At 38.7% G+C, this 72,089-nt stretch overlaps 2 protein-coding genes and 1 pseudogene across 3 annotated transcripts; 1 reads left to right on the top strand and 2 right to left on the bottom strand.

Moving 5' to 3' along the window:
* Positions 1-17,955: 17,955 nt before the first annotated feature.
* LOC308639808 (centromere protein V-like protein 3) lies at positions 17,956-18,822 on the bottom strand (the record flags this gene model as incomplete). The annotated part of the gene is made up of 1 exon (XM_081278146.1): positions 17,956-18,822. One exon carries the CDS (start codon positions 18,820-18,822, stop codon positions 17,956-17,958), a length of 867 nt encoding a protein of 288 aa, XP_081134272.1.
* Positions 18,823-41,395: 22,573 nt separating this feature from the next.
* Positions 41,396-41,865, top strand: LOC308639411 (nucleotide triphosphate diphosphatase NUDT15-like; annotated as a pseudogene). The gene has a single exon. The product of its transcript is annotated as a nucleotide triphosphate diphosphatase NUDT15-like (transcript).
* A 27,011-nt stretch (positions 41,866-68,876) lies between these two features.
* On the bottom strand, positions 68,877-69,746 carry LOC308639413 (centromere protein V-like protein 3; the record flags this gene model as incomplete). The annotated part of the gene is made up of 1 exon (XM_081277676.1): positions 68,877-69,746. One exon carries the CDS (start codon positions 69,744-69,746, stop codon positions 68,877-68,879), a length of 870 nt encoding a protein of 289 aa, XP_081133802.1.
* Between the last annotated feature and the right edge of the window lie 2,343 nt (positions 69,747-72,089).

Below are 72,089 nucleotides of genomic sequence, written 5' to 3' on the forward strand. Positions count from 1 at the left end.
TCTTTCTTCCAAGTGATCTAGTCTGTTGGTGATGCTTTCTATTGAGTTTTTTATTTGGTTTATTTTTTTATTCATTTCAAGGATTTCTGACTATTTTTTCCAGAGTCTCTGTCTCTTTCTTGAAGTAATCTTTTGCTACCTGTATTTGCTCTCTTATCTCTTTGTTGGAGTGATCAATTTTGCCTGTATTTGCTCAATTTTGCCTGTATTTTCACAGAGTTTCACACCAAAGGAATGCACAATTTCTTCAATGAGATAACTCACAGATCATTTTAATTATGAACCTTCTGAACTCCTTCTCTAACATTTCATCAACTGTGCTGTCCATGGACTCTATTATTGTAGTATCCTGGTTTGTTTGGTGCACTTTCCTCCCTTGTTTTTTCATGTTGTCTATGTGTCTTCCTTTCTTGCAGTGTGGGTCTGAGGTATTACAGTTTCTCCCCTAAATTCTTGTAGTACCCATGCAGATTGTCTGTCCCTCACCTTGATGTTGGGCTTCCAGACCCTGCTGGTGTCCCTCAATGTATGCTACTGCAACTAAAGGTGGAGGTGGCAACAACCAAGGTAACTTGAGACAATAGTGGAGATGCCCACGATGGATGCAGTGTTTTACAGAGATGGGGCCAAAGGGTCGGCATTATACTTTCTTTGGGATACCTGCTCTGAGATGCAGCTGCTTCTAGGCACTGTCTGTTGTCAAAAAGTTTGGGGCTACTGTGTGGGGAGGGCTAATGCTTTGTCTTCAGTGTCCCAAGATGGAAGTGGGTTAGGCTTGGGCTCCCAGGTTGAGGGGGGCGGTGAACTTGGACTGACCCTGGACCTGGGTCCTGAGTATGTTGGTGTGGGTGGATGTGGGCCGGGCCTGAGCTCCCATGGTAGTCTCTGTACTGGATTTTGAGGCAAGTCTTCTCTCTCGCCTTTTCCAGGTCACAGAAGAGTCTGGAAAGTTTCCTCTGTGAGAATTGAGTCTCACATATGGGACAGTGAAAAGAGGACAGCTGCAGTTTCCAAGCCTTTCACATTGGGTAAGACATCCAACTTCCCAAAAAGGTGCTTCTAATGTCATTGTCATTTTCTGAGCTGTCTGCTCTTTGCACCCTCATGAAATGTTAGGAAGATAGACTGCAAACCTTTTGGCTTCAGGGAAACTCCTTTTACTGTGGACTCAGAGGCTCCTGGCACATTGTATGGGTGTTGTGTCTTACAAGATTCTTAGAATGTCCAGGTAGAAAATGTCACAGGAAGAAGATTCTCTCTTCAGGAATGCCATGTACTGCTCTGAACGTATAGGGTAAGGATGCTATATTTCAGGACTGAGGGATTATCTCAGGTTGTGAAACACAAAATGTTTAATTATATTGTTAACTGATTTGCCCACCTCGACATGCAACTTTCTAGTCTAGGCCTGTCTTACTCACTTCAAAGCCCTTTTACACTTTGCTGAAAGTAAGAACTTCCAAAAGCATGAAAAAACTGGTGACACCCATGGTAATTTTAGTCCTACCTGGATGTTAAAATTTTAATAGTAATATGGGTTGAGTATTCCTTATCTGAAATGCCTAGAATCAGAAGTATTTTTTTTATTTTTTCAGATTCAGGAATATTTGTATATATATAATATGATATCTTGGGGATGGGACTCAAGTCTAAACATGGTATTCCTTTGTGTTTAATATACTCCTTATACACATACACTGAAGATAATTTTATACAACAATTTTAGTGCACCTAAATTTTGACAACCTGTCACATGAGGTTAGATATGGAATTGTCCACTTGTAGCATTATGTGGGTCATCTGAAAGTTTTGGATTTGGGATTTCAGATATTCAGATTAGGGATGCTCAACCTGAGCATCTAGCATATTGTGGCCATACCAACATTTTTGTGGAATGATGGAGAAGAGTGTCAACATCACACCTCATAGAAAATAACTACAATGTTTTCTTCTAAATATCTCTGAGTTTTCCTCCTAATTTCCTCTCCTTATTGGCAATTGCCCAATTTTCTTTCTTTGTAAATACTCCATTCATTATCAAACTCTGTTTCCCCAAGAATAGAAGCTGCCCCCTCTGTTCCCATAACTGTCATCTGTTTTTGTAGAAGCAGAATCTAAGCTTCTGGTTTGCCTTCTTTTGACTAGAAATTGTTTCTGCAATAAAGGATGTTCCTCAGGACACAATCTTTGGATAGCAGCAGGAACATTGTACACAACAAATTTTTCCTTCTCAGTGTCCAAATTTCCTTATCCTTAAAAGACAGAGATTTATATTTAAGAAGAAGAAAGAAAGTTATGTTTCCTTTTCTTGGTTCCCTGAGCATTTTGCCACAGGACCAGCGGAGAGTCTCAGGGGTGAGAAATTGGCTGTTGGTGTTGATAATGTTATTCCCTAAAGACCTAACAAGAGCATGCTACAGGGACACTGCTATATCGATGTTCATAGCAGCACAATTCACGATAGCAAGATTGTGGAACCAACCTAGAAGCCCTTCAATAGATGAATGGATTTAAAAAATGTGGCATTTATACACAATGGAGTATTACTCTGCAATAAGAAATGACAAAATCATAGAATTTGGAGGGAAATGGATGGCATTAGAGCAGATTATGCTAAGTGAAGCTAGCCAATCCTTAAAAAACAAATGTCAAATGTCTTCTTTGATATAAGGGGAGTAACCAAGGACAGGGTAGAGACGAAGAGCTGGAGAAGAAGAATAACATTAAACAGGGATGATAGGCGGGAGGGAAAGTGAGAGTTAAGGGATTGCATGGAACTGGAAGGTGAGCCTCAGGGTTATACACAATTACATATAAGAGGAAAGGAGGAGTAGGAGAAAAATTATATAAGTGGAAGAAACGATTTATAGTAGAGGGGATGGAGAGAGAGTAGGGGAGGGGAGGGGAGGGGAGGGGTGAGGGGACAGTGGAGAATGGGATAGACAGCAGAATACATCAGTCACTAGAAAAGCAATTTGTAAATCAATGGAAATGTAACTGATGTGACACAGCAATCTGTATACAGGGTAAAAATGGGAGTTCATAACCCACTTGAATCAATCTGTGAAATATGGTATATTAAGAACTATGTAATGTTTTGAACAACCAATAATAAAATAATTTAAAAAAAAGAGGCAAACCACATTAAACTATATCAGAGAGGGGCTGGGGATGTGGCTCAAGTGGTAACGTGCTCACATGGCATACGCAGGGCACTGGGTTCGATCCTCAGCACCACATAAAAATAAAATAAAGATGTTTTGTCCACTGAAAACTGAAAAATAAATATTAAAAATTCTCTCTCTCTCTCAAAAAAAAAAACCAACTATATCAGAGAAAGTGCTAGTGGATAATTAAGCTGAGGACTGCTTACACTGCCTGCTTACCATTACCAATCTTTGTGGGCCTTGGCATTGAATGACTATGAGTTTTCATCCTAAATCTATAGCATAGCAGTTCTATTACTTTGGCCACATTTCTCTAACTTATCATGTCTCAGTTTATTCATCTTGAAAAATGGAAATAGTATTATGCATTCTGAGTTGTTTTATGAGAATTGAATAAGAGAACACATGTGAAGTGTTTAATAGTATGGAAATGAATTTATTTCATTCTTTTTTTCATCTCAAAAAAAGAATGAAATGAATGAGTTAACTATTTAATTTTTAAAAAATTTGCCGAATATTTTATTTGATATAAGGAGACTGATTCATACTGGAATAGGGAGAGGGAGCATGAGAGGAATAGACAAAACTCTAGATAGGGCAGAGGCGTCTGAGGGGAAGGGAGGGGACAGGGGGTTATAAATGATGGTGGAACAAGATAATCATTATTAGCCAAAGTATATGTATAAAGACATTAATAGGTGCGAATATACTTTGTATACAACCAGAGATATGAAAAATAGTGCTCTGTATGTATAATAAGAATTGTAACACGTTCTGCTGTCATATATAATTTTTTTAAAAATGGAGAAATTTCTATAAGAGTTAAAAAACAAATTTTAAATGAAAAATGAAAAAAAAACTTTTAAACATTGTTACTGAGTTAGTTGCCATTATCTTTATTACCTTCATTTTTCATTTTCGTAATCACATAAACTAAGTGAATGTCAATTAAAAAATAATTTAATTCTACTGAAAATATTAGAAACAGTATAATGGAATCCAGAATTGCCAATTTGGTGAATGAATGAGTTTTGAGAAATGTTAACCCATGTTGTGCCCTGTGGTATGGATTATGCCAACATCATGAAGAATGACACTGAAAAATAAGGTATTGAGGTCTCTCAACACCTTATAATGCAATAGAAAACTGTACTTGGTGTCTAATACACACAGTCAAATTAATTTTTAATTGCTTTTATTTTTTAAATACATGAAAGTGGAATGCATCACAATTCTTATTACACATATAGAACACAATTTTTCATATCTCTGTTTATATATAAAGTATGTTGACACAAATTCATGTCTTCATACATGTACTTTGGATAATGATGTCCATCACATTCCTCCATCATTGCTAACTCCCTGCCCCCTCCCTTCCCCTCCCACCCCTCTGCCCTATCTAGAGTTCATCAATTCCTCCCATGCTCCGTCTCCCTACCCAACTATGAGTCAGTCACCTTATATCAAAGAAAACATTTGCCATTTGTTTTTTTGGGATTGGCTAACTTCACTTAGGATCATCGTCTTCAATGGCATTCATTTACCTGCAAATGCCATGATTTTATTCTCTTTTATTGATGAGTAATATTCCATTGTGTATATAGGCACATTTTTTTTAATCCATGAATCTACTGAAGGGCATCTAAGTTGGTTCCACAGTTTAGCTACTGTGAATTGTGCTGCTATAAATATTGATGTGGCTGTGTCCCTGAGTATGCTGTTTTTAAGTCCTTTGATTATAGACCAAGGAGAGGGATAGCTGGGTCAAATGGTGGTCCCATTCCCAGTTTTCCAAGGAATCTCCATACTGCTTTCCATATTGGCTGCACCAATTTGCAGTCCCACCAGCAGTATATGAGTGTACCTTTTCCCCCATATCCTCAACAACACTTATTGTTGTTTGTCTTCATAATAGCTGCCATTCTGACTGGAATGAGATGGTATCTTAGAGTGGTTTTGATTTGCATTTCTCTAATTGCTAGTAATGATGAACATTTTTTTTCATATATTTGTTGACTGATTGAATATCCTCTTCTGAGAAGTGTCTGTTCATGTCCTTGGCTAATTTATTAATTGGGTTATTTGTTGTTGTTGTTGTTGTTCTTATTGTTTGGTGTTTAGCTTTTTGAGTTCTTTATATACCCTAGAGATTAGTGCTCTATATGATGTGTGAGGGGTAAAAATTTATTCCCAAGATGTAGGCTCTCTATTCACCTCACAGATTGTTTCTTTTGATGGAAAGAAACTTTTTAGTTTGAGCCCATCCCATTTATTGATTCTTGGTTTTAATTCTTGTGCTATAGGAGTCTTATTAAGGAAGTTGGATTCTAATCCCACATGATGAAAATTAGGGCCTACTTTTTCTTTTCTTAGACATAGAGTCTCTGGTTTAATTCCAAGGTCCTTGATCCACATTGAGTTGAGTTTTGTGCATGGTGAGAGATAGGGGTTTAATTTCATTAATTAATTGTTGCATATGGATTTCCAGTTTTCCCACCACCATTTGTTGAAGAGGCTATCTTTTCTGGTGCCTTTGTCTAATATAAGATAATTTTAATTTTGTGGGTTAGTTTCTGTGTCCTCTACTCTGTACCCTTGGTCTACCAGTTTGTTTTGGTGACAATTACATTTTTTTTGTTACTATTGCTCTGTAGTACAGTTTAAGGTCTGGTATAGTGATGCCACCTGCTTCACTCTTCCTGCTAAGGATTGCTTTAGCTATTCTGGGTCTCTTATTTTTCCAGATGAATTTCATGATTGCTTTTTCTATTTCTATGAGGAATGCCATTGAGATTTTGGTTGGAATTGCATTAAATCTGTATAGTGCTTTTGGTAGTACGGTCATTTTGATAATATTAATTTTGCCTATCCAAGAGCAAGTAGACCTTTCCATCTTCTAAAGTCTTCTTTGATTTCTCTCTTTAGGGTTCTGTAGTAGTTTTCATTGTATAGATCTTTCACCTATTTCATTGATTCCCAAGGTTTTTTGTTTGTTTGTTTGTTTTTTTGGAGGCTATTGTGAATGGGGTAGTTTCCCTCATTTACCTCTCAGAGGATTTGTCACTGATAACAGAAATGCCTTTGATTTATGGGTGTTGATTTTATATCTTGCTATTTTGCTGAATTCATTTACTAGTTCTAGAAGTTTTCTGGTGGAGCTTTTTGGGTCTTCTAGGTATAGAATCATATCGTCAGCAAATAGTGCTAATTTAATTTCTTCTTTTCCTATATGTATCCCTTTAATTTCTTTCATCTGTCTAATTGCTCTGGCCAGTGTTTCAAGAACTATATTGAATAGAAGTGGTGAAAGAGGGCATCCCTGTCTTGTTCCAGTTTTTAGAGGGAATGCCTTCAGTTTTTCTCCATTTAGAATGATGTTGGCCTGGGGCTTAGCTTAGATAACCTTTACAATGTTAAGGTATGTTCCTGTTATCCCTAGTTTTTCTAGTACAACAGCCAAATTATGATACCTATTGTTTGAATTTCAGATTGAAAGAGAGTTTTCTTTGGCTGTGAGTAGCAGAGTAAAATGTAAATTTAATTAATTCAATAAACACTCAATAATGCTTACTGAATTTTAGCCTGTATTTTCTGAAGTCTATTGTATGGGGCTGATGCATATACAGAACATAAAAATTGAATATGTAGGTGATAAATTAGAAGTGTCCCTGGTAGAGTAGGAATACAACTACTAAGATGAAGAGGATTAATTCAGATAAATTGAAAAAGTGGGGTCAAAGAGAAGGAGGAAAATCAGGAGATTCATCTCCTTATGAGGGCTGGGGATCTGGCTCAATGTTAGAGCACTTATCTGGCATGCACATGGGCCCGGATTCCATTCCCAGCACAACACACACACACACACACACACACACACACACACACACACAAATGCACCTCATGGTGAGTATGAAAATGTTCACTTATGCTGATAAGTGAACATTTTCACTAATCACTGAGGAATTCAGTCAGAATTTAATTCTGTCAAAATGATATCTATGAATTTAAACTCTAAAATAAAATAATGTAATTGGCAGGTTTCTATCGATTCAACATTTTCTTCTTCCAACAATATTCATTATTATTAAAGACTTATTGTGTATCACACAATCTGTATTTGGGAAATTTTCAGTAAATTATCTAATGTACTTTCACTCTAGGGCCAGAAAAATGGATGGGATAATAGCAAGTTGGCCAAGATTCATCAATAAGCAAATAAGTCAAGAGTAGAAGTTCTGGAGGGTTCTAAACCCAGGGTATTGATAAAAGGTTCAGATCAACCTCTAAGTGAATAGAGTTTGAATACAGTAGTGGAATAAAAGTTACCCTTTACTGAGGGATCAGTAACACAAGTAGGGCTTTGGGCATGAAAAAAAAGGACAAAGCTAAGGTTACAAAAATGTTTCTAGTAAAGAGGACAGACGGTTCTGCAAAATGATAATTACAAATATTTTTTGAAGAAGACTGATAAGGATAAGGTGACAAGGCACTGGAAACTCGGAACCTCTAAACACCTCATTGGAGGGGTGAGTTGATATGATCAGGATGTCGAATGGCTTGTCTCGGTCAGGAACATAGTGCTAAATAGTGGCATGGTCAGTTTTCATCACAAAGTCAGTCTGACTCCAGTGCACCATATATTTTCCTTTACCCTGAGTTCATGCTCCAATAATGTCATCTGTTTTCTTTCTGAACTGGCTTTGTTATCACTTTCCAAGCTGTCTTTTCTTTCCAGACTCACTATAAAGTGAGATGGTTAGGGCTAGGGATGGGGCTCGGTGCTATAGCACTTGACTAGCATATGTGAGGCCCCAAATTCCATCCCCAGCACTCCCACATCCAAAATGATGTAGTTAACACCTGTCTGTTGGTTTCAGACAGCAATTTTGGATCTGACCTAGCACTTCATAGAGATATTCTTTCTTATAGGGTGCTAAGGTTTTTCAGGTGGGATCCCTATTGGAAGCATAATGCCTAATGCATGTCTCATTGGGAAGGGTAGGTGTATCTCAGCAAGTATAATATAAGACAAATGTTGCCACAGTGAGTTTCTAAAGGTCTGACTTTGAATACAGACAATCTGGATGTGAGTCCCAGCTCCATCATTTACTACCCAAGTTACCAAACACCCTTTAGCCTATTTCTTCATCTATAGAAAGCAGAAGGGGCAGGTGTTGATAAATACCTCTCAGGGTAGGTTAGAAAAGAAAATTAAGTACTTGTTAGGATTATCTGTTTCTCCTTTTCCCTATGTGAAGAGACTATGAAGTTCCAGAGTACAGGGACCCTGTCTGAGTCATCTCCATGCCCTGAACACTGCCAGAACTATATCTAGCCAGAGTATCCTCAGAACTTTTTTTTTCTTGTGCAGAGCCAAACCAGGCCTCTGGAGCTTCGGTTCCAAAACAGTCGTGCTTATTTTCATGATCCATGTATTCTAGAGGTTTGTGGAAGCTGCTTACATGCCAAAGATGATAAGGATCCCCCAGAGAAAGTTCTATTTTGCTCCATTGTGACTTTTGCCATACTGATTTCCCTTTGAAATTTTTTACTGCACCTGCATAGAGCCAAACCAGAAATAATTTCTCACTCTCCCTGCCATGTTAAATTTTACAGACAATTCAAGAGGCAGCCTACAGGCCTTTCTGACAGAAAGATTGCAAGATGGTGAACAGCAATGGCTTTTCTTGCTACACCTGCCACTGGTGAGGAGCCATTAGCACCATCAGTGCTCTGACACTTTCTGATGTACACAGTGGTAACTTTTCTGCCACTGAACTGTGAACATCCAGAGGTCAGGAAACGTATTTATTCTAATTTATTCCTCTTTGTATTCCCAGCATCCATGATGGTGCCTAGCACATAAAAGACATTTGGAAAATACTTTTTTTTTTTTTTGGTGGTGCTAGGGATTGAACCCTAGGGCCCTGTGAACGTGAGACAAGCACTCTACCAACTGAGCTATAGCCCCAACCCCAAGAAAATTCTTCTTAAATGAAAGAACAAATTAGAGGATTTGTGAATTTTATACAACAACTATACCGAACAGGTAGCAGGCTTCGATTGGTTCTAAAACAATGTCACACAACTTCCAACTGAGAAAGGCAGAATTTCAGTCCAGGACAGTTTGAAACAGGAATCTTGTAGGTGTGTCTCAGTGGTAGAGCACTTATCTAGTATGTTTGAGGCCCTAGGATTGATCCCCAGCACTGGAAAGAAAAAAAAAAGCCTATATCCTGGGTTGTATTACCTTTACCAGACTCTGGGATTCCCAACAGCTTCATTAGGCCATCTTCCATGCTACAATTCAGAAGAGAGCCCTATTTAAGATGGGCTTTATAAACTGAGTGCAGTGGTGCATGCCTGTAATCCCAGTGACTTGGGAGGCTGAGTCAGGAGAAGTGACTGCAAGTTCAAATCTAGCCTCGGCAACTTAGCAAGGCCCTAAGCAATTTAGTGAGACCCTGTCTCAAAATGAAAAATAAAAATTGCTAGGGATGTAGCTCAGTGGTTAAGTGCCCCTGGGTTCAATCCCTGATAACAAAATAATTTTTAAATGGTCCCTATATCCAAATCTGGTTCACAAATCAGATTATTCCTGCAATAAAGACTTTTTATTAACTTAATATGACCAGGCACACCCTTAGGTGGTGGTGGTATTATTATTATTATTATTATTATTATTATTATTATTATTATTATTATTTGACTTATCCTCACAGCTACACAATTCCTTATTTAAAATTACAGTTCTCATTCAGAAACAAAAAATGTGATTCAATAATAAGTAAAATTGACATTGTCCTTGCTAAAGTGGAAACTTTTATTCTAATTCAGAGATAGAAAATAAACATTCATGGTAATGCTCACTTAACAACACTACTGGAGGACTAAATATAATAACAAGATAAGTACTTAGCATATATAAGTGAATCAAAGTAAGTAACACATTATCCTGTCTTATCTATCTTATGTATACAATTAATGACAAGTGACTTTTTTAATTGAATAGAAATCATATAAGCAAAACCGTAAAAATATCTTTGCATTTTGGTACAAATATCTGACTAAATAGCTATTGCCTCAAGTCTCTTTTGCCAACTCACAGAGCTTTTTTTGAGGTCACAAAAATATTTTGTACTTTTTTTTCTGTGATATCAATCACAAATGTATCAAATTTTACATACAAACTGGGTCCCCACACAATGTTAACAGGTATTTCATACCTATTATGGGCTTAAAATTAAATTGAATACCAGGGGCACAAGTGAATGATAAATAATGTTTTCTGCCTTCAGTGCACCCTGTGGGAAGACAGTGCATATTGACCTTGTATACTGGCAGAAACAAAGGCAGTTTGGATTATGGTGAATTGTATGTGATCTAGATTGATAAATACCGTTGATCACAACTTATTAGTCAGAGGGCTTTGGACATGATCCTGGATTCTTCTGAGCTTATTTACACATGTATAAATTAGAGATTATAAAAGTCACCTCCCAGGATTACCAGGAAGATGAGAAATGATATTATACATAGCAAAACCGCACTATTATTAATCTTTTATATTATGAGCATCAGGGATTAGTGTAGGGCTATTAATACAGATCAGGTACTGTTCATCATCTACAGTCTTATGGTCATTTAATGAGAGTAGGAGATAATTAAATGCAAGATAATCCTTATAGACAGGACAAACAGAATTCCTTTAGAAAGATTAAATATTGATCTAACAATGTGGTAGTCATGCTATTCCCAGGAAACACAGTTTAGCAACACAGACTGACAAGGTGTTACCCACTGAGGTTATATAATTATATAATTCAATACAAATTTAATCATATAATTATTATATAATTATCATTAGGAAAGGGTTGTGTTTTAACAACCATTTCAATCACTAGAGTAATATTATGAGGTGGCTTTGTTATTGTACCCCATTTTCATGTAAAACACCCTAAGACTCAGAGGCTACACACAGCTAATAAAGGAAAGGGTCAAATTGAAACCCAGGTATTCTGACTCCATGTAAGACATACCAAGGCCTGCTTTTCTAGTCTTTGACATTTATTATTTGACTTATCTTCACAGTTAGACAATTCCTTGTTTAAAATTACAGTTCTCATCCAGAAACAAAAAATATCTGCCTACAAAAAATTCTCGAATCCAGAAATGTTGACATTGAAGTATGCAGGAATAGTGACGAATATCCAGCCAGCTTCTAGTTTCTTTCTGTCTTCTAAGATGTGTCCCCAGTGACTTCACATTGGTAGCTTGAAATAGGCAGTGGAGGACTTATATATACACCATACTATGGAGATCAGTAAATCAAGGTCTGATTGTTATGTTGTATATCTAAGTGATGTAAAAATGTTAATAATGCAGATTCAACTTACATGTATTTTGTGTATTCCCAATGTAAATGTACATGTAAAGGTACATTGGAAATAGAAGAGTATACAAAATTGAAGAACTATGTCTTTTTTTATTTGAAAATTATTCCTCACCTTAGCAAAAAAGTCACTGGAGTCATTGATTAATTAGTGAAGTGCTAATATACTCCACTGTTTGAATTTCACCTTACTTGATAAGGTAATTAAGCTAAACACCAGAATTGATGTCAAAACTGCATTTGAAGAGATGTGTGTTAAGTATTTACCAGTACCCTCCAACCCCCGCCTCCTTGCAACACACACTAACAAAAAGATCTAGTCTCCCAGCACTGACCAGAGGTTCCAAAGCAGTGGAAAATGCAGCTGACATCAGAAGGAATAGTTAGAGAAAACGAGTCATAAGGTCCTGAAACAGGGAGGGGGGATCAAATGTAGAAGGAAAGTGGAAGAGATGAAGGGAAAAAGAGCTAGGCCTTCTATATGAGTATACAAGTTTAAGAATACCTAATTTGTATTTATTCATAAATTTTAATGTATATTCAAAAATATGTCTTTGTATATGTATAAACAAATAGATATTCAGGGACAGAAATATAGTAGATTTATACATTTTATTTATCCATTTCTAAATAGGTTTATACATGGATATACTAATGATAGTAATGTATGTACAATGAATGTTCATGTTTTCAAAAACTCTAGTTTGTTGTTTCCCCACTCCTTTTTACCAAATTGTTAATGCACTTCCCTGTATTTCTTTTTTATTTTATTTTATTTTTTTAGTTGTAGTTGAACACAATACTTTTATTTATTTATTTTTATGTGGTGCTGAGGATCAAACCCAGGGCCACACACATGCTAGGTGAGCACTCTACCACTGAGCCACAACCCCAGCCCTCCTGTATTTCTTAATATTGTAGGAAATAGCTATATTTTAATTTATATATTTTCTGAATAAATCTGAATATCATAGAAAGCCAACAACAGTTCTACTTCAGTGCCTGGCACATAATGGATGCTCTTTCTTTATGGGTTTTTTTTTCTTTCTTTTTTCCTTTGTAGCACTGGAGACTAAACTCAGGCTCTTGCACATACTATACAAGTACTCTACCACTGAGCTAACCCCATGCCCTCTTAGTTTATGCACACATAGATATTTTTTTAAAAAAAATGATATGTCAGATGCTATGCTGGGTATGTAGGATTCAGGAAGAATTGGATACAGTTCTTGTCTTCAAAAATACTGGCCTTATTATCAGATCACAAACTGTATTTGCTTAAGCAATTAAGCAAATACAGTTTGTGATCTGATACTAAGGCCAGGATAGAAGTCTGTTCTTCATTGACATTACACTCTCTCCAGCTTCTAAGATTCCATGAATGTTATTTCTGCTCTCTGGAAAATTCTAGTTATGTTTTTCACTTGAGAGATATAAAAAATAAATTAAAAGTTAGACAGTGATCCAATTACCTTTACCAGGACCCATGTCTTCAAGGTCATACTACCTCTTAATTTCACCACTTTGGTTGAATGGCACTATGGTTTGAATTTTGTCGGTCCCCCAAGGATTCATGTATTGAAGCCTTGTACACCAAAGTGGTGAAATTAAGAGGTAGTATGACCTTGAAGACATGGGTCCTGGTAAAGGTAATTGGATCACTGAGGGATCTACCCTCAGAAGGCATTAATGTAGTTATCATGGGATTCCATTTGGTTCTTTAATAGTGGATTATAAAAAGAGCAACAAAGGCCTCTCCCCTGTCTCTAGCCCTGTGTCCCACCATGTGATCTCTCCCTCTGCCACTTACTCCTGCCATTGTGGTGCTATCCAGCATGTGGCCCTCACCAGAGGCCAATAGAGCCATTTTATTTTGAACTTTCAGCCTCCAAAACTGTGAGTTAAATGAATCTTTTTTTCTTTATAAGCGCCCATCTTCCAGTATTTTTTATGGCAATAGAAAACACTAATACAAAAGTCTATGTGTTGTCCCCATCTTGATATGAATTGTCAAGACATCTTGAATTCCTCCACTGTTGTGAGCATCTACCACATTTTGTCATAGTTCCTTTTTCTGCTGTCCATCTCCATCAACATACTGTGAGTTCCACAAGGATTGAAACTAGGCATTCCTTATTCATTTCCATATGCCAGAGCCTACTCCATACCTGGAATACTAGTGTGAGGAAAGACAGCTGGGGGTTCAGTTCATAGGATGAGAAAAATAAGCAGTTAGGAATAATGCAGCCACATCAGTTTCCTCTGCATATGTCATGGTCAAAACTGGGTGAAGAGACATGGCTAAAGACTTGAAATTTAATCATAGAAGCTCCTTTATGGATATGCAAAACAGACCCAGATCTGGAAGCAGTGATTTCATGATTTTTTTTTTTTTTTTTTTTTTTTTTTTTGGTGGTGCTGGGGATTGAACCCAAGGCTTGTGCATGCTAGGCAACCAACTGAGCTATATCCCCAGCCCTTTTTTTATTTAAAAAAAAAAGAGGTAAGTCCTCTATTTTTCTGTTTGACACTGTTCTTCCTGGTTGCGATTCCCAGATTGCTTATTTGTAGAGAAAGCACCTAAATACTGGGGATCTTCCCCAGAGATTCTGAATAAATAGTCACCATTCATTTCCCTTGAATTTCTCAAGCCCTACAGTAAAATCAGCCAATAATATGAAATTACTTGTAATGTCCACTGGAGGGTGATATGCTACTGCTGATAATCACCTTCTACAATGTGACCTGTGAAGACTAACTTTAATTACATTTAACAATCCATAGTTACAAGTTCTCATAGCACTGAACACATAACAAAATAAGCCCATTCAATGCATATAAGGCTGTAGCAGAAAAGATGCAAATGACACCAATCCAGTCTCCATTTCCCATTTCTTTGTCCATGCCCCTATGTAGACAAACCCCAAGCATCCTAGAATATTTCTCTTCCATTCTGACCTGTGATGAACACAAGGCACAGAGTTAATGGTTTCTTTTAGAGCATTACTTGTCTCTTTAGGTACCTGTGTATTTCATCCTGGATAGATGACAATATTAGGAGATGAATATTATTATAATAACAATTTTAGAAATGGGGACATTAACACTAAATCCCAGGGAAGTTTAAGAACTGGTCTAAAAAGAAAGGACTTGTATGGCACGGTATGCCTGTAGCTACTTGGAAGGTTGAGTCAGGAGGATCACTTGAGTCCAGGACTTAGAAGTCAGCCTGGGAAGCATAGTGAGACCCTGTCTCAAAAAAAAAAAAATCAGGGCCTCTTTTCTATGTTCCCACAACACCCTATTCTTTCTCTAGTCATACTGTACTGTGACATACATACGAGGTGTCAATTGTCTTTCTCAGCCACTGGATGAAAATGACAAGGGCCCGTGGACTGCATTTTGTTCTCTGCCGTATCTATCCAACATGAAAAAGAGTGTGAGGCACTGGGAGGCCTAAAATGGAATAAGGCTACAGAGAGAAGAGGGTATGAAGATGGAGTAGGATGAAGTTCTATCTAGGGTAATTACTCTGTTACCAGCTTGGATAAATGAGGACATGTCTGGGAATACAGAAGAAACAGTGAATATTGTCTAAGGAATGCATTAAGAGAAAGCATGGGGCATCCTGTGGCCTGTGGCCTGATACTCCTTCACCCCTTTCATTGCATTGCTCTGGTTCTTGTTTTAAGTGTCCAAGATGGTACCTGGTAGGATGTACATTAAAGTGCCTAAATTTGGGCTGGGGTTGTGGCTCAGTGATGGAGTGCTTGCCTAGCGCATGTAAGGCACTGGGTTCAATCATCAGTGCCATATAAAAATAAATAAGTAAAATAAAGGTGCAAAAATACAATAATATTTTTAAAATAAAGTGTCTAAATGCTACAAGTGAGCAAAATCATGATCATTGGCTCCATTTATCAATGCTTTAATCTAATAAGAGCAATGATAATAGAAAATTCTTATTGAATGCTTATTGGGTGTCAACCACTGTCCCAGATGATTATATACATGAGTTCATTTCATCCTCACAATGAAGATGAAGGTGAGTTCTTTTAGATTTTTTTTTTTACAAATCTGGATAGCAGTAAGTGGCCTAAAGAGCAAGCCCTTGCTCTTTCTTTGAATTAAGATATGCTTAAACAATGGCACATATATTAACCACTGTTAGAAGCCATAAAAACTAATGGTACACAAACATTTCATACACAAATTTAAAGTGCAATATATATTTTGTGCAAAAGAAAAAGACAACCAATATACAAGCAATGTTGAGGACTAATTTAGAGAGAGGAAAAACACTGGCATCGTGCAACCTAGGGCAAAGCCCCCAAAGAATCCCTTCAATACCTCTTCCTTTCCCTAGAGTTCCTCACAGGGTTTCACGTGCTCACTGCTTTTCTCTCTCCAATGCTTTATCTTCAAGACACTGGGAGGTCTCCCAACGGCTTGTCCAGCCATGGGTACCCTTCTCCCCAGGACAACAGTCCCCTATGTGTATCCACATACATGGAAACCACACTAGGAGCCATAAATTGTATGCCAAGTTAGAAATGCTGTAACTCTTGAACAGAGTTGTTGGATTTTGTTTGTATCTTTGGTACTAGAGATTGAACTCAGGGGTATTCAACCACTGAGCCATATCCTCAGCCCTATTTTGTATTTTATTTAGAGATAGGTCTCACGGAATTGTTTAGTGCCTCACTTTTGCTGAGGCTGGCTTTGACCTCACAATCCTCCCACTTCAGCCTCCCAAGCCACTGGGATTACAGGTGTGCACCACTGCACCTGGCTTGAATGTTTTTTTTTAATATTTGTTATTTGTTGATGGACCTTTATTTTGTTTATTTATATGTGGTGTTGAGGATTGAACCCAGTGCCTCACACACGCTAGGCAAGTGCTCTACCACTGAGCCACATCCCCAGTCCAAATGGAATGTTATAGAGGTGTTACCTCTAAGAGCAACCAGCTATTTTTTTACCACCAACATGATTGAATCCCCTGGGGCATATATTCATATTTATGTTCTCCCTCTCTTTCTTTTCCACCTCAACTCAACCTCTAATAAAAGTCTGGGACAAGCTATTCTGAAGAACAAAGGCAGAATCTTGGGGAATGAAGGGAGATATTAAGAGAAACCATAGTCTATTGCCTCCCTAGAGTAAGTGAAGGGAGCAAGAGAATGAGAGGTAGGGATTTCTGTTATATCTCATATACACAGAAACAGATAACTACTTCATTGATCTGCTTTTACCTTGTTGAACTGGTAAACCAAGTTAAACAATTCAATGAATATTACATGTACCTCCAATGAAATATATGTACAGAGGAGAGACAAGGTAAGAAAAAGACACAGGAGAGTATTCAAGTCCTTTTACTCAAGAAGTAGAACATTGAATACATTTATTTTAATATGCTCCTTTGAAATATTATAATGAAAACCAGGAAAAAGGCAAAACATTCATCAGAGGAAGTAAATTATGGAAGATACATTTGTTTTAGTTCTAGGAAACCACTAATTAAATGACAATAATGTTTATATATCCTTGGACATGAGAAAATACCAACCACCTATTGTTTGGCTAAAATTTCAGGTATCAAGAAGTTACATATAAATTAATGACTATTTTTAATATAGAACATAGAAATACATATTTTCTATTTATTAAGTATTTACTAATTTCTGAACACTTAACACATGTACAAGATAGGATTTCAAAAGAATAAAGAGGGCATCTAGTGCACAAACATTCTTCTTCTTTCTGTCTCCCTAACCCCCTCTCTAGAGTCAGTCACTAACACAAAACCAAGCAACATAGTAGCATCATTGGATGAATAAGAGCAATGAGGTATGCAATATTTATTTTTAGAACATGTTCTTTTAAAACATACAGAATAAACAACGTGGTGTCAACCTAAATCACACAAAGAGAGAGAGAGAGAAATCAATGGAAAATATCCATAACTGTTCACAAAAGTGTTGGGATGTAGCCGCCCAGCACACTAAAATGCACGTGTTGCACACAAGCCTGTTCACAATAGCACCAGAAACGTACAGTACACGGGATTCCCACCAGCCATGTGGGGATCCTTCAGGACGAATGGCACAACCAAGTGATGGAAGAGATGGCTTGAAAACGTGGAGACACTACTTGCTTGTTGGATGTCACAGTGATCACTGTACACAGACGAATGTGTGTGTGCTCAAGTTCTGGATTCGGAGCAAGTCCCTTAAACAGAAATGGAGAGGAAGGGGAAACAGGAACAGGTAGCTTACACTGACACCACAGGCTGACCGGTCCGGAAACAGACCTGGCTGACAGGAGAGAAGTGCTGCAGGGGCTGGCTGTAGGGGCCCCCACACACTGGGTTCAACATGTCGGCGACCTCATTCACAGCTCTTCTTGGCCAGGACAGGCAGGGGTCGCCTCTATGGACGCGTTCTGCATGGCGTAGTCATCGTCGTCCTCCTCGGTGGCCTCCTGTTCCCAAGCTTCACCATCGACCTCCTCGATGACCATGCTGCGCACAGTGCCCGCGTCCAGGCAGTGCGGGGCGACGCCGTACACACGCGGGTCGGACTCCGCGGAGTGGAAGCTCTGCACCCCGCACCTGCTGCAGAAGCTGTGCAGCGCCGGGTGCGTGTTGGACGGGTAGGTGACCATGCTCTCGGCGCCCTGCAGCAGCGTGAAGCGCTCGGCTGGAACGAGGAAGTGGCGGTGCTGCTTCTTCTTGCACAGCCTGCAGCTGCACTCCACCACGTGCAGATCCTCAGGGGCCCAGGCCGCAAAGCGGACAGCGCCGCAGTGGCAGCCCCCGGTGTGGTACACCAGGCCCGGGAACTCGAAGGTGTCCAGCAGGAACTTGGCGGCACCCTCGCAGCTCAGGCCCCGCAGCTTGCGGAACGTCTCCCAGCGCTCGCGCTGCGCGCCCAGGTCCAGCTCACCCGGGGACGTGGCCGGTGCCGCTGAGGTGGGCATGAGCGCCTGCTGGTTCCGCAGCTGCGGCAGGAGCAGCAGATTCTTGGCGCAGGTCTCCTGGACCCGCCGCCACCAGCGCTTGCGCCGCGCCTTTCCGCGCCGCCGCTTGGCCGCCGCCCGCTCGCTGCCTGCCGCCTGGCTCCCGACCCCGACTTGGACAGGTGGGCACCGCGCGCGGCTCGCGCCCATGACCGCGACAGCTGCGCAGGTGGCTGGAGGATCCCCGGGCCGCTTTTGCTTCCGCCGCTGAGCGCTGGCTCTTTGCCTTGCTCTGCCCATGGCGCCTGCAGTCTTCTGAGTGGGCGCCCACAGCCCCTCATTTCCCAGGCAGTCTCTGAGCAACCTCATTGGCTGCACCTGCAGGATTGGCCACTTGTTGAGTGTGATGTCAAGGAGACCCTTCCCTTGACCCTATCAAAACCTCCTTTGCTGGCCTGAAATTCTGGCTGAGCCTATCAGCTACTCATTCTCCTAAATGTTATTTTCTATTGTTTATTTAACTCAGCAACCTAATCTTAAAATATTCAAACACTAGGGATGCTGCAGATCTTATAGTTAGTATTCAGCAGCAGATTTGGTAGCTCAAAATAAGCAGTAGTCACAGAAGAAAAACAAAAGCTTTCATGAGCAAGAGTGTGTAGTGTGTGAGTAGTTGTATCAAAGTTGGGGGATAGTAAAGATGACTATGCTCAATGACTATAGTAGTCATCTTTACTAGTACATCAATGGACCCAACCAAAAACTCCATCCATGATAACCTCAATGTAGCCCCAACAGTCACTTTGGTAGAGTGGTTGAGTGCTTGCTCAGTGGTAGGGAGCCAGTTTAGCATGTATGAAACCATGAGTTGGACCTCAAGCACCTGAAAAAGAAAAAAGGAACAATGTGTTTATTTGTCTATTTGTACCCAGAATACATTAAGTTTTCTGGAATGCCTGAATACGAAGCTGAAGCTGGTTTTTGGTTGTTGTTTGTAGCTCAACCACTGAGCTACAACCCCAGCTCCTCTTAATGTGTTTTATAAAGTTTTCTGTCCCTAACACAGAATCTAATTAAAATTTACACATCAAATTTCATGTTGTCTTTTTAGTTTCTTTAATCTAGAATAACCTCATCAAAAACTGTTTTTTGTTGTTTATTTAGTGTGTTTTAAAATAACATGTTTTAAAAATCGATATTGCATACCTCATTGCTCTTATTTGTCCAATGATGTTACTATGTTGCTTGGTTTTGTGTTAGTGACTGACTCTAGAGATGGGGGTAGGGAGACATCATCTCTCATGTGGTTGTTTTGTTTATTTGTCTGTTTGTTTCATTGTTTTGGAAACTGACAGTGATTGATCACCATGGCCACTGGAAAGACTCCAAAAAATGAGCATGAATCTTACTCCTTGAGATATAATCAGAACTGGGAAAACAGTGAGGAGGACTCTTCCAAAAACTTGTTTCCTGAGTTAAGTAGTGATGTCCACACATACAAGTAGAGATTCACAAAACTGTCTCCAACCTAGATTCAATAGTTTTTAACATTTCTGTCCTATTTGCACATATGCATGTATTTTTCCAAAAACATTTTTTAAATATTCTTTTAGTTGTAGATGGGCTTTAGTTGTAGATGGACACAATACCCTTATTTTATTTATTTATTTTTATCTGGTGCTGAAGATTGAACCCAGTGCCTCACATGTGCGAAGCAAGCGCTCTGCCATTAAGCCACAACCTCAGTCCTCCAAAAACATTTTATTTAAGATATAGGCATTAGTGACATTTCATCTTTCAATATTTTAGTACTCATATCTTAGGAATAAAGATATAAATTCTTGAAAAGCCACAGGATTATTATCATACCTATGAATCGATAATAATGTCCTAATGTCATATCATTTCTGGCATATATTTACATTTTCCAAATAGTTTCCTTTTTAAAATATTTTTTAGTTGTAGATGGACACAAACCTTTATTTTATTTGTTTTTATTTTTATGTGGTGCCCAGGATAGAACCCAGTACCTCATGCATGCTAGGCAAGCATTCTACCACTGAGCCACAATCCCAGCCCCAAAAATTGTTTTCTTAATGTGTTTTTTAAATTTTTTTTTAGTTGTAGATGAACCTGATATATTTATTTTATTTATTTATTTTTTAATGTGGTGCTGAGGATCGAACCCAGTGCCTCACACTTGTGAGACAAGTGCTCAACCACTGAACTACAACTCCAGCCCCTTTTAATGTGTTTTATAAAAAGATTTCTGTCCCTAACACAGAATCTAATTAAAATTCACACATCAAATTTCATGTTGTCTTTTTAGTCTCTTTAATCTAGAATAATCTCATCAAAATTTTTCCATGACATTTGATTTTTTAACAGACCAAATTAAAAATATTTTGATTGATTTTTCTGATTGCTTCCTTGTGTTTCCATTAGATTGTTCTTCTATCTCATACATTTCCTGTACAACAAAAAAAGTTAAGTGCAAAGGCTTGATTAGATTCAACTAATACAAATGATTCACAGATGATGTTCCATACTTCCCATATACTGCATCACATCAGAAGTTCATGATGTCAGGCTATCCCAGGAGTAATGATCCTAAATTTGCCTCTTCATTAAGGTGCTAATTGCCAGATTTCTTCATTGTGAAAATATGGCTTTTCCCTTTGAAATAAAAAAACAATCTGAGGGGTCTTATTTTGACACTGTTTGGGTATCTTTTTTTCCTAGTGGTTTAAAATCTGTTGATAATAGTCAACTGAACCAATTATTTCATTGTTAGGTTACAAAATGATGATTTCCTACTGCTTAATTTTTTTCTACGTTTATTAGCTGGCATTCATTCAAACAGATGAACTTTATGTCAACTGTGGATGGACAACTGTTTTTTTTTTCCTTAAAAGGCAGTGTATATGCTAAATCCCTTGCCTTTATTTATTGGTTTGCAATGTTAAGAGTTGGAGTAATAGACATCTTCAGTTATGAAAAATTATTCTCTTTTTCTGGATATACTTTTGAACTAATATATTTTTATTTATTCAATAATTTATACTTAATTAATTTTTTTTAATTTAAAATTGTTTCAGCTTTGGCCCACGGGAGCTGGTTCCTGTGTCCCTTTGTATATCTCCCATTAATCTTTGAGGACTTGCTTGTTTTCTGGAAGAGTTAGATGCTCCACGCTCTCCTTGTACTTTTCCTAACCCAGCCTTGGAAACACATTTCTTCAAACAGCTCTGGTTCCTACAACACAGTATTTGGAACCATGCCTGGCCGTATCATGACACATTTTAAAAAAAAAAAAATTTAGGGGCTGAGGTTGTGGCTGAGTGGTAGAACACTTGCCTAGCATGCGTGATGCACTGGGTTTGATTCTCAGCACCACATACAAATAAATAAAATAAAGATCCATCAACAACTAAAAAATTTTTAAAAATATATGAAATTTTTAGTTGTAGATGGACACAATACATTTATTTTATTTGTTTTTATTTTTATGTGGTGCCCAGGATAGAACCCAGTACCTCATGCATGCTAGGCAAGCGCTCTACCACTGAGCCACAACCCCGACCCTCATGACACATTTTTCTTAATTACTTATATTTTTCTTGAAATAACTATAGGTATATATTAGTTGTAATATACACAGAAATCCCTGTTCTTTTACCCTCTTTCCCCCAATGGTAATGTTTTGCAAAATTATAGTAGACAACTAGGATATTTTATTGAAAATATCCACTAACCTTAATCAAATTTCCTCAATTTTACATGTACTCATCTGTGTGTGTGTGCATGTGTGTGTGTGTGCATGTGTGAGTGTGCATGTGTGTGTGTGTGCGTGTGTGTGTGTGTACACGCACATGCACACACAGGTGCATTTGTGTATTTAGTTCTGTTCTTGTTTCTCATATTTTATCATTTTGAAATTTTTTATAAATGAAACAAAAGGTAACTGGGATTGGCATTTTTCATCCAGCATAATATTCTGGTTATCATCCAAGTTGTTGAGTGTATTGCTAGTTCATTCTTTATTATTATTATTTCATGGCGTTAATGTACTACAGTTTGTTTAAACATTTACCTGTTAAAGTACGTCTAGTATGCTTCCAGTTTTTAGTTGTGACAGACAAATCTACTATGAACCTTTGTGTACAGGTTCCTTTGTTTCATTTTGCTAAGATAAAGAGTTCAATTGCTAGAGCATATAGTAGTTGCATATTTAGTTTTATAAGAAACTGCCAAACCATTTTCCAGATTGGCTATATAATTTTACATTCCCACCAGCACTGTATGAGTGATTCAATGTCTCCATAATCTCCCTAGAATTTGGTATTATCACTAATTTTTAAGTATTTTCTGTCATTCCTAAGTTGCCTTTTCACACTGTTAAAACTTTCCTTCACTGTACAGCAGTTTTTTAGCTTTACTCTATTTTGAGTTGACTTTTGTGTATGATGTGAGGTAAGTATCCAATTTCATCCCACATGTGAATATCCAATTTCCCCAGCACCACTTATTGAAGGGACTCTTTCACCATTGTGTATTCTTAGTACCATTGTTGAAAATCTGTTGAGACTATGTGCATAGAATTTTTCTGGGCTCTCTATTCTGTTCAATTGGTCTACATGTTTGTGGTTATGCCAGTGTATACTGTTTTGATTGGTAATATATTATGAGATCAGGAAGTCTGATATCTCCAGTTTTGGTATTTCTCAAGATTGATTTGGCTATTTCTGGTCTTCTGTGGTTCCATATGAATTTTAGGATTTTTTTTCTATTTCTGAAAAAAAAATATCATTGGAGTTTTGACAGGGATTATGCTGAGTCTATAGATTGCTTTGTGTGGTATGGATATTTAAAAAACATTAAGTCTTCCAATCCAGGAACACTTCCAGTTACCTTTTCTTGTTTAGGTTCTCTCTTCAACATTTTGTAGTTTTTAGTATGTAAGTCTTACATTTTCTCAGGTAAATTTCTTCCTAGATATTTTATTCTTTTTGATGTTCTTGTGAATGGCATTGTTTTCCTAATTTTATTTTTAGACAGTTTACTATTAGTGTATTTTAAAACACTGTTTTTTTGTATGTTGATGTTATATCCTTCAACTTCCCTCCACTTGTTTGTTAGTTCTAACAGTTTTTAAGGAGTTTTTATTTTTTTATACATAAGATCATGTCATCGGCAAACAGGGATAGTCTTACTTCTTAATTTTTTATTGAGTTCCCTTTAATTTTTTTTCCTGCTAATTGCTCTGACTAGGACTTCCAGTACTATATTGAATAGAAGTGGAAATGGTAGGCATCTTTGTCTTGCTCCTGATCTAAGAAGAAAAGCTTTTTTTTTTTTTTTTTTTTTTTACCATTGAGTATGTTGTTAACAGTGGGCTTTCCATGTATGGCTTTTATTATGTTAATTTTACCATTTTATTATGGCAGCTTCCTTCTGAAACTCCCACAAGGCATATATTGGTCTGTTTGATGTGTTCCTTAAGTTTTCTTCATTCTTTTTTGTTATTTTTTGTCTCTGCTTGATGTCCCGATGGTACCACCTGCAAAAGGAAGGTGCTTCCTACTAAATCTCTACTAGTGCTGACAGTGTTGGGCTGCCTTCTGTCAATGTGTGGAGGACCCAGAGTCACAAGTCTGGTGGAGGGTCAAGTGACAGTGGCTCAGTTCACCTTCTGCCACTGGGTGTAGAGCCAAGAGGTACCAGATCTAGGTTGCTATTTAGTAGGTCACCCAATGGTGAATCTACTGAATCTAGGTGTCTGTCTGATTAAGAGACACAGGTCTGCCAGGAATAATGGTGCAAGTCTGTAATCCCAGAGGTTCAGAGGGCTGAGGCAAGGAGGATCACAAGTTCCAAGCCAGACTTAGCAACTTAGCAGTAAGGACCTAAAGAACTTTGTAAGATCCTGTCTCAAAAAATAAAAGGGCTATGGATGTTGCTCAGTGGTTAAACACCTCTGGGTTCAATCCCTGGTATGAGAGAGAGAGAGAGAGAGAGAGAGAGAGAGAGAGAGAGAGAGAGAGAGACTGGACACTGGCCTGGGGGGGTAGCACTTGGGCAGAGGGCTGGGAGAAACTGGGCTGGCTGACATTAACATTGGAGGTGGAAGGGCTTATCTGCGTGCGACTTCCTGGTATGTGGCAGGGAGTATGTTAACCTACATATTTTATTGTTACTGCTGTGGGTAGGTCAGATCCTACCATTTTTGCTGACTGATGTGATTATAGAGAATGAATTGGCTTCCTTCTCCCTCAGCTTTGCTGTTACAGTTAATGCAGGCAGATCAGCCAATGGATGCAATTGTATATAGGTCTTCTTGCTAAGACACTGCTAATTTTTCTCTTTCATAGACCTTTACTCAGAAAGAGCAGGCACACTCTTAATTACTTGTTTGTTTTTTATCTTTGGTCTATCCTATAGATGGTTTCCTGGTTTCAGACTTCTCCTAGAAGGATGGGTGATATAAAGAAAATCTAGGGAACTCAATGTGATGTCATATTTGAAGTCCTAAGATCCCTATTCAATTTACCTTCTTCTTTCTATATTTTAGTATCTGTTAAAGCATTTTCAGAATATTTACCTGTATTTGGTGGGAAAGAGCAGGGGAAAGTGAGCCTTTGCCTTTGTCCCAGAACCATACTAAAACAACTGATTTTTTACATACTACAATCTCAATATCTTTGTTCTTTTCTGTCTTGGATACATTTCTGTCTCTGGCCAAGGAAAGTTATGAAAACTTGCTTTTTAGGCAAAACAAACCCCTCACTCCCAAAAGGAAAATGCTCCTTAAATACAAGTAATTGGTGGAAAGTCATACAGAAAGTTTTTTAAATTTTTTTTGTTCAGTTTATTATGTATTTTATTTTATTTTGATCATGTGGGAATCAAACTCAAGGCCTCATACATACTGGGCATATGCTCTTACCATGGAGATACATCCTCAGCCCTAAAAATATTTTTAATTCAATTGTGTAGGGTCTGTTCTACTCTCTCAACCTAAATTGGAAACCAAGTTTCTAATAGTTATTTAAGTATTATACTGGAGCAAGTATATTTTTATGAAAACACTTGTAGCTCCTGGGCACTGTAAGGAAAGAAATATAGAATATAATAAAAATATGTCTATCTTGGCTGCAATGAGAACATCTGGTATCCAGATAATTGTTTCTAAATACCATTACCTAATAAAAGGAACAAAGGAGTTGTTGATTCCAGGGATGGAGTTTGGAAGTATAAGATTGTGTGGAACATAAGGAAAGTGGAAAGTAAGGAAGATCTCAAAAAATCATGTGGATTTGTCAAAAAGACACAAGGACCAGATTGAATGGGGGCTCACATGGCTTAAACTTGGACAACTTGAGCATCAGAATAAATAATGTTAATAATGTGTTATAATGAATTTAATAAAATAAGAATTCATGAATCTGTACTGTAAATAAATAAGGAAAAGGAAAGACTCTTCCTTGTAGTAGTATGCTATTTAATGAATGAAGAATAAATGATGCAGTTAGAAAAGCATCATTTTGCAACTATTATGCAGCATTATCTAAGAAATGAATCATTAATAAACACTAAAATGAGTGTATGGAAGTTTATGCCATTGGGATATTTGTACATTCTCAAAATATTTCCTCACACAGAATATTTAATAATCATAAATGAAAAAGAGTAAACTTGTGTTGAAGAACCCCGGTGGAAACCATTTCAACAAAATGATTCAGGTTGCAAAACAATACAGGGACAAAACATATTATGTGCCTGTTTTATATTATAATGATAAAGATGTGATATTTTATGGTGCTTCTGCTGAGTATGTCTAACATCAACTGAATCATGAAAAAAATAATCAAATGAACCCAAAATGTGAGACCATCTATAATTATCCCAGAACTTTTGAAAAATGACATGGAAAACAAAGAATCCTTAAGAAACTGTTCCCAGAGCTAAACAATCTAAAGTGGCATGACAGTTAAATACAATGCATGATGCTGTAATAGATTTCATTGCTAAAAATGTTATAAAAGGTAGTATTGGAGGCTAGGGGTGTAGCTCAGTAGGAGAGCACTTGCATAGCACATGTGAGGCCCTGAGTTCAATCCTCAGCACCACGTAAAAAATTAATAAATAAATAAAATAAAGGTATCTACAACTAACAAAAATTTATAAAAATTATTATTGAGAAAACTGGAGAAGTTGTTTTAAAAGTCTGTAAAATAGATGATCTTTTCATCAAGGCAAATTTCCTTATTTTGATAATTTTACTTTTTTTAAATAAATGACAGCGGAACGCATTACAACTCTTATTATACATATACAGCACAATTTTTCATATCTCTGGTTGTATATAAAGTATGTTGACACCAACATTTGTCTTCATACATGTACTTTGGATAATGATGTCTATCACATTCCACCATCCTTGCTAATCCCCTGCCCCCTCCCTTCCCCTCCCACCCGCTGCCCTATCTAGAATTCATCAATTCCTCCCATGCTCCCCCTCCCACCCCACTATGAGTCAGCCTCCTTATATCAGAGAAAATATTTGCCATTTGTTTTGTTTTGTTTTGTTTTTGGTATTGGGTAACTTCACTCAGCATTATCTTCTCTAACGTCATCCATTTACCTTCAAATGCCATGATTTTGTTCTCTTTTATTGCTGAGTAAAATTCCATTGCATATGTATGCCACTTTTTTTATCCATTCAACTATTGAAGGGCATCTAGGTTGGCTCCACAGTTTAGCTATTGTGAATTATGCTGCTATAAACATTGAGGTGGCTGTGTCTCTGTAGTATGCTGTTCTTAAGTCCTTTGATTATAGACTGAGGAGAGGGATAGCTGGGTCAAATGGTGGTGCCATTCCCAGATTTCCAAGGAATCTCCATACTGCTTTCCATATTGGCTGCACCAATTTGCAGTCCCACCAGCAATGTATGAGTGTGTCTTTTCCCCCACAACCTTGGCAACACTTATTGTATTCATAATAGCTGCCATTCTGACTAGAGTGAGATAATATCTTAGAGTAGTTTTGATTTGCATTTCTCTAATTGCTAGAGATGATGAACATTTTTTTTTCACATATTTGTTGATTGATTGTATATCCTCTTCTGAGAAGTGTCTGTTCAGGTATTTTACTTTTAAAAAAATTTAGTTGTAGATGAACATAAGACCTTTATTTTATTTATTTATTTTATGTGGTGCTGAGGATCAAACCCAGTGCCTCACATGTGCTATGCAAGCACTCTACCACTGAGCCATAACCATAGACCCTAATTTTACTTAGTTTTAGGAATGATAATGAAGGATTTAGGAGTAAAAAGACATGAATTCTGCAACTTATACAGAACTGGTTCAGAAAAAAAATAATTACAGGTCTGCTTATGTTTATACGAGTGTGTGTGTATGTGTGTGTGTATGTATGTGTATGTGTAGATAAAGAGAGAGCAAGACAAAGGGAATATGATAAACCAAATGTACTGAAATGTTAACAACTGAAGGATTTACATGAAGGGTATAAGGTCTGTGGGAATTCCTTGGACTGTTCTTGTAATATTTCTATAACTTTAAAATTGCCTCAACATAAAAAGTTAGGAAAATTGTGTCATATAATACATCACAGACTGGAACATATATGTGCACACACATGCCCATGTACACACATCAGCATGCACACTTAGTTTCACATACTTTTTAAATTTAAATTAAATTCATTTTTAAATTGATACATTATATATATATATAAATGGGGTAACGTGATCTTTCAATGCAAATAAAATTGTATAATGTTTAAATCAAGTTGAACACATCTGTCTTCTCAAATATCATTTATTTATGGTGAAAACTTTCAAAATCCTTTCTTCTAGCTTTTTGAAAGACACAATACATTATTCTTAACTGTAGTTACCCTACTGTACAATAACAAACCAGAACTTCTTATTCCTGTCTAACTGTACCTTAGTACCCAGTGGTTAACCTCTCTCCCATCCAGTTCCAAATGGTTTTCATGCTGAACTGTTACTTCCAATTTGAGGTGTGGTGTCATGGAAAAAAAAGGTATCTGAAACTTTAACAAAGACTTCAAGTCAATTCATTCCAAACCAATTACACATAATGTTAATAGTAACATCATCATTTTTGAGGGCTTATAATGTACTGGGCACAAAGTGTCTAAAATGAATTAACTAACTCAGTCTTCACAGCAACATTCTGAGCTATCCTGTGGCATACAATAGCTGACATGATTTTCCTAATTTCACAGTAGATGAAACAGAAGCACTTGCAGAGGTATCTCAGGTCACAGGCTAAAGGTCCCACTGCAGCAAGAGGTAGGGCTAGAATTTGAACTCAAGTAGCCTGACCTTATGTATTTGTTATTTAACTTACACTAAGTAGATGGGGCCCTCATAGTTTTGAAGTGGGGATGAGCCAGATAAATAAGTTATCTTCTAGAGTCTGCTACTGGACCAGTGAGGAAGTCTGTCCCAGGCTCCAAGCTTGAATGCCCCAGGCTCTCTCTGCCTCCTGCTGTTTCTCTTTGTGCACAAAAGTTTCAAAACAACACGATGACGTGTTCTATTCTTTTTTTGCGTGATACTGGGGATATAGCCCAGGGGCATGCTACCACTGTGCTACACCCCAGTCCTTTTTTTATTTTTGAGACAAGGTCTCCTAAGGCTGGCCTTAAACTTGCAATTCTCCTGCCTCAGCCTTTCAAGTTACTGGAATTACAGGTGTGTGCCATCTTGCCCTGTGATGATTGTCCTTGAACAATGCCAAGAAAGTGGATGTTGTTTTCTTACCACCACAAAAATGACAACTATACGTGTTTATAATATATGAGTTATTAGCTATATTTAAGCATTTCACAATGCGTATATACTTCAAAACATGTTGTACAGAATAAATATATATATAATAATTTTATGTGTAAATTAAAACAAAACTAACAGCTGGATATAGGTCAGTGGTAGAGCCCTTGCTTAGCCTGCACAAGGTTCTGGATTCTATACCCAGCATGGCAAAAACAAAACTACTCAGGGCTATGTCTGTTCTTAAAAAGCCCACTGGAGGGCGAAATTTCATTGCTGTTAACCAGCTTCTACAAAACAAACTGTTAAGGCTAACAGGAATAATTTACAGCTCATTTTTTATAAACACTTAATATCAACCACCTAAGAAAGAAAATGGATTCATGCTTAAGATGAATCGACAAAGCAGAAAATGATAAAAGTAGCAGTAATCTTTCTCATCCTTCCTACCTAGCCCTCCACCCCCAGGGTCCCTGGTTGTTTCTCTCCATATCAATAATGGTTTATGCAAAGGACAGTATTAAAGATTCTACTGAGCTGTGGCAGGTCTGTTTGGTTCCCCATGTGTTCCTTCCTAAGGAAAATATGAGAATTAAAATTGGAATACAGGGGTCTTCACTTCTAGAGAATCCAGAGGTGAAACTTCTCAAGCAGACCTCCCCTCTTTCTGGGAAACGCTGTTAGTGTATTCCACTTAGCATGCAGGCCTAGAAGGGACAACTATAATGTTGAACAAGACATCCCATGTATGAGCTTCTAATATATCTGTTCCTTTCCAATATGCCTGGTGTGATTACAAGTATACATTATCCTCTTTACAATAAGCAATGTAGTACAGTATTCTTTGTTTCTCTTCATTCTGACCATGGGCAACTCACTCAACCTCTTTGAATCAATTTTCTCGTTTGTATAATGGGTGGAAATGTCACCTATCTCAGAGATTACATGCATTTGACAAAAATATATACACATTTACAATAGACATTTGTGCTTTTCTTTCAACAATATCTCTCAACTGTCAGTTATGTATTAGGTATTGTTCTATGCACTTGAGATACAGCAAAAAATAAGAAAGACATTCTCTGTGCTCATATAGTTTATATTCTGAGGGGAAGAAAGAGAAACACTGTGTGTGTGTGTGTGTGTGTGTGTGTGTGTGTGTGTGTGTTTCGACACATGTTATGCAGAAAGCAAAGTCAGGTAATGGGATAGAATATGAGAAGTCATGGAAGTGGCTGCTTGAGCTAGGATGTTCTGAAAAGACCTGTCCAATAATGACACTGAATAAGAGGGATTTGGCAATATGAAAATTTTAAATATCTGTGTTTCAGCATATACAATAGCCCTGAAGTGATTTGATTGGTGTATTTTAGGGACTAAAAGAATTTCAGGATGCCTGACAGATAAAATGTTGGATGAGGGGAAGAGCTGTAGGAGAAAGTTGAGAAGTTATTGAGTGACCAGTTTATGTAGTAGTTTGAAGGCATCTGAATTTTATTTTCAGTGCATTGGGGAATCATTGGAGGGACTATTTTTTTTTTTTGTATAAGGGATTAAACCCAGGGGCACTCAGCCACTGAGCCACATCCCCAACTCTATTTTGTATTTTATTTAGAGATAGGGTCTCACTGAGTTGCTTAGCACTTCACCATTGCAGAGGCTGGTTTTGAACTCTCCATCCTCCTGTCTCAGCCTCCTGAGCTGCTGGGATTACAGGCATGTGCCACCACACCCGGCTCATTGGAGGGATTTTAATGATGGAGGGACATGATTTGGTTTTCATTCTAAGAATCTCATATGTGGATAAAAATGAAGGGATCTATCTGGTCAAAATAATTTTATGAAAACATTAAAACATTAATGGCCATTTATTTTTTTGTTCATCCATTCATGGACCTTAGGATTCTTGCCACCTATGGCTATTGTGAAAAATGCTGATGTGAACACTGTTGTACAAAAATTTGTTCAAGTCTGTGCTTTCAGTACTTTTGGGTATATACACAGAGACAGAATTTCTAGATATTATGGTAATGACATGCTTAAATTGTTGAGAAACTGCCATAGTATTTTCTACAGTGGTTGCACCATTTTAACTTCCCAACAACAATGAGACACTATTCCCATATATCCACATCCTCACCAACAATTCATATTCCTACACCCTGATATTTTTCATGTAAATAATGACCATTCTAATGGTATGAGGTGATATCTCATTGTGTGTGCTTTTGAGTTGCACTTCCCTAATGACTAGTGATGTTTATTATCTTTTCATTTGCTATTTTGTCATTGATATATCTTCTTTGGAAAAATGTCCATTTAAGTCCTTTGTTCTTTTTTTAAGTTGGATTGTTTTATTTTTTTATGTTAAGTTAAAGGAATTCTTAATATCTTTTGGAGAGCAATCATTTATAAGATACATGATTTACAAAAATTCTCTCCCATTCTGTGGGTTTTGTTTTCATTTTCTGGAAGGTATCTTTGATGCACAAAAGTTAATAATTCAGATGAAGTCCAGTACATCTATTTTTTTCTTTTGTTATCTGTGTTTAGGTGTTATATCCAAGAAATCATTACCAAATCTAATGCCATGGAGCTTTCCCCCTGTGTATTCTTCTAAGAGTTTTATAGTTTGAGCACTAAAATTTAGATCTTTGATCCATTTTGAGTTAACTTTTGCATATGGTATAAGGTAAATATTCAATATCATTCTTTTACATCAGGATATCCAGTTTACTTAGCACTAGTTTTTGAAAAGACTCTCCTTTCTTCCACTGAAAAGGTGCGGGGCACCTTGTTAAAAAATCATTGATGACATTTTATTTCTGGATTCTGCTCAATTCCATTTGTCTTTATGTCTGCTTTTATGTCACTACCACAATATTTTTATTGTAACTTTATAATAAGTTTTGAAATTAGGAAATATGAGACCTCCAACTTTGTTCTCTTTCATCAAGATAATTGAGGGTTTATTGCCATTCCATATAAATTTTAGCATGGATTTTTCTATTTCAGTAAAAATATCTTTGAGGTTTCTATAGGGATTGCATTGAATCTGTAGGTTGCTTTAGATAGTATTCGCATTCTAATAACATTTATCTTCCAATCCATGAATCTAGAATGCCTTTCCATTTGTTTGCCTTCTTTAATTTCTTTCAGCAATACTTTCTGGTTTCAGTGTACAAGTATTTCACTGTCTTGGTTAAGAAGTATTTCTAAGTATTTTATTTCTTTTGATGTTTTAAATATGGAATTATATTCTTAATTTCCTTTCCAGATAATTCTTTGTGTAAAAGAAATACAACTGATTTTTGAGTGCTGATTTTGTATTTTGAAATTTTATTGAATTTGTTGAATAGTTCTAATGGTGTTTTTTGGAATGTTTAGGATTTTCTACATATAAAGTGATTTTAAATGTGTTATTAGATTATAATTATGCATAATAATGGGGTTCATTCTGACATATTCCTAAATGAATATAAGATAGTTTGCTCCATTTTAATCCCCATTCCTTCCCCTTTCCCTCTCTTCCTCTCTCCCAACAGTCCCCTACCTCTACTGATGTCCCTTCTATTTTTAAAATATCACCCTTTTTATTCCTTTTCTCTCTAAATTCTATATATTCTGTATGTAAAATCATCTGTGAGCAGACATAATTTTACTTCTTTTCCAATTTTAATGTCTTTTATTCCCTGTTCTTGTTTAATTGCTCCAGCTACAAGTTTCAATACTATGTTTAACAGAATTGATAGATGTGGCATCTTTGTCTTCTGATCTAGATGGAAAGTTTTTGGTCTTTCACCATTGAGTATGTGATCTATGGAATTATCATATATGTTGAAATTATCACATATGTTGATGTGGTTTCTTTCTATTCTTTGGTGTTATTATAAAAGAATTTTGAATTTTGAATTTTGTGAAATGCTTTTTGAGATTATCATGTGTATTTTTCCTTTGTAATGGATGCTCTTTTATTGTATTATTAAATGTTTCAAAGTTTGGAGTATTTGCATAACTCAAGGAGCCAATATTCTCCAAATGACCAATATACAGGTTAATATATGCATAGGGAAAAGTTCTATTAAAAGTGCAGGGTTAATTGGTACAACAAATCTGGAAAGCGATATGGAGATTCCTTAGAAAACTTGGAATGAAACCACGATTTGACCTAGCTATCACACTCCTCAGTCTATACCCAGAGAATTTAAAAACAGCATACTACAGTGACACAGCCACTTCAATGATTATAGCAGCACAATTCACAATTGCTAAACTGTAGAAGCAACTTCTATGCCCTTCAATAGATGAATAGATAAAGGAACCGTGGTACATATACACAATGAAGTATTATTTAGCATTAAAAGAGAATAAAATGCCATTTGCAGGTAAATGGATGGAGTTGGAGAATATCATGCTAAACAAAATAAGCCAATCTCAATAAAGAGGCCAAATCTTTTCTCTGATAAGTGGATATTAATCCATATGGGGGGATGTGCATGGGATAACTGGAGGAACTTTGGATGGGACAAAGAGGGGAGAGGGGCAAAGGTGTGGGAAAGACCGTGGAATGAGATGGACATCATTACCATAAGTACATGTACAGTTGCACGAATGGTGTGATTCTACTTCATACACAACCAGAGAAGTGAAAAATTCTGCTCCATTTGTGTACAATGAATCAAAGAGCTTTCAACTGTCATGTATAACTGATTAGAACTAATTAATTAATTTTTTTAAAGTGCAGGGTTAGCTGGGCATAGTGCTGCATCCCTGTAATCCCAGTGGCTTGGGAGGATGAGGCAAGAAAATCGCAGGTTGGAGACCAGCCTCAGCAAATCAGAGGGGCCCTAAGCAACTCAGTGAGACCCTGTCTCAAAATTTTAAAAATATACTTAAAAAGGGTTGGTGATATGGGTTAGAGGTTAAGTGCCCCTGGGTTCAATCATGGGTTATCCCCCCACCAAAAAGAAATTCAGGGTTACCATTCATTTTATTTTTTATACATGACAATAGGATTCTTTTTTAATTTTTTTAAAATTATAGTTGTACATGGACAGAATTACTTTATTTTATTTGTTTATTTTATGTGGTGCTGAGGATTGAACTCAGTGCCTCATGCATGCTAGCCAAGTGCTCTGCCACTGAGCTACATTCCCAGCCCCCAATAGGATTTATTTTGACATAATTATAAAAGCATGGAATATAATTTGTTCTAATTCAGTCCTCAGTACTTCCTCTTTTCCTTCCCTCCTCCCTGGTCTCTACTGTAATGATCTTTATGCTATTTACTTATAGGTTTTTTAAAAATTATTTTCTTCTGGATGTACATGATGATGAGATTCGTTGTGTTATATTCATGTATGTATATAGAAAATTTAGGTCAGATTCATTCCACTGTCTTTCTCTACTCCATCCCTCCTTTCCTTTGAATTTCCTTTGTATACTCCACTGATCTTTTTTCTATTTTTTTCTTTTATCCTCTCCCTTATTTTGTATTAGCTTCCACATATCAGAGAAAACATTCAACCTTTGATTTAAGGAGACTGGCTTATTTCACTTAGACTGATAATTTCCTGTTCCATCTATTTACCAGCAAATGCCATAAATTCATTCTTCTTTATGATATATATCACATTTTGTTGAACCATTCATCTCTTGAAGGGCACCTAGGTTGGCTCCATAGCTTGGTTATTATGAGTTGTGCTGCAACAAATATTGATGTGGTTGTGTCATTGTAGTATGTTGATTTTAAATCATTTGGATATATACCAAGGAATGGGATAGCTGGGTCATATGGTGTTTCCATTCCTAGTTTTTTGAGGAATCTCCATAATGCTTTCCAGAGTAGTTGCATTGATTTGCAGTCCCACCAACAATGTATGACTGTACTTCCCCCGCCACACACACAAACATCCTTTCCAATATTTATTGTTACTTGTATTCTTGATAATTGCCATTCTGACTTGAGTAAAATTAAATATCAATGTAATTTTAACTTGAGTTTCTCTAATTGCTAAAGATGTTGAAGATTTTTCATATATTTGTTGACCATTTGTATTTCTTCTTCTGAGAAGTGTCTATTTAGTTCTTTTCCCCAATTATTGATTGGGTTATTTGGTTTTTTGATGTTGAAGTTTTTTTTTTTTTAGTTCTTCATATATCCTGAGTATTAATGTCCTATCTGAGGAGCAGGTGGCAAAGATTTTCTCCTGTTCTGTTCGCTTTCTCTTCACACTCTTAATTGCTTTCTTTGCTGTGAAGAAGCTTTTTAATTTGATACCATCCCACTTATTGATTTTTTATTTTACTTCTTGTGCTTTATGAGTCTTGTTAAGAAAGTCAGTTCCTGAGCCAATATGTGGAAGTTTGGGGAGTTCTTTTTTATGATATATATTACATTTTCTTCTAGTAATTGCAGAGTTTCTTGACCAATGGATTTTAATATAAGAGAAAAGGAAAAGTTCATTGATATGGTCTAAGATTGCACCTTACAATAACCTTTAAGTTTCACTTCAACAAGTGATTCTTAATGTAGTATCAAAGAACATATAAAATATATGAAAAGGTTATTAAAAACACTGCTACCCTTTTCAACTAGGTGAGACACTATTTGCTTCATATAGTTCAACAAAAATGGCATATAATAAAAGAATGAACACAGAATCAGATATTATAATTGTTTTCTATTATGGAAGACATTAAAGAGATTTGCAAAAATGAAAACCCATGTTACTCTTCTTAATTTTTTATTTTTGAAAATATTTTTATGAAAAAATGTTCATATTACTCTATACAATAATTGTTATTTTAAGTTATTCTTGAAAAATTATTAATTTTTTCAGTTTTGATTTCTCACAAGGTAAATTTGATATAACAAATAACTTGTGTTCCTCAATTTTTTAATTTGTCACTTTTTAAAAATATGGTAAAATACACATAATATGAAATTTTCAATCTTTTTTTTTTTAGGGGGTGTACCGGGGATTGAACTCAGAGGCACTCGACCACTGAGCCACATCCCCAGTCCTATTTTGTATTGTATTTACAGACAGGGTCTCACTGAGTTGCTTAGCACCTCACATTTTGCTGAGGCTGGCTTTGAACTCACGATCCTCCTGCCTCAGCCTCCAAGCCACTGGGATTACAGGCGTGTGCCACCACACCCAGCAAAATTTACAATCTTAAAACATTTCTAAATATACATTTCAGTAGTAGGTCCCTTTACGTTATCGTGCAACTGATCTTCAGAACTAATATTGCCTTGCAATACTGAAGCTCTGTGCCCACTAAACAATTCTCCATTCTTCCCTCCCCCAGTTCTCAGGAACCACCCTTCTACTGTCTCTATGAATTTGACTCCTATAGTTTTCTCATATAGCTGAAATCATACAGTATTTATCTTTGTGATACTGGCTTATTTCACTTAGTATAATGCCCTCAAAATTCATCCATGTTGTAACATGAATCAGAATCATCTTCTTTTTCAAGGCTGAATAGTATTACATTGTATGTGTAAACAATATTTAGTTTAACCATCCATCGATATAACCTTGGTTTTCTTTCACCATTTGGATGTTGTGAATAATATTGCTATGAACATGGATGTACAAATCTCTCCAACACTTTGCTTTTTATTCTTTTGAGTATATACCCAGAAGTGGAATTGTTGTATCATATGCTATTCTATTTTCTATTCTGTTTTTTCACAGGGGTGCCACCATTTTAAATTCACACCAACAGAATAAAAAGGTTCCAATTTATCCATTCCCATGCCAATAATTGTTATTTTCTGGCTTATTCAATTATTTTTTGATAGTAGATATCCTAAAGGATATGAAGTTACAGTAGCTCGTTGTGGGATTGAGTCACATTTCCTTAACATTAGTGATGTTGGGAATCTTTTCCTGTGCTTGTTATCCATTTGCATATCCTCCATGAAAAAAGTATCTATTTGATTATTTTGTCTCTTTTTTTTAATTGAGTTGTTTGTTTTGGTGTTTCAAAGTAGAATTTCTTTATGCATTCTGGATATTACCCATTTATCTGATATATGACTTTCAAAAATTTGATCCCCTTTCATAAGTTGCCTTTTCACACCATTAAGTGTATATTTTGATGTGCAGAAGTTTATAATCTTGATGTAGTTCAATTAATCTATTTTTACTTTTTTGGCCTGTACTTTTGGCATCTTAGCTAGGAAATTGTTATCAAATCTAATGTGATAAACTATTCTCCTATGTTTTCTCCTAAGAGTTTTGTAATTGTAGCATTTAATATTTAAGTCTTGAATTTATTTGTAGTCTTTTAATTAATTTTGTCTGAAATTAATAAAGCTACCTCAGCTTTCTTTTGCTTACCATTTTCATGGAACATATTTTTTATCATTTAATTATTAAATGTTGAGGGGTTTTGTTTTGTTTCTTCAGTGCTTGGAATTGAACTCAGGGCCTTGCACATGCTTGCCAAGCACTCTAACCCTGAGCTAACTACACCCCCTGCCCTATCATCTAACATTTTTTTTTAGAGAGAGAGAGAGAGAGAGAGAGAGAGAATTTTTTAATATTTATTTTTCAGTTTTCGGCGGACACAACATCTTTATTTTAATTTATATGGTGCTGAAGATCGAACCCAGTGCCCCACACATGCTAGGTGAGCCCGTTACAGCTTGAGCCACATCCCCAGCCCATATCATCTAATTTTTTTTTTATATTTTATTTTTTAGTATTTGGCGGACACAACATCTTAGTTTGTATGTGGTGCTGAGGATCGAACCCGGGCCGCACGCATGCTAGGCGAGCGTGCTACCGCTTGAGCCACATCCCCAGCCCCTCATCTAATTTTTAACCTATGCATGTTCTTAGATCTAAAGTGAGTCTCTTGTAGATGGTATATAGTTAGATCCTGTTTTTAATCCATTATGCCAATCTAAACTTTTCCCCCTTTCTTTTTTTTTAGAGAGAGAGAGAGAGAGAGAGAGAGAGAAGAGAAGAGAATTTTATTTTTAATATTTATTATTTTTTTAGTTCTCAGCGGACACAACATCTTTGTTGGTATGTGGTGCTGAGGATCGAACCCGGGCCGCACGCACTCCAGGAGAGCGTGCTACCAGTTGAGCCACATCCCCAGCCCTCCCCCTTTCTTTTTTATTTTCTTCTTTTTTCCCAGGGCTTCACATGTGCTAAAGCAATCTAGGCCTTTTGATTTCCAAGTTTGATCCATTAACATTTTAAATAATTACTGATAGGGCAATATTTAGTAATGCCATTTTAATGTTTCTATGTGTCTTACAGTGTTCTTATATCTTGATTCTGCTTTTATTACCCTCCTTTTTGTTTAGTTGATTTTTATAGGGACACATTTCAATTCCCTTCTCATTTGCTTTTGTGTATATTCTATATTCTTTTGGGGGGATATATGAAAGAAACATCCTAATGCTATAATAGTTTTTTTTTCAAACTGATAACACCAACTTGAAATAAAAATGTGTTAAATTCCAAGAATTTGCCCCCTGCAGATACAGCCTTGTGATTTCTTACACTTATGTACACTGGCTTTGAATGAAGATGGAAATGTTTCTCAATAATCTATTCATTCATATTTTCTACGAAGTATTTGAAAGAATTTATCTTACTATTTTTAAAGTGGTAAATTCATCCTGGCATAATGTAACACACCCATAATCTCAGTGACTTTAGAGGCTTACGCAGGAGGATCATAAATTCAAGGTCAACCTTAGCAAATAAGTGAGACCATGTCTCAAAAAATAAATAAATAAAAAGTCTAGGGATGGAGCTCAGTGGTAGAGCACCTTAATTAATTAATTAATTAAAATAAAATGGTCAATTAGGTTTTGAAAACATTGCCTTATAGGACAACTCAGTGAAATGGTATGAGCCTAGGCACTGTGGTTGAAAATTCTCTGGGTGTTTTCTTTTTTCTTTTTTTTTGGTACTGGGGATTGAACCAGGGGCACTTAACCACTGGGGCACATCGCCACTCTTTTTTATATTTTATTTAGAGACAGGTCTCACTGACTTACTTAGCACCTCGACATTGCTGAGGCTGGCTTTAACCTGACAATCCTCCTGCCTCAGCCTCTTGAGCTGCTAGGATTATAGGTGTGTGCCACCATGCCTGGCTGGGTGTATTCTTAAACTCTTAACCAAAATAGAAATTATATTAGTTCAGTGCTCACTATATGCCAGTATTGAAGGCATTGAAAACATTCTGGTTTTGTTTTTGTTTTTGCTTTTTTGTGGAGCTGGGTATGAAATTCAGGGCCTCATGCATGCTAGGAAAGTACTCTACCACTGAGCCATGTCTGCAGCCTTAATATTTTGATATTATCTTTCTATATATCTATTTAATTATTTCTCAAGAGATATGCACTCAAAATTTTAAAAGCAAAGAGGATCTCTGTTACACTGCCTGACACATACATATTGTTCAATTATAGTTAGTGAATGGATACCTTTATGCAGCATTTGCTCATTCATTTAGCATTTATGAATCACACAATGTGTTTCCAATTGTGGCCTGGACATAGAGGATTCAGAAATGCATTAGACCAGGGGTGAGGTTGTGGCTCAATGGTAGAGTGCTTGCCTAGCATGTGTGAAGCCCTGGGTTTGATCTTCATTATCCCATAAAAATAAATAAATAAATAAAGTGCAGGTATTGTGTTCATCTACAATTAAAAAATAAAAATAAGGAAATGCATTAGACAGTTTATTACTCTTCACAGTCTTAGAATCCAGAGGCAGAGTCAGCCACATAAAGCTTCCAGGTTATCACAGTCATTCTTCCTGTTACTTTTTGGACAATGTATTCTCATCACTCAAATAACTCCTTCTGATTCTTGGAACATACCTTACAAAGTGTAAGTTTGTAAGTTATGAATCATCTTCCCTGAAAAATCAGATGAAATTTCCATTCTGTGAACTTCATGGGGTCCTGAATTCCCCCAATAATAATAAGCACTTATTTCAGTTTATTGTAGTTCCCTGTGTTATTTATGCCATTTTCAATAGGCAGTGAGCGCCAAGGCAGTGTCTCCATATTTCTTACTCATTTCTGTACCTCAGAACTCAGTAGTGCTTGACATAACAAGTGTAAGGAAAGACACCATCATAGCTAGAGTGTTCAGTTGCTAGGGAAGGAAAAACAATAGAACCACAATAACCAACCAGTATTATCTAATCTTAGGCAAGAAGCCATAGCTAAAGATTTTGAAATTTTATTTAGTGAGACACTTTTAAACTATTTTGTTGAGATATAATTGACATACACTAAATTTAACATGTTTAAATTATCAATTTGAGGCATTTTGAAATTTGAATGCATCTGTGAGTACATCACCAAGATAAATGTAATTTTAAAAATCTCTAAGAGATTACTCATGCCCATTTGTAATCTGTCCCTTCACATCTATCCCTACCTGCCCCTGACTTCAGTAATTGTGGCACTTTGGTATTAGCAAAAGAAAGATAAACAGATCAATCAAAGAGAATAGAGGGTCCATAGACTCACACTAATACAGTTAAATCCTCTTTCACAAAGAAGCAAAGGCAATTTAATGGGGGAAAAGGATAATCCTTTCAACAAATAGTACTAGAACAACTAGTCACCCACCTGGAAAAAAAATGTAAAAGAAAATAAAACATCGGTGACCTCACACTCTTCACAAAAATGAATCCTAAATGGATAATAAACCAAAATTCAAAGCTATAAAATTCTTAACAATATAACATAGAAGAAAATATAAATGACCTTGGTTTGGGTGATGACTTCTTACATTCAAGACCAAAAGACAACCTTTAGAAGAAGAGAATGATAAGCTGGACCTCATTAAAATTAACTCCTTCCACTCTACAAGCTATTCATTTAACAAAATAAGAAGGCAAGTCATAAACTGGGAAAAATTTGTCAAATACATATCAAAAAAAGGAATTGCATACAAAATATACAAAAATTCTCAAAACTTAACAATAAAAAACACAATTAAAAAAAAGTTAAGCCTGGCCAGGCCTGCCTGCTGGCTCTATAATGGCTAGTGTGGAGCCATTGGGGCTGCGGCAGCCCCAGGAGTGGGGTTTGGAGTGGTGGTAACCAGGTGCAAGCATTGTCATGCGTGCGTCCTCCTGGGGAAGAGGAAAACATTTGGGGCCCGCAGCTTTCAGCTTCTGGGGGGGGGGGCATTTGGAATTCGGTGAGACCTGGGAAAAAGCAGCTCTTAGCCTGTAAAATATCTGCTTTGCCTAAGTGGTGAATTCTTTCATTGAGAAGAATAATTACCATTATGTCACTATATTAATGAAATAAGTAGATTTGAATCATGATTCAAAACTAAAGAATGTAGAACCTGAAAAAAAGGAAAGTTGGGAATGGGTTCCTTTGGGAAGAATTTCCTCCATAGACCAGCTTTTCTGGGCACTCCATTGTTAATGGAGCAAGGCTATAATCCATTTAAAGACGATTTGAACCATCTGGTAGCATACAAGGGAAATACTCTCTAGGTGCCAAGAAGACTCCTTGATTTTAATTTTTTAAAGACAAAAATAAGGTCTAGTTAGGGAATGTAAAATATCTACATTTCAGAACAATTCCTTTTTATCTAAAAAGTTCCATATGACTGCCAGTTTATTTGCATTCTCTTAAATACCTACCACCCTTGAGAAGATCTTTCTGGAATGGATTATTGAAATGTATTTCAGACACAGAATATAGGATAAATAGGGATATTGTGATTAATCTGCTTTCCATATTTATCTATGATACTTACTGTGTATTTTTATTATTACAATTTGCATAGGATAGTTACAATGGAACTTGCCTTATAATGTTTTCAGTTCAAATTCAGATATAATTCAAATTCAAACAGCATAACTGTTGCAGAATTTATCGTGTTTGTTGATTTTCCTTTTTCATTCAAAAAAATTTTAGTGATATACTGTGACAACTGTATAACTAGGGAGAACAGGATAGGCCAATAAGGCATATTTCCCAGGTATCTGATTGAGAACCTAAACTAAGAGAAGTGAGACAAACCATCTAAGAACTATATCCTGCCATTAACAGGCATGTCATTCTGAGTTTCTCACTTCCTCTGCCTGAGATCCAATAGGTTTATATGTAAAATGAGAGTACTTTAGAGCAGTAGCTCGCAAAGTGTGGTCTAGGTGGGTCCTCAAGAGCCTTTCAGGGTATTCAAGGCCAAAGCTATTGTTATAATACTAAGATATTTAACTTTTTCACTCACTCTTTCATGAGCATACAGTAGAGTTTTGCAGAGGCTGCTTGATGTGAGATACTGTAACAGACTGAATGCTAGAGCAGATATAAGAATCCTGATTTTTAATATGAATGTGTGACACTTTTCTCACTAATTAATTTTTTGTTTTAGAAAAAGTTTTTTTTTTAAATATACTAACACATTGAAAATGATTAATAAAAATTCAAAATTTTTGTATTAATTCCTAATATGATAAATATCTCTAGATAGGGTAGGTCCAATAGAACAGTGTCTCAGTTCAAACAGAGACCTATGAAACCATACAAAACAAAAGCTAAGGGCTGGGGTTGTGGCTCAGTGGTAGAGTACTTGCCTCGCACGCATGAGGTGCTGGGTTTGATCCTCAGCACTACATAAAAATAAATAAATAAAATAAAGATGATGTGTCTATCTACAACTAAAAATATTTTTGAAAAGCTCTTTGTAATTTTTAAAAGTGTAAATGGATCCAAAACCCAAAAAATTGAGAACTTCTTGATTAGATTATAAGATTATATCCTTTATGAGCCCACTTCTATAGAATCCTTTGCTTCTCTTTAAGCTTACATTTGAATTTTGCACTTTCAAAAGACTGGTATTTTGGTAATACTTGCTACAAAGGAATTTTTGTATAGTATGTGAATATCATTTTAAGTTTTTTTTAATTGTTACCTTTTCAAAATTTTATGTGCATATAAATTAACATTTATAAATCTCACTTTCTTTGAGTTGTATCTTTACATGTTTTTTATTACAGAATGTTTGAGGACTTTAAACATTCTAAAATGTGTATACCTTGAACTTCAGATACACTGAATTTTGAGGAAAAAAAAATTAAATCATCAAAAGATCTGTCAGACACAAGACCAAATATATATACAGATGACAAATAAGCATATAAAATATGCTTAAAATCATGTCATTAGGGAATTACAAATCCAAAAATAGTGAGATGCCATCATTCACCTATTAGAATGTCTAAAATCCCAACACAGGCACCAAATGCTGTTAAGGCTGTCATGGGGGAAAAAAGCAACTGTTATTTCTGGCTGGATGAAATGCAAAATGGTTCAGGCACTAATGGAAGGCAGTTTGGCAGTTTCTTATAAAACAGTATCTTACTATAAGACCCAGCATTTGTATTCTCTGGTTTTTACCCAAGTAATTAGAAAACAATTACACATGAATGTTTATAGCAGCATTATATGAATTTGCCAAGATATGGAGGCAACCAAAACATCCTTCAAGAGGTAAATTGATAAATAAACTGGTACATTCAAAATATGGACATTTTGTAGTACTAGGGATTGAACCCAGGGCCTTGCACATGCTAGGCAAGGGTTCTACCATTGAGTTCCCCTCCCACAGTCCCACATGATGGCATATTGTTTAATGATGAAAATAAATGAGCTATCAAGCCACCAGCAGACATGGAGCCTTAAGAATGTGTGTGTGTGTGTGTCTGTGTGTGATATATATATATCTGAAAGAAGTCAATCTAAGAAGGCTAAATATAGTATTATTCCAACTATAAGAAATTCTGAAAAAGGCAAAACTATGGAGACAGTAAAATGATCAGCGATTTCTAGGGCTTTGGAGGTAAATAGGTGTAACATGAGTTTTAGGGCAATGAAACTATTACTTTCTATGATACTATAATAGTGAATAAATGTCATCATACGTTTGTCAAAACCCATAGACTATATAACACACAAAAAGAACTATAATGTAATCCATAGACATTAGTTAATAATAATGTATAAATATTGGCTCATCAATATACCACATTATTGCAAGATATTAAAAACACTGGAATTCATTGCAAGTAAAGGAATATATGGGAATTCTCTGTACTTTCTGCTCATTTTTACTCCGTAGACCTAAAACTTCTCAAACAGATTAAGTCCATTATTTCTTAAATATAGAGGTCTCTAGTAAACCTGATTAACTCTCCTCTAGTTTTGTAAATGCATGGATAGTTATACTTGCTGTTTTAATGTCCTTATCTAGTAATACTATCATTTGTGTCATTCTTAATTTGTTTCAATTGAATGCATTTTATCCTCATTTTGAGTTGTATTTTTCTGCTTCTTTGCATGCTTTATATTTTTATTCGATGCCCAATATTGTTAATTTTAACTTGTTGAATAAGTATTTTGTATTTCCATAAGATTTCTTTTAAATTCTCAGATGTGGTTAAGAAGTTTTGAAACTGGGCTGGGGTTGTGGCTCAGTGGTAGAACACTTGCCTAGCACATGTGAGGCACTGGGTTTGATCCTCAGCACCCATAAAAAAATAAATAAATAAAATACAGTTATGATATCCATCTACAACTAAAAATATAAAAAAAATACGTTTTGACACTATTTTAGCCAGAATTATATTTGCTGAGACTAATTTTTTCCCAATCCCAAAGCAAAGTGTTTTTTAGTACTTACGTTTTGTGCTGCATGAACTGTGAGTTTTTCCATTCTGGGTGGTAGAAATCACATTCCCTACCCCATAGTAGCTTACTGCTATTTAATTATTTCAGATAGTTTTCCTCTCAACTTCTAGCAGTTTCTACATAGGCAAATACTGTTTAGTGTTCATGTAAATTCTCAAGGGCATTCTTCTATAGAGATCCAGAGTTCTCTCACTGTGAAGGTCTGTCCTCTCCAACACTCTGCCATGAAAATTCTAGCCACTTAGAATCCCCTACCCTAGTCTCCTCAACCCTCACAGGCTATTAGCTTCTGCTTGGGTTCCCCTTCAATGCAGTAAACAGCCTTCATGTTACCAAATATGAATGCTGCTTATCTTGGAAATCATTGTTTTATAAATTTTCTCTAATTTATTTTGTTGCTTCAGGAGGAAGGGTAAATCTGGCATCCTTTCCTTCAACTTCATGGGAATTAGAATCTCCTAGAACATAATTTTTAATATCCCTTATTTAGAAAGATCTTGTTTAGCGTCAGAAAAAACAATTTAAATACAATTGGGATCAGGGTATTGCTAAAGAAAGATTTCTTAATAACAAATAAGATAGACTGAAGAAAGGCAGCCTTTTTTTTTTCCCTGGGGGACACTGTTGTACCTGAATGTGACACTTGAAGCACCTATAGAGATGAGAATCCTAAGATATCTCTCTGATGTGGGGGATTGCTCCCTGGGCCTTCTGAAGACAGGAAATCACCACCCTCTGATGATCAGCATCTCTCAGAGATCATGAGATCTTCATTTCAATTTCCCAGAAGGGATCTTCAGCCCATCCCAATTAATGCCAGATCCCCTAATGTCCACTTGTGGGAACGATGCCAAAGTGGCTCCATGTTCTCCAGCCTGACACAAGAGAAATGACTTCACTCACCTAAAGTCCATTATTGTGAAATACAGTGATGACATCAACTGCAGTCACCAGACACATTGCTCTTGGTCCCCATGCTTCCTACATTTGGGAAAACATGAAAACTATAATAGGGTCTTACAACCATGTCTCAGGCATTGTGTATGGAATCTCTAAACTTGTGTTCTTCCAAGGAAACCTTAATCCTGTGGTCATGATGTTATACATTAAAGGCTTTAGGGTAACTAATTGAATGATTTACTGCTGGATCCCAAGTGGAACTGACAGTGTCTACTTACTTTTGATCCAACTATCTTGGCATAATAACATAAATTATGATAAATGATTTCTGCTCACTATTTGACATACATCAGAGCATGATGCTCTATATTCATCTTCATCACTTTACTTAAAATGCTCACAGAGTTAAGAGAAATGCAGTTCTATAACCATTTTGCCAGTGAGGAAAGGAAGGCCCAGAATAGTTTACTCACTTGTCTGACAGTGGGTTTCCCTTCTGTGTGCTTCCCACATGCCCTGAACTTTCTAAGCAATGCCTTAGTCACAGTGTGAGGTATACAAGAGGTTATCCCTTTTTTCATGCAATAATTTGGTAAAAGACAGGGTCTAAGGAAAACAGAACTTAGTAAGGATCCTGAAAGCCTATGTTACTCCCTCTTCATGCCTTTTCATAGCTGTGTAACCTCATTTGAATTACTTCATACTCAGTTTTAATATCAAAGAAGTATGGATGACCTCCTGAGATAGTGGTTCCAAAGTACTGCCCATACTTCAGGTTGTGCACTTTTGAAGCAATAGCTCCATTTGAATTTTTGCTGTAACTACAATGAGGAAAAAAGAAAGCATTCACATGCACTAATTTCCTACTAGATGCTAGGCTCTCTGACTTCTTTACATGCATTAGTCTCACAAAGAAGATGAGTGCAGTCTTGTAAAGATGTTACAAATTCAAAGAGCCACCAGTGTTAGAATTGGACATAAGCCCAGGTGGATATCCATTAAAAGTACTTTTTCCTCAAAAGAGTATTTCAAAAACTATCAAATACATATTATTGTAATTCTGTAAGTCTAAACCAGATCTAAAATATAGAGTATATTTTTGAAAAGTATATTGTTATCCTGATCCAGTGGTTTCAGTTACCTTGAAGCTCTCTAGAAAGTTATACTTTCAGATATAAAATGTCATTTTCTTAAACTATATTAAGAAAATAATAGCTAAAACCTCCCCAAATTTGGGCAAAATCCCATTCAAACAGAGATGAAAGGAAATGAGTACACCCCACATAAGACAAAACTAAAGGAAGCCTTCAAGACACATGATATTTGAGCTTCTGAGAAAGTGAAGCACACAAAAATGACATGTTGTTTATATGGGAAAACCAATTTTAGTGGCAAAAGATTTCTCCTTTCAAACCACAGAGAACAGAAGGAAGAGTTATGATATTTTTTCAACTTTTCAAAAAAGAACTGACAACTATATACTTTATATTTGGAGATATTTATCCTTTAGGAATACATATTTGGACCAAACAAAACTATGAGAGTATTTGATGACCTATGCTTAATGAATGGCTATGGGAAGTTCTCCAAACAGAAAAAAAAAAAAAAAAACTGCAGAAAACCTGGAATTTCAGAGCAGAAAGAAAACTGGAATGAGTATAAATATGATTAAATAGCAGTTACTCGTCTCCTCATGAGCATCTTAAGACATGTTTTATATTTGAAGGAAAAAATTTTAATAACAGCTGTACTTGAGACAATTATATTTTTACGAGTTAGGAGGGTGATTAGCCCTAAATGGAACTAAGGTTTCTATATTTCATGCAAAATCATGAAATATCAATACCAATAGATGGTAGTTACATATGTATTTTGTAATATCTGGAGCAACTACTAACAAAAACATAAGGCAACATACTCAGAGGCATGATATAGGAATGAAAATGGCATTCTAAAATGTATTCAAGTGATTCACAAGCACAAGAATGCAGAAAAAGTACCCCACAGGAATAAGAAACAGAAAAAAAAACCAAAGCAAATAATAAAATGGCAGACTGAAGCCCTAACATATCAATAATTACTTTAAATTTGAGTTGTCTAAATATAGAAACTCAAGTTAATTGGTTTTAATTTTTAGATTATTTCAATTGTAAATTGACAAATGATTCTATAAATTTGTGGGGTAAAATGTGATGTTATCACATGTATACAACATGAAATGATTTAATTGAGCTAACTAATGTATCCATTACCTCTAATACTTATCATTTTTGTGATGAAAACATTTGAAGTTTACCATCTTAAAAACTTTGAAAAATACTATACACTATTGTTAATTATAGCACAATTTTGTTAATACATCTCAAAAAACTTGTGCCTTCTATTTAACTGGAACTTTGTACCCTCTGAACAACATCCCTAATGTTGGATATATGTAATATGGGACTTTAAATGACCTCTCATGTCAATGGACATAATGATTATAGAATATAGAAGAACTAAATAAAGAATACAGAACTAAATAAATACCAAATGAGACAGATCTAAGTGATGCATTTTGCACTCTGCACTTGCAACAAGACTGCAAATTTCAGCCAGGCATGGTGGCACACACCTGTAATTCCAGTGGCTTGGGAAACTGAGGCAGGAAGATTTTTTGCAAGGTCAAAGCCAGCGTCAGCAACTGTGAGGTGCTAAGCAACTCAGTGAGACCCTGTCTCTAAATAAAATACAAAATAGGGCTGTGGATGTGGCTCAGTGGTTGAGTGCCCCTGAGTTCAATCCCCAGTACCCCCCCCAATACACACACAAAAAAAAGACTGCAGATTTCAAATTCCAATAAATTCAAAGTAGATTATAAAGGCCAATGTTTCTGTAACAATAACTAGAAAGCCTAGGTGAATTTTAAAAAATAAAAACAAAAAAGCAAACCTTAGTCCTAGTATCATTTTTAAGGGGGCGGGTACCTGGAATTTCATAGCAGAAAGAAAACTTTCTGCTTAACGACTGAGCTACACCTCCAGCCTGTTTATTTATTTATTTATTTGCTTACTTATTCATTTATTGAGAAAGGGTTTCACTAAGTTGCTTAGGGTCTTGCTAAACAGCTGAGACTAACCGTGAACTTGCCTCAGCCTCCTGGTTCGCTGAGATTGTAGGCATGCACCTCTGTGCATGGCTGCTACTAGGTATCTTAAGAGAAGACAAGGAGCTGCAAAGTAAGTCTAGGATATAAACTACTTTCACCCAGAACTGCCTATTTTAAAATAAACAACTGTACAGTTAAGCTGTAGTTTGGTGATAATCACTAGAAATAAAATTCAAATCTCAGAGCTAACCAAAGGTGGCAATGCTGTTGAGCCAACCCATTATTTTAGCTGAGATTGAAGTAGCCTACACTTTCTGAGTCCAGAGGAACAAACCATAAGTATATCAGCTTTCACTTGTAGCCTGATTTGCATCATCTGGGGTACAAATTTAAAAACACATTAAACTAGATGATAATGTAAATGTCACAGACCAAGCTAGGAAAATACAGCTAACTTGGGTGGGATTTTTTGTTTGTTTTGTTTGAGGTGGGGACTTGGTATGATGCTCAGGCTGGTCTGGAATAAATTGGTAAAAATCTGATTCCTATAAATACATATATGGGCTAGGGATATAGGTCAGTAGTGGAATATGTGAATTGGCATGCACAATCCCCTGAGTTCAGTCCCCAGGCATGTGTGTGCATGTGCACACATGTGCGCACACACACACACACATACACACACAAATGCATGTATTATAAAATAAATACATCAGTAAAAATACAAAAATAAATGAAAAAGAAAAGAAACACACAATATAGTTTTAACCAACCTTTCACCAGGGCTTTGAGAAGTCTATAAAACTGATAAACTTCTGGTGAGACATAGAAAGAAAAAAAGAGTAAAGACACCAATCAATAATATCAGAAATAAAAAGTGAGGGGGGTGACATCACTAGAGAATTTTGTGACAAGCAATTTGAAAATTTAGAGAAAGTGTTCAATCAGTAAAATACAACTTAAAACAGGTGTAAAGGCATGACTTGAACTGTAAACATGAAATAAGTAACATTAGCAATTAAATAATTATTGGACAGAATGCCTTTATTTTATTTTTTTAATTTTTATATGGTACTGAGGATCGAACCCAGTAACTCACGCATGCTAGGCAAGCGCTCTGCCACTGAGCTACAGTCCCAGCCTGCAATTAAATAATTTGATAAAATAATCTCTAAGTCTTAATGGTTTCATAAATGAATTATGTTACTATTTAAGTAAGAGATAATTCCAATATTACACAACTTTTTTCAGAGAATAGAAGGTACGCTATGTTTTATAAAGTATTCCTTAACACCAAACCTGGATAAGGACAAATTGAGAAAGGTAAATTTCAAACACATTTGTCTCATAAGCATTGATGAAAATATCCTAAGCAACATACCTGGGGAAAAAATCCTAGCAATATATAAAAATTCTATATATTATCATGATCAAGTTGTGTTCATCCAATGAAAGCAAGATTAGTTTAAAATCAGAAAACAAATTAATACATTAAAAAATAAAAACAAATTAAAGTTGTGAATTCACAACTTTAATACAAAAAGAAAACCAAGTGTGAAAAGTCATCATTTATTCATGAAGAAATAATTTGTATATGGACACAGTGGCACACAACTGTAATCCAAGCTACTCAGGAGGCTGAGGCAGGAGAATTACAAGTTCAAGGCTAGCCTTGGCAACATATTGAGACTCAAAAGAAAAAATAAAAGGACTGGGGATGTAGCTGAATGGTAGAGTGCCTCTGTGTTTGCTCCCCAGTCCCCAATTCACAAAACCAATTTGTAGAAAACTAAAAATAGCTGAGATTCTGTAAGAGGTTTTTAGATGTAATTTGAGTGATCAGGATTTTTCTAGACATGTCATCAAATCAGAATTCGTAAAAGCATAATATGATAAATTTCAAGACATAAAGACTAAGAAAAATTATTATTCCTTTTTCTCAGTCTCTCTCTAGCTTCCACATTTGTGAAAAAATCATTTAAACATTGACTGAGTCTGGCTTATTTCACTTAGAAGGAATAACAGTTTAAAACTATTTGCTATTCGTATCACAAAGTGTTTAATTTCCTAATAATAAAAAAACTCTTATTGATTCAATTTTGATAAAGGAACAAGGGTTACTACATTATTTTTGACAACCCTAGCTGCTGTAATGGATGAAATAAAAACTTGCAGTAGCCCAGTACTACTGAGATTTTTCTTACCCTATAAAGTCCAAATGGAGGCAGGATTAGGGTGGGTTTGCTCTGCTTGTGGAAATAACAGTGGAGCCAGACTGACAGAAACTCTGCCACCTTCAGCACCTGGCTTCATAGGGCACTCTGGGTTTCATCATTATGCCACCAGATGGGGGAAGTAATAGAGTTAAATGATCACATATTGAGGCTTTATGAGTCAGGCTTGTAAATTTTGTACATCATTTATGCCCACTGTCCATTGTCCAGGACTCACTCCAAGAGCCACAATTACCCGCAAGGACTCTGGGAAACTAAAGAAGGAAAAGGAAATCGATTGGAAAAACACATAGTCTCTACTACAGTTATCACGAAAAAATCCAAAGGAAAGAAAATACAAAATGTGTTTAAAATTATTTTTTAAATTCCCAGATTTATGTAAAATACAAAAAAATGTACATTTTATCTACAAAGACACCATCCATTACCTATCACTTTGCAAAATATACAGGCAACTGAAACCCACTAATTTGGAACACATGAGAGGAAACAGGCATGCTCCTATATTGTTAACCAGTGATGAAATTTTATGTAACCTCAGTAGAGGGCAATTTTGTCAGTCCCTATTAACCTTCAATGAGCATTTACCCTTTCACTCTGAAATCCTACTTCTATGAATTTATCCTTTAGATATACCTGCATGAGTATGAAATGGTGTTACATATGACTTATTTATTGCCTTGTTGTTTGTAATTGCCTAGGGCTGGGAAAACCATAAATGCCCATTCATAAAGAACTGGCTTTAAAAAATAAGAGATATAAATGAATGGAGCCTGTGTATGTGTGTGCTAGAGAGAGACAGAGACAGAGACACACACAGAGAGATTCTTTAACATTCATTTTGAAAATATCCTTCGGGAAAAAAAAACACAGATTAGAGGGAGAAAGACAAAATGTGTATAATGCCTGATTAAGAAACAGTTTAAATACTCTAAGAATTATATGATGAAAAGTTGGACAAGAATGGTAGTAGTGGGAATGAGAAAACAGAAGGGTTTTGATAAATATTTAGGAGAAAGATCTATAATACTTCCAATGAATAATATGAGAAAGGCAATAGAGAAAGTGGTAACTAAGAAAATGCCCAGATTAAAAGGGTGTGAAACCCAGTATATTGTGATACCATTGAGTGGGAAGGAAAACACTGAGAGGGAGCCAAATTTAAGACAAAGAGTAAACATTGGTCTTCCCTACTTATGTAGCATTTCAAATGCCAATGACCAATTCAGTTCAGTATATAGGGCAAATAGTTGGTTCTCCTAGTTTGAATCCCTGTTGATTGGTGTGGAATGATAATGTCCTCCATTGCTGCTAGATGTAATAGAACATGAGGGTAGTAATGAAGATTGCTCTGGGGAGAGAATGCAGCGATGTTGACCAGCCTTAGAACCAAACCCCAAGAAACTCAAATAATTCAAGCCTGAATAAAGGAGGAGGATGTTGCATCAGAGCTGGATAAATTGTTCAGAAAGGTGAGGACATCAAGAGAGTAGTGCCATAGAAGTCAAAAGGTAAGAGCGCTTCCAGAAGGAAAGAGTGCTTCACGCCATGAGGGGAGGGAGGAAGGGCAAATAATTGAAGACCTGACAGTTTGCACTGCCTTGGGCATGTGGAGGCCAGTGCTGGTGATTTTAGGTCATGAAAGCCTTCAAGGGGGCCATGGCATGACAGCAGTTGCAGGATAAGAGGGAAGACGCAGGTGGACAAGGGGCCACAGAGCCCCTACAGTTCCCTCACATCATCTGGCTCCGAAGGGAGGGACAGAGAGAACACACTCTGTAGAAGGGTTCACAAGCTGCACGAGGGGCAAGTTAATAAACAGGCCATGTTTCCGTTTCCAAGGTACTTACACGGGTGCCAGGCATTGTGCTGAACACGCCTTGCCACCCGATCCTCACGACAATCCAAAGGCAGAGAGGATATGCTCCTGGAGCCACACGGGAAGAAACGGGCTGGCAGAGTCAAGCGACTTGTCTAAAGCCACCCTGCAGCCAGGGGGCGGGCTAGGCAGTTCCTTGTGGGGGGCGGCGGGACCAGCGACAGCAAAGCCTGGGCAGGGAACCCCGCAGGAGTCTGTCCCGATTCCCTTGAATTCTGGCTGCCCTTCCTCTCCGCCTCTTTCGTCCACCTTGCTACCCAGGACAGCCCATAACCAAAGCACACCCAGAAAGGCCAACCTCCCCATCCCAGAGGGACAGGGGAAGCTCCTGAAGGAGGAGGGGGACGAGGGCTGCGCTTCCGGCGGTGCCCCTGAGCTCTCTCTCCCGCGACCTCTACTTGGGGTGCCCACGCCTGCCGCTCAGTACACCTTGGGTTTCGGGGGCCGCGGCGCGGGCGGGAAGGGTCCTCAGGCCGCTCCACCTAACGCGTGCGGGAGGACCCGCCCCTGAGCTCGGGGACGCTCACACTGTCCCGTGGGAGACGTGGAGACCCGAGCCCAGAGCAGCCCGGGAACAGGGACCCTCACCCTTCGGGTCCCCCTTCCCCACCCAGCCCGCCTCGTACAGTCCCAGGCAGCAGCGGTTCCCACCTGCTGCGGTGCCAGGTTTAAAAGGTGGCTTCGGGGAGGGATCGCGACTCCCCCGTCAGCCTCCACTAGGCGACGCTGGCTAGGCCAGCACGTCTGTCTGCCTTCAGGTGATCTTACAGCCCTGAGGGCACAGGTGCCTCCATCAAGATGACCTTCCTGTTCCGGCTCTACCTGTAACACCCAGAAAAGAGCTCAGTGTAACAATGAGGAAAGGACTTGATAATGCATGATTAGATGTTCAGTTTATATTAAAAGTGAGGTTTGTCCAGTGTTTGCCATGTGTCAAGCACTGTTCTAAACTGGGGGCAGTGGAGCACACGTGCCTGTAACTCCCCCTTCTGGGGAGACTGAGAGGGGAGGGTTGCAAGTTCGAGGACAGCATTAGCAACTGAAGGAGACCCTGTCTCAAAATATAGTAAAGTAAATAAATCAGTAAGACTAGCGCTGTAGCTCAGTGGTAGATGGGCCCAGGCTTCAATCCCCAGTACTGCAAACACAACACACTGTACTAAGTATTTTACATCTATTCATTGAAGGTTGTGTGTGACCTAAGGAATCGGCCCCTATAGGGTCCCCCAAAGGTTAAGAGAGTGAGGAAGAGGAAAGAACTCCCTGAGAAAATTTGTAATACTGTGTAAAAGTTGTAATACTGTGTAAGAACAACTAACATAACATCTACACTGTTTACAAATGATAAGTGTACCATACAGAGCTGTCATCTATGGGACAAATTTATACAGAAGATCTCCAGAATTTATTCCTCTTGCATAGTTGAAGACCTATGCCTGTGTATTAGAGACTTGTCTTTTCCCCCTGCCCCTTAGCCCAAGGCACCCACCAACATTCTCTGTGATTCTATGAGTTTTCTATTTGTCATGGCTTCCTATGCGGATCATGCCTTGTTTGTCCCCCAGTGAGTAGCTTATTGCAGTACTATTCCCAATAACCAAAATGTACAAATAACCTAGATAGATATCCATGGGTGGATGAATGGAAAAAGACAATGAGGCATCTGAGAAACTGATGTGACCCCATTTTGAATGAATAAATAAATAAATAAATAAATAAATAAATAACAGCAGTCTACCTCAAGGCCTGTCCAAAGGAAGAGGGCATGACCCTTGTCCTTGGAAAAACCCACAGAGAGCTCCTAGGCACATAGCCGCCCTGCTGATTTGTTTGTCTGTAAATAATAGGAGAGATCTTTGGAGCCAGGTGTCCCTGATTCAGTTAGGCTAGGTGAGGACCCATGGCAACCCCCTAGGAACCACCAATCAGCATGAGACAGGGAAAATACCTGGGATGCCAGATGACCCCCCCCCCAGTAGTTTATAGTGGTTGATAACATGTTAGGAAACCATGTAGTTTAGCACGTACACCCCTCACAGATTAAACCAATGTTCAAACAAATCCCCCTCTTGTACTAACCAATCACCCCTACCAAACTTGTTCCCGCCAATGAATGTGCTAATCAATGCTAACAGTTGTTGTTTGATTTTCCCGTGGTGTGCAATGATTTGCTGTGTGATGTTGTGACGAATAGAGTATACCCAAACACCTAAAAAATCTCACTGAACAAAGGAACAGGGCTCACTCCCTGGAACCACTGAGTCAGAAAAGGTTGTGAGTCCAGGCTCGAGCTTTCAATAAAGACTCTTGTATGATTCAGCTCCTCGAGGTCTATTGGGGTCCCACGAATCTGGCATTACAGCACCTACCTGCAATATTATCCACCTTTAGAGAATAGAACCCTGTAATGTGCTACCACGTGGGTGAATCTTAAAGAACTGCTAGTGAAGTAAGCCAGGAACAAAATGGCATGTGTTATACTATTCCTCATCACATGAGATGCATAGAATCAGAAAACTCAGAGACAGAGTAGAGTACAGGTGACTGAAGCCTGTGCAGAGGAGGAAATAAGAAGTTATTGTATAATGGGTACAAGGTGTCTGTGTTAAGAAAATGTTTTGGAAATTGATAGTGGTGTGATGCACATACAATAATGTGAATGAACACCTCTACCACCTAAATGTATATTTAAAAAGGGTTGCTGGGCTGGTGGCACATGCCTGCAATCCCAGCAGCTCAGCAGGCTGAGACAGGAGGATTGCAAGTTCAAAGTCAGCCTCCTTAAAAAGAGTCAGCCTCAGCAATAGCGGGGTGCAAAGCAAGTCATTGAGACCTGTCATTAAATAAAATACAAAATAGACCCAGGGATGTGCATCAGTGGTAGAGGGCCCCCGAGTTCAATTCCCAGTACCAAAGAGTTTAAAAATTAAAACTAACTAAATAAAATGGGTTAACACAGTCAATTTTCTGGTATGTATATTTAAAATCCATAAAAATATACCCAAAAGAAAAACTGGTAAGAGAATTGGGCAGCATTTTTGCATACTCTTCCTCTATCACCTCCCTGCCTTGTTGGGTCTCTAGAGTACAGCAATTGGTATCCATAAGATGGATTCCTAATACCTGATGCTAGACAAAGTGCAGCAGACCTTACTCACCAGCAACTGTATTCATAGTTCTTATCTTTCTCAGAGCTACCTGAAAAGCTCATGCAAGATGTTCCACTGTATTGCGCCCAACATGGAACTCCAGACAAAATAAAAAGAGATCTGATGGTCTATTCTAGAAAACATTCTGAGGCAAAAATGAACAAACAAAAACCTATAGCTGCCTGAGTCTAAAGTTTGTACTTGAAAGATACAAAGGGCAGCCAAAAGCCTAGGAGTAGAGGAAAGCCGAGAAGAGTGCTTCTTTAGGACATGAGAGCATTGGAAAGCACCTCTGTATGCTCAGGGGTTTAAAACACCAGGTGCATAACCCAGGAGGATGCTTGCTCAGAAAAGATCTGGGAAGACCCTTTGGTTTCCCAGTGGTTGACCCCTGTTCTCAGTACAAGCAGGAAAAGAGAGTATGGTAGATTTTTTTTAAAAGTCCCATCTAAGTGTTGAAGGAGTGTGCCACCACAGAGCCAATCCACAAAGAATAAGAGAAGTGTTTTTGGTTTACTTTGGTTTGATTCTAGCTGCTGACTCTCAAGGAAATGGCTGCCATGCACAAGCAAAGGGACACCAACTCAAATGAACACACACGGTAAGAAATGCAAGCTCTCACACAATAGTTGAGAAACGTCTCAAAATTAATGAATGGATGTACCTTTCAGACATGAAGAAAAGCAAACACTGGGGAAGGGAGATAATCTGATTTTCAGTGATACCACACTGTAATATCCAGATATCCAGTTTTCAACATAAATTACAAACTGAGAAAGCATCCAAGGAAACAGTGACATATGGCCCCTTCACAAGAAAATGATGAACAGAGGAAAGAAGAGTACAATTTCCAAAGAAGAGAGTGTTCGATAGTTTCCATGCTCTTCCTAAATTAGGTGAACTGAGTGTAGCAGGGAGTGTGGGGGTGGGCTCATCCTCTCATGAATTTGAAGAAGAAAATGCACAGACACTAGGGAGAGAACAAAGTAAGAGCATTTATTAGAGGAGCAGAAAGCAGAGCTCCAAAAGAGGGAGGGGACCCATGAGAGGAATGTCAAAGTGTGGCTCTTAGGTTGATATAGATCTACAGGTTTAATAAAGTCGGCCCCTGAGCACTCCTGGGTAAGGGGTTCAGTGTCCACGAGGGATTCATGCCACATTGAGTCCAATCAACTTGTCAGTCAGGTATTTTTCCTTCTGTGGAGAGGCATGACCCCTGTCACGTAGGGTCCTGATGTGAAAGCAACATTGTAATAAGTTTATAGCAATATCTGCAGGTACTGTTTGTGAGTTACCGCTCAGGGAGTTATCCAGGGGCCCATCTATCTATCATTCCAGCCTTATCTCATTCCTGACGTCAGGAGGACAGAATATTCCCTTTTGATTTCATGTCATGGGGGAATGCTGGAGAGAGTCTCCCATGGAATGTGGGGAGTAAAAGCCTAGTATGGGGTGAACAGGAAAAGAAGTATGACCAGTATAGAAAGCTGAAAGTTTCATTGTGAATGTGAGGACATTAGGTGGTCGCCTGGCAGTAATATGGGAAAGAGGGAAGGTGTTTTGGAATTTTTATTATTTATTTACATTTCATATGTTCAGTTGTTCTCAGAGCATGTTTTAGTGCTCATGGAAAAAAAGTAGTTTGGAGAAGGAGAAGCTGACTACATTTGAGAAGTAGACAGAAAGAATAAATTATTCATGGTAGAAGGTTCCTGATAAGACAGCAGGGATGTCATCCGAAACACTCACTGAAGGCTTTTCCCTTAAACATCAAGAGTGATATTTCTGTCATTACTGGAAGGATGACCACCACCACAGATGGAGCTGCAGGCAGGTTTTTATACTGGTGCCAGGAATTGTAAGAGTCCCCCTGAGGACCAACATTTTCTCACCAAAGTAGTAGATCACCAGCTTCTGAGAGAGAGAAATGCAGATCAGGTGTTTGAGGCATTGTAAAGCTTTAAAACTACCTGGTCATTATAGGGAGTTGGTGAGGAGCATTTTGGGAAAACGCAGTAATTCACTAGCCCCCTTCAAGAGCTTGGTTGAGATGGATGCCTTGCATTATAGAGAGTATTAGTCTCTATAGCCACTTGATTTTCCCCTAGAAGACTACTGCTTCTTGAACCAGAACACTGTGTCCACCCAGATCCCATAGAGACAATTGTGAGTTGGATGAGTAAGGAAGCCCACCCACTTTGTTGCAGAATGGAAGAGAGAGGCCTGCACACATTTGCAGGTGAGGACAGTATACTGAGGTGAGACCTGTGGAAACAGCCAGGATGCCCAAGAGCAAGCTTAGCTGGACATTTTGTCCAGGTGCTCAGGAATTGGCTCCAGAGCTACAATAGGTATTTAGGAGTCATCTCTATACCAGAAGTAGATGAAGCCTTGAATTGGAATTGACTAATCCAGGACTAGGAAATACAGAATGTGAAGAGTTGGCCAGGGAAATGGGACCCAGGGAAGACGAGCATTTAAGTGCACAGGGAAAGAGAAGTCGTGGAAGCAGATGGAGCAAGAAATCTAAGAGGAAGAGGAACGTCCCTGGGAGACAGGGTAGAATCACAGACAGAGATGAAGGAGAGAGGGTAATGCCAGAGGGAGCTGAGGTCAGATGAGAACCGGGAGTCGAGTCCTCTGGGATTCATTAATTAGAACATGCTTTTTACCTTATTGATACCTGTATGAGCTGGGATAGCTTGGGGCCCATAGGGAATAAAGCTAGACTGAATTTAATTGAAAAAATGAGGATGGGAAGACTCAGATGCATCTTTGGAAAAGAAATGAGGGAGAGGGTTTGGTACACAGAGGGGGAAGGCAAAAGTTAATTAGGATGGGGTTCCTGAATACCTTTTGAGAAGGAGGCATCGAGAAGGGAGAAAGAGAAAATGCAGGAGAGAGAGAATCAGACATAGTGTTTCCTCTCATCTCCCATTGCTAAAAAGCCCCTGAGGGAGATGGTCTTATCCCTGGTGAGGAGATCCAATCCGCAGTTGTTCAGGATGAGTGCTCTAAAAGCCAGAAGTTCAGACTCTTGCCTGTGGTTGCACAGCCATCAAGTGGGAGAGCAGGGCTTCAGCCCAGCTATCACTCCAATTGACAACACATGCCAGGGCATCGTGTTCCAAACAGGCTGAACATCGTCCTTTCTTGGGAAAAAGGAAATGACACTGTGACAGTACATTTTGAAACATTTATTCTTTACAAGAATCCCATTCAGAACTACCCCAAAAAGTAGTGTGAGACTGACCAATTTTATTGTCAATTAATGGCTGTTCCTCAGCAGTTTGTTTCACACTCCTCAATGATTTCAGTCTTTGCAACATCGCTGTACAGTTTATATGCCTCCCTGTGCTTGAGAATGAGGGACCCAGCATTCCCTCAGGTCTCAGCTCTTGCCATTCACACCATGAGCACTGAATTGTCTGTTTAACCTCCTCCAATGAACCAGGTTGCCAAGAGTTTTCATATCTCAAGTTGTAACTGGGTGTAAATGTTCCCTATGTCCATTCAGACGTTAATGGGCGTGAGTAGATTGCAGGGGACATTTGGATATTAAGTACGAAGTAAATGGTGCTTTTAGAAACACACCAGGTTGAAACATAATCCACATAAAATAAAATTCATCCGTGTAAATTGTACACTTCAGTTGGGTTTGGTGGCATACTCCCAGAGATATGCAACCATCACAAGAATTTCACTAAGAAATGTTAAACTCCTCAGAAGAAAGCCCCTGCCCATGAATAGCTATGTTCTAACCTACACTCCTTGCCAGGAAATCTAAATTATTCCTTCTAAGTGAAATAAACCAGGTAGTTTGAAAAAATTTAAAAGTTTTCTCTCAAATGTGGAAGCTAGAGAGGGACTGAGAGAAAAAGTATAATGATTTTTTTTAAAAAGGTTCTCTTGAGAATAGAAGGGAGATGAAGACAGTAGAGGAAGGGGATTGGGAAGGAAGGAGGAGGGGAGGGCATGCGGGAAAGGCTGGGATACCAAACCTATGAATTCAGGGTGTGTCCAGGGCTGGGGGTACAGCTCAGTGGTAGGCCTACACCCCTACACCGGCAGGCCCTGAGATTCATTCCCAGCACCACCAAAATTCATAACAAACTAAATTATACTCTGCCTAGATAGGATTGTACTATAATGAATCCCACTTATGTGTATAATTTTAATACACCAATTGAGATGATAACATAATGATAATAATAGAAGGGAGATGAGTAGAGTAGAACGAGCAGAATATGGGGAGAGAGAAGAGGAGAGAAAGGGAAGGTTCTGGGGAATGAGATTAACCAAATTATGTCATGTGCAAGTTTCAGTGTGGCATAATGAATCCCACTACCATGTATAATTATAATGCTCCAGTAAAATTATTTTAAAGATTTCTGTCTCTAGAAATTCACCTATTCTGAACATTACATAAAAGTGGAATCTTATCTTGTGGCTTCTTCATGTATTGTAAAGCTTTTAGGGTCCGCTTATGTTCTGACACGTTTTTTAATATTTATTTTTTGGTTGTAGTTGGACACAATACCTTTATTTATTTTTATGTGGTGCTGTGGATCCAACCCAGAGCCTTGGACATTATAAGTCAGCAGTCTACTCCTGAGTCATAACCCTAGCCCCAGTGTTCTGACCCGTTTTGGGGCTTCATTACTCTTGATTGCCAGTCAATCTTCCACTAAATAGACAGAAGACATTCCATTCAACCAGTCATAATCCGATAGACTCGTGCGTGGGCTACTTAATAACTTTGGCCTTTATGAATATTCATGTTCTCAACATTTGTGAATGCATTTTTGTTTTAACATAAATTTTCATTTCCTTTTGGTGGATTCCTAAGAGTGGACCTATTGGGTCACTTGGAAACTGTTTCAGGTATTGAGGAAAACCCAAACTACCAAAGGGGCTGCCCTCTTTTATAATCCCAGCAAGCAATCTATCTGGATTTCCATTATTCCAGTTCTTTCTGTCAATTATTATTGTCTGACTTAAATGTTAAATTGTCTGACTTTAAATGTTGTCATCCAGGTTATGTGAAGGAGTAGCTCACTGTGGTTTAGATTTGGGTCTCCATCATGCATCAATCAGTGAGTGTCTTCTCAGGTGCTTACTGGCCATTTGTATGACTCATTAGGCAAAATGTCCCAGCGTCTTCTTTGCCCATTTAAAAATAAGATTATTTGTCTATTTATGCTATTGAATTACAGACATTCTTTGTATAGTCGGCATGTAACTTTAGCTGAATACCTGACTTTGAAATAGTTCCATGAATTCTTATTTACGTTTTTGTGTGGAGCCTTTGAAGCACAAAGCATTGCAGTTTTGGTAATGGCCTGTGCATCTATTCTTTTACCTCTGTTGTTTGTGCCACAGTATGAGATGTAAAAATCCATTACCTATAATAACATCAGGATTTATTTTACATTGAGACTTAGCTCTGAGAGCCTATTATACTCCTCACGTTCTCCCAAATGTACAAAGCATGAGGACCAAGAGCCAGGTAAAAGGTGGGTAGGGTTGACGTCATCCCTCCACTCACAGTAATGGACATTACATGAGTCACTACTTTCTTTTGTTGCTTTATGTGGAAGGGGACATCTATTACTTTTTCCTTACATTGTAGGCAGAAATAGAGCCTTTTCAAGATGGAATTCTTTCTTTCAAGGATATCAATCTTCCATATTTAGCAAAATCTTCCTTAGACTCAGAATAAGGAATTTGGAAATAGAATTGGGATCAGAGACAAAAATTTTCTAATACCCAAGGTGATACATAGGCTGAGGAGAGGCAGTCTTTGTGTTTCCATGGAACACTGATACACCTGGATGAGAGACCTGGAACATTCTGCAGAGATGATAATTCTGCCTGAGAATTATTGTATGCTGTTTTTATGAAGGAGTTATGGATTTGCTCTTCCATGTAGGTCATTGATACACTTTGAGTTAATTTTTTATTGAGTTGGAAAAAGGGATCCAATCCATTCTTTTGGACGTTTTTACCTGTTTGACTCTTAGGATGTTTGTAATGTACTTATTTATTCAAATTGTCAAGTAGAGAATATATATATATATATATATATATATATGTATATATATATATATATATGTGTGTGTGTGTGTGTGTGTGTATATGTGTGTGTATATATATGTGTGTGTATATATATATGTGTGTGTGTGTATATATATATATATATATATATATATATATATAGGAGTGTGCAACCCATTTCATGTATGTGTACATGATGGAACATCTAAATCAAGCTAATGCACATATGTAGGACCGCCCATGTAATTTCTAGAGATTTAGTACACGTAAAATGTACTATTGTGGGATTTAAAAAAAAATTAGTTGTAGTTGGAAACAATGCCTTTGTTTTGTTTATTTTTATGTGGTGCTGAGGATCGAACCCAATGCCTCGAATGTGCTAGACGAGTGCTCCACCATTGAGCCACAACCCCAGGCCCTAACATGGGATTTTTTAAAACAACATAGTGTTATTCATCATAGTCACCATGCTGTATCACAGATGTCCTGGACTTATTCTTCCTTTCTAACTGAAATTTGCATCCTCTTCCCAACAATCCCCAACAACAACACAAGACTCATAACTTCAGTTGTCATGTTTATTCCATGAGGTCCACTCATTTAAGATGCCACACATGAGTGAGATCAAGTGGCATTTGCCTTTCTCTGCCTGGCTCCTTTCACATGATATCATTTTGTCCAACTGCTCTTTAAGGCTGACTAGTACGACCACTCTGTCTTTCACAAGCCAGGGAGACTACCAGGGTCTCCTCCAAGTAAGCTGAGGTGGTCATGTTGCTCAAGATGTTTATTTCTCCTCTCTGATAGGTCACCCCCATTGACTGCTTTATATCCAACCTCTTGGAAATCATTGTTTCATTTGTGTTGTCTACTTTTCTTTATTCATTCATATGAAAGGATAACTCTTATGTTTCCTTCCATTGTAGCCAGAATGACAAGGGCCTAGAGGAGGAATACAAACTTCATAAAATACTGATCTTCCAAATTTTTAGCCAGATCTTGTTTTTTTTTTTTTTTTTGAGTTTTGAACTCAGGGGCACACAACCACTGAACCACACCCCCAGCCATATTTTATATTTTATTCCAAGACAGGGTCTTGCAGAGTTGTATAGCACCTCACTATTGCTGAGGCTGGCTTTGAACTCGCAAACCTCTGGCCTCATCTTCCCATTCCACTGGGATTACAGGTTTGCGCCACTGTGCCCAGCCCAAATTTAGCACCATGGTGCTGAGAGTCAGGAAAAGAAAGTTGCAAGTAGAATCTGGATCAGAGTGTTTGCAGAGAAAGTTTTCCCAATCCCCAGGAGGATGGGCTGAGGAAAGGTAGTCTGTCTTTTCCTGTGGGACACTGTGGTGCCTGGAGGTGAGACCTGAAGCTCTTACCAAAGAGGTGAGGATCCTGAGTGTGCCATCCCTCTGAGGCTGGGGACTTGCTCATTGGGGTTTCTGATGACAGGAAACTGCCACCTTCTGATGATGAGGGATTGTCCCAGAGACCAGGAGGTCACCATTTTGGGTTTCTCCATCCAGAAATTTCTGCCCATCCCAGCTGTGTCCAGATGCTCTCATGTTACCTTGTGATCATGGTGCACATTGGTTACAGCTTCTACAGCCTTACAGAGAAAACCAATGTCACTCACCTAAGTCCATTACTGTAAGTGAGGGACAGTGATGACATCAACCCATCCAACTGTGCCTTGTTTCCGGGCACCATGCATTGTACATTATGGAGAGCACAAAGACTATGGTACGATATCAGAGCCACGTCTCAGGTATTGCAGGTGGAATCTCTAAATCTACGTTCTAAAGAGAAAATCTCAATCTCTCTCCAGGTGGCATAGGGCAAAGGTCTTGGGGAAACTCCTGGGCTTACTTTCCTTTCAGTCCAGCAGAACTGGCAGGGCCTACTTACATTGGGTCCAAAGTTCTTGTAACAATAATATAAGTAATCTTAATGGTAACAAATGGCTCCTGCTGACCATTGAAGCATCAGGGCAAGGAGTTCTATTGTCTTTATCACTTCACTTAAAAATATTCCCTAGTTAGGAGATCTAACATTCTGGGACTACTTTACCAATGGGGGAAACATGGCCCAGAGTTGTTTATTGACTGGTTTCACACTGTGTGTACATTCCATGTGTTCTCCTAGGATCTGATTTTACTTACCAATTCCCCCTTCAAGAGTGTGAAATGCAAGACGCTCTCGAGCTTCTCATGCAAAAGTTCGGAACATGAGAAGGTTTTGAAAAGAGGAACCACAACAAGCATCAAGAAGGCCATATTTCCCCATTCCTATGATTTTATGCTTGTGTGCCATATCCTTATCCTCTGAACTGCTTCACCCTCAATGTCGTTGTTGTTGTTATGTTTAGTTTTGTGTTTTCTTGTTTTTGTTTCTTGGTACCAGAAATCGAACAGGGGCACTTAACCACTGAGCCACATGGCTGCAGGATGCTGGGCCCATTTACCTATTTACATGCCTTGCCTCAATCAACTCTCACGGGGAAGATGAACACAGGTGTGTGAAGATGTTCCACATTCAAAGAACAACAACTGGCAGACTTGTCCAAGAGCCCCTGGGGAAGTCTGTTCAAAGCTTCTTTCCTCCAAACAAGTGTGATCCAAACTATCATGTTGGTTTTTGTGGTCACAGAGCCAAATATATGGACATATGGAATAAGAATGTTGGAGGTCTCAAAATGTCCAAAACACTAACATTTCAGATTTTTAAAAAATATTAATTTTTAGTTGTAGTTACATGCAATATCCTTATTTTATTTACATTTACTTGGTGCTGGGGTGGAACCCAGGGCCTTGCACATGCTAGGCAAGTGCTCTACCACAGAGCCACAACCTCAGCTCCCATTTCAGACCTTTAAAGGAGGCCAAAGTCAATGGAGAGGATGCTGGGACTTTGGGCAAGGGTTCACTAAGGGACAGTGAATTGCCTGAAGCGTGAGGAAGAGCTAGATCCATGAATTGAGTTGGATCCATGCAAAAGGGGGAAAGGAGCAGAATGAGTGGGGTAGAAGTACTTGAGAGCTAACGTTTCCTGCCGTCCTTAATGAATGCGGCAGGCAGTAGCTCTGGTTTTTCCTTCCCTGTGCCACAAATCCGTTTGGATTCCATGCGCTTAGTAATTCTGTTCTCAGGTCACAGTGCCAAGTCAATAAAGCATGCTTAAAAATATGTGCTCTGATGCCAGGTGTGGTGGCACATGCACATCAGCCCAGCAGCTCTGGAGGATGAAGCAGGAGGATCACAAATTCAGAGTCAGCCTCAGAATCTTAGTGAGGTCTGATCTCAAAATAAAAAGTGAAAAGGGGCTGAAGGTGTGGCTTCGTGCTTGAACTTTCCTGGGTCCAATCCCTGGTACCCTAAAGGAAGAAAATGTGCTCTGAGAGGCTTAGGTGAGAATTAATTAACAGAAGAGATTGAGGTGCTTGTTAATGGGAGAGTCTTCAGACATGCATCACCTGTTTCATTTTCATGATTTGGAAATGATTCATTTCAAAACTGGGTGTAAAGATCAACTTACTCATCTCATTTAATGAGATTCTACGCTATGACCAGTGAGTGATATTGATTTCCATTTGGGTTCATGATATGAATTTTCATTGTTGAGCACACTTAATTAGGAAAATACTGTATCTGTCTAGGGAAATTGAAGAAATAACACTACATTTATCAGTCAAAGCCTCTCCATATAGTACACATGGGAATTTCCTTAACTCAGACTGTCCTGGACACTTGCCAGAAAAGAACACACACTTTCTTATCGAGCTCATTCTATAGAAGCCTTTGGAACAGGCAGCAAGAGTTTGTCCCTGTGTCTTTTGGGCTGTGTGGGCCCTTCTAGTCTACTGTGGGGGACACCGCAGTTCCCCCTTCTATGGCATTCTGTGAGAGAGCCAAGCAAAGTTCTTAGGAAAATTGACATGGGATCTCTGATCACACGTCTTGTCATTCACTCAGCTACTCGCAGGTCTGATGTTGTGCGTGATTTCTGGGGTGCTCAGACTAAGAAACCCCCATTACCTGTCATGTGTGCACACCTAACTCAAAGTTGCATGTCCGTCTAAAAGGTTGGCAACTTGCCATTATTACCTGACTTACTTCATGCCGTATCCTGGAGCACTTCTCACATTGTACTTGGCCGGTGGCAAATCGTCAGTAAATGTTTGTGGTAGGAAAGAAGGAATGCATGAATGCTTAGAAGGGAGAGCAGAAGGGATGGTCGGTGCCACCGTGCAAAAGCACTCCAATATATGCTACTCCCAACAGGTGAAACCTCCCCAGTGGGAAGAGCAAGACTTATTTCCTTGATGTAGCTTTTAGCACACTGGACTGTGTATTAGGACATTGCCAAGGTCAGCTCCAAGACTGACTGAACAGCTGTTTTCCCTAAAATTTTATTCTCTGGACCATCAATCACACATTGGTTTGTTCTTGCTCAGAGAAGAAGGTATAACCAAGCCTATTTTCCCTTAAGCCTTAAGTCATCCATAAAATTGTGCATAAGCTGTATGTGAACTTTGCAAAAAGTTAGGGGTGCAGCCGTGCAGACCCAATATAGGGAGACAGAATGACACATAACCTGCTACCTAGAAGTCCACAGGTGCAAGACTGTATTTTCTGAAAATGTCCACAGCAACATCTCCCATCTCATGTTGTTATAAATAGCGCCTGCCACCTCCCCCACTGAGAGATGTAATTCTTATTATCCCACTTGAATGTGAAAGGGCTTGTGACTCACTTCTAATCAATAGAGTATGACAGGAGTGACTCACCATGAGTTCTGAGGCTTGATCACAGGAGCTGATGCAACAATCACCTTTCTTATTGAACCCCCCCCCCCGCCCCCCCCAGGGTCTGAGTCATCACATATGAGGCCTGACTACAGAGAGGCCTGCCATGCTCAGAAGAAAACGAATGCCACCATGAGGTGAAAGTAAGGAACTCCACTTCCTATTCCACCCCATCCTTCAGTCCTGTCCACAAGGCCACCAGGACTGTCAGTCAAGGAGCCTTCCTATGAATCCAGGCATAGCAGGCCAGGCTTTTTCAAAGGGGGTCACAGATATTATACAAAAAGTCATTTGCCCTGTGTCCTTTCTCAGTTTCTGATTTTGAAATGGCATGCATATACTAAATGGTTGCCATGTTATGGACTACCTTGGGGGCCATTTGTTATGAGGCAAGAGTCACTGGGTGTGGGGGGAGTAAGGGCCTAGGACAGGCCTCCACTCGAGGCACAAAGCCATCTGACCCTCCTGCACATCCTCAAACCCTAATCTCCTCCTTCCTTAAGTTATTTCATTGAATCTGTTTATAGTTTTCCTACCACCCCACCATAGAAGAGGACAAACAAGAGTTTTGTGTGGCCCAGGGGACTTGACAGGAGTTCCCATCAGCTGAGAAGAGAAAAGGGGTATTCACGGATAAGGTATCCAGTGCTCAGCACCAGGTTTGCCCTGAATATGAGAACACTGGGACTTGATCCCATCACTTAGGGAACTGCACACAAGTGACCTACCCAATAGGTGGCAGAGACTAGATTCAAGTACAGACAGTGCGTCCCCAGAGGCTGAATGTGCAAACACTCTGCTGATTCCCCTCATCCAAACTTTAGGGGACCCTGGAGAATTTTGCCTTGCTGCAGAGTGAGAGACACCACCATCTTTGACATTCACAGAGGCCCACTTTGTTCAACAGCCCCAATTTCCCCACTGCCAAACCCTATTCTATGTAGAGATCAACAAACACAATTTCACATTTATAAATATTTATTAATTTCTGAACACTTAACACATGTACAAGGTGGGTACTTTGAAAGATCCAAGGGGGTGGACGTCCCTCTCAATCCTCTCTCCCCATCCCCTCCCAGCAGTTAGTCACTAACACAAAACCAAGCAACAGAGTAGCATCATTGGAGAACTGAGTGTGATGAGGTATGTAATATCGAATTTCAAAACATGCTATTTTCAAACACACTAGATAAACAACGTGGCTGAAAGCAACAGCTTTCCCTAAGTAGTGGAAACATGTCCACCTAGAACACAAACCCTCAGGAAACCCGGGGAGAACGTCCTGTAAGTGTTCACAAAAGTGTTGGGATGTAGCCACCCAGCACACTAAAATGCACGTGTTGCACACAAGCCTGTTCACAATAGCACCAGAAACGTACAGTACACGGGATTCCCACCAGCCATGTGGGGATCCTTCAGGACGAATGGCACAACCGAGTGATGGAAGAGATGACTTGAAAACGTGGAGACACTACTTGCTTGTTGGATGTCACGGTGATCATTGTACACAGAAGAAGGGGTGTGTGCTCAAGTTCTGGATTCGGAGAAAGTCCCTTGAACAGAACTGGAGGGGAAGGGGTAAAGAGGGAAAGGTAGCTTGCACACCGGGAGAAGGATTGTTTCCCCAAGTGCTGCAGAGGTTGGCTGGAGGGGCCCCCACCCGCACACTGGATTCAGCTTGTTGGTGGCCCCAGTCACTGCTCCTCTTGACCAGGACAGGCAAGGGCCATCTCGATGGACGCGTTCTGCATGGCGTCGTCGTCCTCCTCCTCCTCTTCAGTGGCCTCCTGTTCCCAAGCTTCACCATCGACCTCCTCGATGACCATGCTGCGCACAGTGCCCGCGTCCAGGCAGTGCGGGGCGACGCCGTACACACGCGGGTCGGACTTCGCGGAGTGGAAGCTCTGCACCCCGCACCTGCTGCAGAAGCTGTGCAGCGCCGGGTGCGTGTTGGACGGGTAGGTGACCATGCTCTCGGCGCCCTGCAGCAGCGTGAAGCGCTCGGCTGGAACGAGGAAGTGGCGGTGCTGCTTCTTCTTGCACAGCCTGCAGCTGCACTCCACCACGTGCAGATCCTCAGGGGCCCAGGCCGCAAAGCGGACAGCGCCGCAGTGGCAGCCCCCGGTGTGGTACACCAGGCCCGGGAACTCGAAGGTGTCCAGCAGGAACTTGGCGGCACCCTCGCAGCTCAGGCCCCGCAGCTTGCGGAACGTCTCCCAGCGCTCGCGCTGCGCGCCCAGGTCCAGCTCACCCGGGGACGTGGCGGGGGCCGCTGGGGTGGGCGCGGGCGCCCGCTGGTTCCGCAGCTGCGGAGGGAGCAGCAGATTCTTGGCGCAGGTCTCCTGGACCCGCCGCCACCAGCTCTTGCGCCGCGCCTTTCCCCGCCGCCGCTTGGCCGGCGCGAGCTCCCTGCCTGCCGCCTGGCTCCCGACCCCGACTTGGACAGGTGGGCACCGCGCGCGACTAGCGCCCATGACCGCGACAGCTGCGCAGGTGGCTGGAGGATCCCCGGGCCGCTTTTGCTTCCGCCGCTGAGCGCTGGCTCTTTGCCTTGCTCTGCCCATGGCGCCTGCAGTCTTCTGAGTGGGCGCCCACAGCCCCTCATTTCCCAGGCAGGCTCTGAGCAACCTCATTGGCTGCACCTGCAGGATTGGCCACTTGTTGAGTGTGATGTCAAGAGACCCTTCCTTTGACCCTATCAAAACAGCCTCTGCTCCCTGAGAGACTCAGTGGGAAGGAGGTGGTTCAGCAGACACGTGTGGAGTCCCCCAGGGCTTCTGGGCACAGGGAGGAGTATTCAGCTCTCCAAACTCTAGCACTCATTTATAGTCAATTACACCAAACTAGGAACCAAAATGTCATGATTTCTCCCACAGGGACAAGAACAGAGCCCCCCAGGGGAGCCACAGGTGGCCCTAAGCCCACCAGCTGCGGGGTGAAAGAGAGGGGCCAGATCGGGAAAGACTTTTTTGCTGTCTGCCTGCAGGGTGGGATCTGTCTGCCTCTACTAGGTTTCCTTGCGTTGGGGTCTGTTTTCATATGACTGTACCATTTCAGCTTTGTAGATTCATGTGTGCATGATGTGGCTGTCTGAACACTCTTTCAATGCATTGACCTATACTGTTGAAGTGCAAATGAACCTCATGCAAACATGATGTGAAATTAGGTCGGTTTTGACAGACTTGGCCCACATCGGCCTTAATTTTAAGTGATGGGTTTAGCTCAGTCACCTGATATTTGCTCCAATGCCAGTGTCTAAGTACCTCCATTGGTTTCTTTGCTTTCCTCTGTATCTCATCCCTCTTTCTACCCCTCTCCTGCTTTTCTCTGGTTTACTTGAACACTTTTTGAGGTTTGTGTTTGTTTTTTAATCACGTTTGTGTGTGTGGCTGTTGAATATTTTGTCAGGGTTTGCTCTGGCCTTGACTTGGCTGAGTCCTCAATCCACAGTCAGTTGAACTGTGGAAATCAGGGGTCCATTGGGGATGTGGGCCTCCCTCACTGGTGAACAAAATAGTCTCAGTTGTAGATTGGTTGTGTCATGTGGGTGTTGGTCATTCACAATTCATAAGGAAAAGGCTCGCCTAAGGTCTGTCCCTTGGGGATGCTTCTTCTACTGCTCTTCATTCATTTCTCTTAGCTGCCTACTTTCATGATTCCCTTTCCTATTTCAGCACACAACTCAGTCGCTCTTTCTGCACATCTCTTTGCTTTCGGCTTCCTGTCTTTGCTTCCCTTTCAGGCATGTGAAATTCTCCTTTGACAGTACTGTTTTTCCAACAGCTGAAAATGGTTTTGTCACTTCCTAATAGAGCCCAGAGCTCCATGAGAAATCTGCAGTGCTTCAACTCAGTGTCACTGCCCCTCATCAATGTGTCATTTTATTTCTTGTCCCTTTCAATGTTAGTAGGAATTTCAATAGATGAACTTTGATATATCTCACCATGGATTCATCTACACATGTCAGTGTGCAGTTCATTTATTTTGTTTTGTATGTTCTTCCTCAAATTTTGGACATTTCCAGCCGCAAATTTCTTGTGTGTCTGTCTTTTTCAAAATCAGTGGTAGAAATTTATGAGGAAATTTATTGTCAATTTCATATGTGGCCAACATGAAATAACTAAATAAGTATACATTTTTTTTGGTAGGAACCCTACAAAAGTCTCTCTGTATTTTAAGATCTCAGTTCTAGCCAGCCACATTGCAGGTGCTCAGTAGCCTCCTGTGACAAATGGCTGCCCAAATGTAAAAGCACCTCTCAGGGCTCTGATGCCACTGACCCCAGGGACATCAGGCTCTGAAACCTCCTTTTCTGTCTTAGGTGAGGAACATGCCCGCCTACCAGCAACTGCCCTGGGCCCAGGTTGGGCAGAGATGGTGTACTGAGAGACAAGCAGCAGGCTGCCAGAAGGCAGTGTCCTAAGCAGCCTGTGTTTCTTACAATGCTCTTTCAGCTACATCTCCTTCTCTGGAAGTTTGATCAAGGGATGTTAAAATTCAGTTGCCATCCTAAATTCTTGAGGGTCTGCTCACTTGTTCATTCAGTCTATATCTTTACGGTTAAGATAGAGGAACTCTACCGATCACACCACAAGTGTACAAATAGGATCTTGCTTATCTCTATCCCACTGTTGGGCCAATCCAGCGATATTTCCAAATTTCCATGACTGCATTTCCTCTGTTCCTTAATTTCTGTCAAAAAAAAAATCTGTTTATTACTGAGTTCCTTATATTCCCGCCACACCCCTCTAGACTCTTTGTAATTGGCTTAGGAAGTATTTTTATGACGGGTTCTTTAAAATGTTTGTCAGGCCAGTGCCACATCTGAATCAGCTCTATGCTGGCACCAGTGAATAGTGTTTTCTCATTAGAGTGGCAATGTCCTTAATTCTTGATCTGAGGGGTCA

Source organism: Spermophilus citellus (assembly GCF_964194105.1).
Source record: "Spermophilus citellus genome assembly, chromosome: X".
Classification (NCBI taxonomy): Eukaryota; Metazoa; Chordata; class Mammalia; order Rodentia; family Sciuridae; genus Spermophilus; species Spermophilus citellus.